This window comes from Ranitomeya imitator, chromosome 1 (assembly GCF_032444005.1).
Source record: "Ranitomeya imitator isolate aRanImi1 chromosome 1, aRanImi1.pri, whole genome shotgun sequence".
Lineage (NCBI taxonomy): Eukaryota > Metazoa > Chordata > Amphibia > Anura > Dendrobatidae > Ranitomeya > Ranitomeya imitator.
In genome coordinates this window covers 779262800-779334439 of record NC_091282.1, presented here as the reverse complement: position 1 = coordinate 779334439, position 71640 = coordinate 779262800, and the positions used below count along the sequence as shown (strand labels likewise).

The window sequence follows — 71640 nt, the reverse complement described above, 5'->3', positions numbered from 1 at the left end:
GGATTTGCTTATTGTGGGAAAGCCAAGTGGGATACTGAGCGTTTTTTGCAACCCATGTGCTTGCCACCAGTAGTCATGGAAAGCTCCTGATACAAATCTTGAACCCACATAATTTTGCTCTACAAAGGGTTAATTCATCCTGCATGTGTTCATGCTGCTGCATGTGACTTGTCGTTTGCAGGGAGGACTCCCAGGTATCAGCCTCTGGCCGCTCTATCTGGCTCGATGAAGCCCTGTCTGCTCCCAAGGAGACGTTCAGGATTGATAGGAAAGCTGATCGGGCAAACTGGGAGTACAAGTCGCTGTACCGAGAGGACATTGCACGGTGAGGATGAGTGTGGGGCACCGCTCATGAGTGACAGCAGCAGGCAATATTGTACTGCAATCTACAGCACCACAAAGTGCAAGACTTACACATCGGCGTCAGTCCAGACTATGCGCCCTGCCAAAGTGCTTTACCTCTGCAGCATAGGTCCAACGCAGGGGGAACTGCAGCCGACATCGCTGCACATTAGTCCAGTGTTCACTCAGTGAACTATCCCTTTAAGCACCATGATTGGCAGAAACACCCTGCCATGCGTCCCACTCGCCCTATGATGGGGGTAGTAGTAATGTCTGCCCTTGTTTCCCATGCTCAGATACAGGAGGAGAGGTCATTCTTGTCTGGGGCTCGATCCCAAGAAGCAACAGATCGTCTGGGAGAACACGAACCAAAAGAAGACAACTCGGAAAAGGGCGGAGCGCTACTACAGCAGGACAGCGGTGCAGACGTTGCGGGCCAAGGCGGAGGCGGTGTGCTGCGGTGCAGATGCTGCAGACTCCTCCTGTGCTTTTATTACGGTGAAGAACTGTGCACCAGACCCCACTGGTCCCGCCAGCTGGGTGAATCCGCTAGGAGTGTATGATAGCTCCACCACCATGTGGCTGCAAGGTAAAGGGGGACCGGAGAGCAGGACCCCAGCAGCGGAGCCCAGAGACACCAGCGTCCTGGAGAAGGTGGAGGACTACAACCGGAGAGTCCGAGAAGATCCTGGAGATGTCTCGGCGTGGATGGAGTTTGTGTCATTTCAGGTGTGGGAGTAATGTATGAGTAGGCGGTATTATCTGCTCGGCCAGGACAAGTGCGATGCCGTCACCCAGCTTTCCTGAGTCAGGAGAGGCGGACTGACCTCTCCTTTCCCTCTCGGTCTGCAGGATGAGCTGATCCATCACCCCAGCATGTACTCCACCAGCGAGAGCGAAGCAGACGGTCACCGCATGTCAGTAAAGATGGTGCTGGAGAAGAAGCTCTCTATCCTGGAGAGAGCCATCGAGAGCAACCCGGGCAGCACGGAGCTGAAGCTGGCGCGGCTGCGGCTCTGCGCAGAGTTCTGGGAGGCTGCCGCGCTGCTGAAGGAGTGGCAGAAACTGATCTTCCTGCACCCCAACGATCCACAGCTCTGGAGGAAATACCTGCAGTTTTCTCAGGGGCAATTCAGCAGCTTCTCGGTGTCCAAAGTGAACGCCGTCTATGGGAAGTGTCTGAGCACCCTGTCCGCAGTGCATGACGGGACCATGCGGTCTCATCCGGCCCTGCCCGGCACCGAGCACAGCTTGTATGGTGAGTGGAGACGTCACTGTAATCCCTGTGTGGTGAGTGGAGATCTTTCTGTGTAATCCCTATGTGACAGCAGCTTGTGTGGTGATTGGAGATTTCTCTATACAGTAGTCCCTTAGTGATGCAGCTTGTGTGGCGAGTGGAGACGTGTTTCTCCAGTCCCCATCTCTTTTAGTCAGGTGGAGAAATGCTGCCACCTGCAGTCAGAATGCAGTATTGCCGCCTTCTCACTTTCAGAGCTGCTTTTTCTACTGCACCAAATTTTCTTTTTTATTATTACATGACTGTAAGGGATTTTTTTTTGCTTGACGACTTGTTATTTTGAACCGTGCAGCACCCCTGTGCTACAGCTTGGAGATGGGCATCCCGGGGGTCTCGATGACCATTTGCTTCTAGATCCCAAATGGTAATATGGTTGGACAAGAACCAAAAATGTGAGATCAGAATACAATACAAAGTGCCTTCATGTTATATGTCTGCAGTCAGCAGCGGGCCTGGCCCTTTGGGTCAGCGGGCACGGACTGGTAGTATATAGTCGGGCCTATGCTACTTCTCTGCTTGCTGTCAATGAATAGATAAATTATTTTTTTCCATGCAGAAACTAGATCTAAGCTTAGTTCTGCTGAAACAGCACAGGAATTGTCATTGTTGCATTCAGTTTTCACAATCCCCCATGAGCCAGGACTCCAGACTGATACATCTTATCTGCACTGATACATTGTAACAAACTCCCAAGACCCTAGTCAGCTTTCTGCTTTAGGATTATTTCACACGGGAAAGACCAGACTGGTTGCAGCTGTAAGTAAATATGTGAAAATCAAAAGCACAGAGGTTTTCCGCTTCTAACAGCAAGCAGAGGACTTAAAAATGGTGACATATTGAAATGTGAAATCTGATTGGGTGTTATCAGTGTCCCTCTTCTTCCAGATATCTTCCTTCAGCAGTGTCACTTCCTGCGCCAGGCCGGGCACTGCGAGAAAGCCGTGTCCTTGTTCCAAGCTCTTATGGACTTTACCTTCTATAAGCCGGAGAGCGTGAAGAGTATGAGCACAAAAGAGCAGGTAAGCCCCCCCGACCGGCGCCAAGTCCTTCCACCACCACCCACGCTTCATTACACGGTGTCATAGAGAAGAGGAGACCATCAATAACGTAGCAAATCCTGACTGGCATCATACTCCAGTCACATCCAGAGCAGCATTTGCAATTCTGCTTGCTGCTCCTGGACATTTGTCACTCTGGATTGAGGAGTGGACAATAGTATAAATACACAGTGACTGCACCAGCAGAATAGTGAGTGCAGCTCTGGAGTATAATACAGGATGTATCTCAGGATCAGTACAGGATCAGTAATGTATGTATACAGTGACTGCACCAGCAGAATAGTGAGTGCAGCTCTGGAGTATAATACAGGATGTAACTCAGGATCAGTAATGTAATATACAGTGCCTACAAGTAGTATTCAACCCCCTGCAGATTTAGTAGGTTTACACATTTGGAATTAACTTGGCATTGTGACATTTGGACTGTAGATCAGCCTGGAAGTGTGAAATGCACTGCAGCAAAAAAGAATGTTATTTCTTTGTTTATTTTTTTTTTAAATTGTGAAAAGTCTTTTCAGAGGGTCATTTATTATTCAACCCCTCAACCCACCAGAATTCTGTTTGGTTCCCCTAAAGTATTAAGAAGTAGTTCAGGCACAAAGAACAATGAGCTTCACATGTTTGGATTAATTATCTCTTTTTCCAGCCTTTTCTGACTATTTAAGACCCTCCCCAAACTTGTGAACAGCACTCATACATGGTCAACATGGGAAAGGCAAAGGAGCATTCCAAGTCCATCAGAGACAAGATCGTGGAGGGTCACAAGGCTGGCAAAACCCTTTCCAAGGAGTTGGGCCTACCTATCTCCACTGTTGGGAGCATCATCCAGAAGTGGAAGGCTTATGGAACTACTGTTAGCCTTCCACGTCCTGGACAGCCTTTGAAAGTTTCCTCCCGTGCCGAGGCCAGGCTTGTCCGAAGAGTCAAGGCTAACCCAAGGACAACAAGGAAGGAGCTCCGGGAAGATCTCATGGCAGTGGGGACATTGGTTTCAGTCAATACAATAAGTAACATACTCCACCGCAATGGTCTCCGTTCCAGACGAGCCTGTAAGGTACCTTTACTTTCAAAGCGTCATGTCAAGGCTCGTCTACAGTTTGCTCATGATCACTTGGAGGACTCTGAGACTGACTGGTTCAAGGTTCTCTGGTCTGATGAGACCAAGATCGAAATCTTTGGTGCCAACCACACACGTGACGTTTGGAGACTGGATGGCACTGCATACGACCCCAAGAATACCATCCCTACAGTCAAGCATGGTGGTGGCAGCATCATGCTGTGGGGCTGTTTCTCAGCCAAAGGGCCTGGCCATCTGGTCCGCATCCATGGGAAGATGGATAGCACGGCCTACCTGGAGATTTTGGCCAAGAACCTCCGCTCCTCCATCAAGGATCTTAAGATGGGTCGTCATTTCATCTTCCAACAAGACAACGACCCAAAGCACACAGCCAAGAAAACCAATGCCTGGTTCAAGAGGCAAAAAAATCAAGGTGTTGCAGTGGCCTAGTCAGTCTCCTGACCTTAACCCAATTGCAAACTTGTGGAAGGAGCTCAAGATTAAAGTCCACATGAGACACCCAAAGAACCTAGATAACTTGGAGAAGATCTGCATGGAGGAGTGGGCCAAGATAACTCCAGAGACCTGTGCCGGCCTGATCAGGTCTTATAAAAGACGATTATTATCTGTAATTGCAAACAAAGGTTATTCCACAAAATATTAAACCTAGGGGTTGAATAATAATTGACCCACACTTTTATGTTTAAAATTTATCAAAAATTTAACTGAGCAACAAAACTTTTTGGTTTGTAAGATTTATGCATCTGTTAATAAATCCTGCTCTTGTTTGAAGTTTGAAGGCTCTAACTTATTTGCATCTTATTAAACCTGCTAAATCTGCAGGGGGTTGAATACTACTTGTAGGCACTGTATGTACACAGTGACTGCAGCAGTAGAATAGTGAGTGCAGCTCTGGAGTATAATGCTGGATGTAATTCATTATTATTGTTAATAGTAAGATAACGTTTGGATATTTTCATATTTCTAGGTGGAGTTTTTTGAGCCTTTCTGGGACAGCGGCGAACCTCGATTTGGAGAAAAAGGAGCAAAAGGCTGGAGTTCATGGATGAGGCAGCAGGAGCGGGGTGGCTGGGTCGTCATCAGTGATCTTGGTAATCCTTATATGGATCTACAAGTGCTTCTCACTAAATTAAAATATCGTTAAAAAGTTAATTTATTTCAGTTCCTCAATACAAAAAGTGAAACTCATATATTCTATTGAGTCATTACAAACAGAGTGATCTATTTCACGTGTTTATTTCTGTTAATGTTGATCATTATGGCTTACAGCCAATGAAAACCCAAAAGTCATTATCTCAGTAAATTAGAATAACTAACAAAAACCACCTGCATAGGCTTCCTAAGCGTATAAAAAGGTCCCTTATTCTGTTTCAGTAGCTCCACAATCATGGGGAAGACTGCTGACTTTACAGATGTCCAGGAGTCAGTCATTGACACACTCCACAAGGAGGGTAAGCTACAAAAGGTCATTGCTAAAGAAGCTGTCTGTTCACACAGTGCTGTATCCAAGCATATTAATGGAAAGTTGAGTGGAAGGAAAAAGTGTGGTAGAAAAAGGTGCACAAGCAACCTGGATAACCGCAGACTTGAAAGGATTGTTAAGAAAAGGGCATTCAAAAATTTGGAGGACATTCACAAGGTGTGGACTGCTGCTGGAATCATTGCTTCAAGAGCCTCCACACACAGACGTATCCAGGACATGGGCTACAAGTGTCGCATTCCTTGTGTCAAGCCACTAATGACCGATAGACAACGCCAGAAGCGTCTTACCTGGGCCAAGGAGAAAAAGAACTGGACTGTTCTCAGTGATCCAAGGTGTTGTTTTCAGATAAAAGTAAATTTTGCATTTCATTTGGAAATCAAGGTCCCAGAGTCTGGAGGAAGAGTGGAGAGGCCACAGTCCAAGCTGCTTGAGGTGTAGTGTGAAGTTTCCACAATCTGTGATGGTTTGGGAGCCATGTCATCTGCTGGTGGAGGTCCACTGTGTTTTATCAAGACCAAAGTCATTGCAGTCGTCTACCAGGAAATTTTAGAGCACTTCATGCTTCCCTCTGCTGACAAGTTTTTTGCAGATGGAAATGTCATTCTCCAGCAGGACTTGGCACCTGTCCACACTGCCAAAAGTACCAATACCTGGTTTACAAACAACAGTATCACTGTGCTTGATTGGTCAGCAAACTCGCCTGACCTTAACCCCATAGAGAATCTATAGGGTATTGTCAAGAGGAAGATGAGACTCCAGACCCAACAATGCAGACGAGCTGAAGGCTCCTATCAAAGCAACCTGGGCTTCCATAACACCTCAGCAGTGCCACAGGCTGATCGCCTCCATGCCACGCCGCATTGATGCAGTAATTGATGCAAAAAGAGCCCTGACCAAGTATTGAGTGCATTTACTGAACATACATTTCAGTAGGCCAATATTTCAGATTTTAAAATCATTTTTCAAGCTGGTGTTATAAAGTATTCTAATTTACTGAGATAACGACTTTTGGGTTTTCATTGGCTGTAAGCCATAATCATCAACACTAACAGAAATAAACACATGAAATAGATCTGTTTGTAATGACTCTATATAATGAGTTTCACTTTTTGAATTGAAGAACTGAAATAAATTTACTTTTTGTTGATATTCTAATTTAGTGAGAAGTACCTGTATGTGAGGGGAGATCAGAGTTTTTGCTCCGTCCGTGTTGTGATACTTCATGTGCAGGTTCGGTTTCATTGATCTTGCTTAGACTGGATACAATTGTAGCCAACTTATAGATGGAAAAAATAAAGCTTCCACTCAGTGAAAGAAGCAGAGATCTTGACGTAGTGCAGAAATGAAGCTCGTCCCAATTTTCATTGATTTCAAAATGTTCTCGTTTCCAGGTGAAGATGAAGATGAGGATGCAGAGGAGGATGTTGGTATTAAGGATAAAAGTCTCCCCAGGTCTGAAATCTGGCTCAGTATGGAGTGCGCTCGGGAGGCTAAACACTGGATACCATGGAGACAAGACCCAACCAAAAAACAAACTGAGGACGACTGTGAGGACCCCGAGAGACAGGTGAGAGCACCGAAACCTTCATCCAGAGCTGAGCTCATAATTCTTCTTGTTTATGTAGAAGTGGGTAAGAATAGTAGTAGCAGTATATTTGATAATTCAGCACATTTTATGTTCTGGATTAACAAAATGTTTTTCACGTCCTCTATCGCATTCATCTTTTTTCAGGTCTTCTTTGATGACATTGGACCTTCCATGATTAAGATTTCCAGTGCAGACCTGAAGTTTAGGCTCGTGTTGTCCTTCCTTCAGTTCATGGGGGTTCCCTGTGACTCCAGACCGCCCTCTGCCTCTTTGTACCTCTCCCTGGATGATGCCTCCATCTTTGACCACGCGTCTTATGAGCGGATGATGACTTCCCAAGAGCTCCCGCTGTCTGGAATTGGCGCCGTCGGCCATCTTGATACCATGAACCAAGACAGGTCGCTGATCGGTCAGTGTAAGGAAGGCGAGCGCTTCATACAAGACGTCTTTCAGTCCGCCATGTCCTGCTTTACCGTGGACGAGAAGATGAAGCTTTCCGTCTATTGGCTGCAGTATGAAATATCCAAGGTATTATCTGCCGGCTCCGCGCTTGCTGTCAGTGAAATAAAACATTTTTCCTGGTCATGTTGCTCAGATGCAGCTGCAGGAAAGAGCCCGGATACATTGTTACAAGCCCTGCAGCTGTGTAACAGGACAGGATCAGAAAGTAAACAGTAAGGGTGGGAGCGAATGGAATGGTGCAATTGTAAGACAGAACTGTGTGGCAATCGGCCGACACGGTGGGCACAGTTCTGGCCGCAGCTATCCTGATATAATCGTAGGTCTAGCGCCTTCTGTTTGTGCCATTTTTTACGCAGCGGCATCTTTGCTTTCTCGTTTTCAGGTTGTACGCTGTCTGCAAGTGAAAAATAAGAAAAAACTGAAAAACCAAGGAAAAAGGAGCAAACGTCTGGCAAAAGGACTCCTTAAGGAGACAGCGAACCGCAACAGCCTGGCACTGTGGAGGGAGTACGCTCTGCTGGAGTGGCTGCTGGGGAACACAGAAGAGGCCAGGAAGGTGTTCGATGCTGCGATCGGACTTGCAGGTAGCCGAGGGTTAAAGGACCAGGCGTTACGAAGCCTCTGCCTACTGTATGCTGAGCTGGAAGCGGAAATGGCGTCTGGTCATGAGACAGGATCCCGGGCCATCCACATCCTTACCAGCCTTGCTGACGGCTCCCCCTATGGGCCATATAAAGGGCTGGTTCCTGCCGTCAGCATATTAAAGGCAAGGAAAGCATACGAGCGAGCATTGAAAGACTCGGCTGACTTTGAGCTGGTCGCTGTCACCGGCTGCTTCGCTCTCTTTCAATATCTCACTGTAGGAATAGACTCTGCCGTCGCAGTGTTTCGTCAGGTCTCTGATTCTCTGGCCCCCCCTGCTGGAGAAAGCAATGAAGCACAAGGCTCCTGGAGCCGCCTGGAGGCGGTCACCATAATGCACACTAACTTACTGAAGTATCACATGAGGGTCTGCGTCTACCCACGGGCCCCTCTCAGGGAGGCTCTAATGGCCGCTCTGCGTTTGTACCCCCATAACGTCACCCTGTGGGAGTCCTACATCCAGGCGGAGAGCCGATCTCTGGACTGCAGCAAGTCTCGGAGGTTCATAGACGGCATCAGGAGGGCGACACACACGCTGGAGCCATATCTGTTCGCGATCCGAGCGGAAGAGAGACGGAAGAAGCTGGTGGAATCTGTGCAGAGGTACCCCCGCTACGTAGATTCATCCTGCCCCTACTGAGGGGATGAAGAAGGAAAAGACCTTCAACTTCATAATATACTTTGTGTCTCAGTTCCTCACAGTTTTCAACATCTCAGATTGCTGTCAGTGAATGGGAATATTCACTATCACGGTTTACCGATCAATTAGTTCTTACAGCGGAAGTTTTGTTACAATTGTTTCATGTGTACACAATCTTCTGTGAGCTGCGGAATCACGATGGAAGTATTTTTCCTGCACTGATACATTGTAACATACTGCCAGGACATCATATAGATCTGTACTACTGATGGTTTCATCTCCCAGTGGATCATCTGCACTGGATTTGTTTTCTCCTTAAGCTATAAAGTTTAAGGATTTCCTGCACTGAGAGCAAGCGGAGATCTGTTTAAATATGGGTTTGAAATATAACGTCTGTTCAGAAGTTTTCTGCATTTAATGATAAAACTTTATTTTCAAAAAATTAACACGATAAAAATACCGTAATATTCTCCAGTTTCCACTCGGTAATTTGTTAGCTGAAATGGAAGTCTGTTACTGATAGCTGCAACGTCATGTGTTTTACAGGGGAGAAACGGGAGACGTATTCACCGTCCTGCCAGAAACCGGCCTGTCCAATCGTATCCAAGCATTGTTTGAGCGTGGCCTGAGTACAGAGCCAGGGTCCCGATGTCTGCTGCTCTGGAGGATGTATCTGCACTTCACGGTGAGGGAGTCGTCTATGTATTCATACACTCTTCTAATAGGTGGTATACCCCAGAGCTGCACTCACTATTCTGGTGGTGCAGTCATTGTATACGTATATTTCATTACTGATCATGTGTTACATCCTGTATTCCTGTATTATACTCCAGAGCAGCACTCACTATCCTGCTGGTGCAGTCACGGTGTACATACATTACATTACTGATCCTGGATTACATCCTGTATTATACTCCAGAGCTGCACTCACTATTCTGCTGGTGCAGTCACTGTGTACATACATTACATTACTGATCCTGAGTTACATCCTGTATTATACTCCAGAGCTGCACTCACTATTCTGCTGGTGCAGTCACTGTGTACATACATTTCATTACTGATCCTGGATTACATCCTCTATTATACTGCAGAGAAGCACTCCCTATTCTGCTGGTGCAGTCACTGTGTATACACATAACATTACTGATCCTGAGTTACATCCTGTATTATACCCCAGAGCTGCATTCACTATTCTGCTGGTGTAGTCAGTGTGTACATACATTACATTACTGATCCTGTACTGATCCTGAGTTACATCCTGTATTATACTCCAGAGCTGTACTCACTGTTCTGCTGGTGGATATTACATGCTGACCTCGTGTTGTTTTGCAGGTGTCTCAGGCGCAGCGGGACAGGGGTCGGGGGCTGTTCTATAAGGGCATACAGAGCTGTCCCTGGGCGAAGGTGAGTGATTCTTGACCCCATGAGCCCCGAGTTCTGATCCCTCACAATGCCGCAGATGAGGATGGATTTTCTTGTTGATGGATGCGGTGTTATAGGGGTCCTGTATTTTCGGGGTCTCTACAGGAAGTTCACACTCTGCGGTGTTTCTCCGCTGACGCTCTCCTCTTGTGTTTGCAGGTGTTGTACTTGGACGCGGTGGAATATTTCCCAGATCGACTGCAGGAAATCATTGATCTGATGACCGAGAAAGAGCTGAGGGTCCGACTGCCCCTGGAGGAGCTGGATCTGTTACTGGAGGACTAGTCACAGCCCCCTGTACTCCCCCCAGTGTGTATAATAACCCTTGTGAGGGGCTGTAGGTCTGCATCTCTCCAGTTTGTATAAAAAGTAAATATCCATTTTGTCTTGGTTTTTCCATTTCTGCACTGGGTATTGGATAAAAACGTTCACACCGCTGAGGGTCTGTTATTGTGTATCAGCGTGAGTATCAACTGTGAGACGGTCATAGCAGAGGAAATCCGGAGTGATGTCTGGTGACAAAGCAAGGAATTGCGGGGGGCTAGTGTGTGGGGAGATGGATTAGATTACAAGTTTCATTGGACGTGAATGAATCAGACTCCATAATGTCCTGTGAACAACACCTGCATCTTACTGCTGACACCTAATTACAACAGCGTGTTCAGGTAGGGGTTGAACTGTATTAAAACACAGAGCTGCACTCTCAGTTTCTATATCACAGTATTCCATACTTGTAGTGAGTGCAGCTCTGGAGTATAACGCAGGTTGTAACTCAGGATCAGTAATATAATGTATGTACAGAGTGACTACCCCAGCTGAATAGTGAGTGCAGCTCTGGAGTATAATAGAGAATATAACTCATGATATGTAATGTATGTACACAGTGACTTCACCAGCAGAATAGTGAGTTCAGCTCTTGAGTATAAGGCCGGTTTCACACGTCAGTGGCTCCGGTATGTGTGGTGACAGTTTCCTCACTTACCGGAGACACTAACTCACGTAGACACATTAAAATAAATGTGTCTCTGCACATGTCAGCGTGTTTTCACGGACCGTGTGTCCGTTTGCAAAACACGGAGACATGTCAGTGTTCGTGGGAGCACACGGACCCAGTAAAGTCAATGGGTCCGTGTAAACACGAACCACACACGGATGCTGTCTGTGTGCGTCTTTCCTGTCATAGGGTTAAAATTGTAAAAATTGTTGCAATACACGGACCCTAAAAACGTACTCACGGACATCACACGGATCCCACATGGATGGCCTACGTGAGCACACAGATAACTCCGGTACCGTTTTCTCTGGTACCGGAATTATCTGGATATGTGAGACTGGCCTAACACAGGATGTAACTCCGGATCAGTAATGTAATATATGTACACAGTGACTGCACCAGCAGAATAGTGAGTGCAGCTCTGGAGTATAATATAGGCGGTAACTCAGGATCAGTAATGTAATGTATGTACACAGTGACTGCACCAGCAGAATAGTGAGTGCAGCTCTGGAGTATAATATAGGAGGTAACTCAGGATCAGTAATGTAATGTATGTACACAGTGACTGCACCAGCAGAATAGTGAGTGCAGCCCTGGAGTATAATACAGGATGTAACTCAGGATCAGTACAGGATCAGTAATGTATGTACACAGTGACTGCACCAGCAGAATAGTGAGTGCAGCCATGGAGTATAATACAGGATGTAACTCAGGATCAGTACAGGATCAGTAATGTATGTACACAGTGACTGCACCAGCAGAATAGTGAGTGCAGCTCTGGAGTATAATATAGGAGGTAACTCAGGATCAGTAATGTAATGTATGTACACAGTGACTGTACCAACAGAATAGTGAGTGCAGCTCTGGAGTATAATACAGGATGTAACTCAGGATCAGTAATGTAATGTATGTACACAGTGACTGCACCAACAGAATAGGGAGTGCAGCTCTGGGGTATAATGCAGGATGTAACTCCGGATCAGAAATGTAATGTACTCTGCGTGCAGAATTATTAGGCAAGTTGTATTTCTCCTTCGCCACATTGGGGGACACAGGACCATGGGCGTTATGCTGCTGTATCTAGGAGGCTGACACTAAGTTGAGACAAAAAGTTAGCTCCTCCCCTGCAGTTTACACCCTCATGCTGGCTTCCAGAGACCCAGTTCAAGCTTAGTGTCCGTGGGAGGCACACTGGATTTAACCTTTTCTTACCGAACTAAGGGGCGACGGAACCTTTCAAGGCTCCGATCTCCCCGAAGCAACAACAGGCGAGCATGGGACTTTTACCTCTCCGTATCCTCTCCTGCGACGTGGGATGCCACTGCCTGAGCTGATTTTTTTGGGGGCGATGGCCCCTTCAAGGGCACCGATCTCCCTTCCCCCCCCTCCTTACAGACAAGCACATGGAGTGTCCTCTATGTATCCTCTTCTGCAGCCAGGCCTATTGCCGACATTCTGCCCTGCCCACCAGGTTTTACCCTCGGCTGTTCAGAGGCTCTCTGCATTGTGGCGTCCATGCAGCCCCCACTGCATCACCACTGAGAAAGCGGATGATTGAAGGAGGCGGATGGTTCCTCTCTACCCCCCTGTTATGGGGATGGTGGATAGAGGCTTCCCCAACCCTGTACCGTCCTAACCACCCCGGGCACAGCTAACCTGCTGCAAGCTGCTCCGCAATTCCCCTCCATACGGGGTAAGTGCCACCTGGGGGGTTCGGTCTTTCCGGCGGTTCTGGAGGGCTCATCTGTCAGGGTCCCCGCTGGGCTGCTAGGCGCGTTTTTCCGGCAGGCTGCGCGCCGGGCCGAAGCCATAAATTTAGTCCCCGGCTTCGGCCTAGTGCGGGCCGCATCCTGATAGGCCCCGCCCACCGCTCGCATCATCTTGCGGCTCTGCCCCCGGACCTGGCACTTCTCGCTCTCAGCGAGATTACCCTCACAAGCCATCTTTTTTTTCCTCTGCATGCCGCAGCTCCATCAATTCTGCACGTGCCAGCGTTTTTTTTTCTTCTTCTGGACGCCGGTCTTCTCTTGTATCAGCGCCACTTCATCTCTTGTGGGACACAGGACCTGGGTAAGGAGACCGCATTAGGTGCTTCCCTGCAGCGTTTCCCTCGCTTCCATCTAGCAGCGTTTCCTGTTACTTATATTGGGGTACATCATGTCGCAGTCAAGGGCCAAAAAGACCACCAAGGTGCACACTACCTTTTTCACTGCGTGTACCACCTGCCAGGCTCCACTTCCTTGGCCAGAAAGTTCCCCTCTCTGCTCAGCCTGCGATGCCCAATGTACCGAGGAACCCTCCACCGCCACCGACCCCAGTGTATCTAGCCCCCCTGAGTGGGCCGTGTCACAGTCCATGGATTCTTTAGCCAAAGCGATTAAAACCCTTCATGACCCCTCTGGGGAGCGGGGTACTCTTTTTTTCGGGGTTAAGGGATCCCTCCATAACAGGGGAATCGTCGGCCAGCAGGGGCCGCACTCACCGGAAGGAGGAACGGTCATCCAAAAAATGGATCCGAACTACCTCTCCTGAGCATTCACCACGCCATTCAGCCTCTGGTAGCTCCAGTTCTCGCTCACCCTCTCCAGGGGTTTGCAGCGATCATGACTCTGAGTATGAGTCTGATGCATCCTAAGATCCGGATTCTCCGGAGTTTAGATCTACTGTTGACTCCCTCATCGAGGCAGTCAATCATGCGCTAAAAGTGGACGATGACCCTAATTCGGCTCCGGATCATTCGGTTTCCTTTACGAGAACCAAGCGTTCCAATAAGGTTTTCGCCTCTCATCCAGATTTCCTGGATATAGTCCGGCGACACAGGGAGCGACCTGTTAAGCGCTTTATGGGCAAAAAGGCCCTTGAATCGAAGTATCCCTTTTCCGCAGATCTTGTTAAAGATTGGACGGAACCTCCACTAGTGGATCCGCCGGTATCGCGCTTGGCTAACCAAAAAGCTCTTATCCGTACCTGATGGGGCTTCAATTAAAAATCCCACAGAACGCCAGTTAGATTCCCTGGCTCGCTCAGTGTATGAAGCCTCAGGTTCCTCTCTATCTCCTTCCTTCGCTGCGGCTTGGGTCGCCAAAGCAATGGTTTTCTGGGCAGATGGCCTTGCAAAATCCATTCAGGAACAGGATCTTCTGTCTGAGGCGGCAGATCTTGCCAAACAAATTGCCATGGCTGGAGATTATGTGATGTACGCGTCTTTAGACGTCGCGGACTGTGCTGCAACTGCGGCTTCAAACGCCATCACCATTAGGAGAGCTATTTTGCTTAGAGAGTGGCGCGCAGATTCCTCCTCAAAAAAGTGTCTGATTTCCCTTCCCTTTCAGAGCGGACGTCTCTTTGGAGAAAAGTTGGACCAGCTTATTTCCGATGCTACAGGTGGGAAGAGCAAGTTCCTCCCGCAACACAGGCCTAAAGCTGCCTTTCAGCGCCAACAATATTTTCGTTTTCGGCCCTTTCGCAGTAGCCCATTCTGGTCCAACTCCACAGCCTCGTCCAGATCAGATCGATCTCCACGCACAGAGACACTCGACCTTCACACAGACCGAATCAGTCCTGGCGAGGAAAGCCTAGACCAGGCATGTCAAACACGCGTCCCGCGGGCCGCATGCGGCCCTTTACAGGCATATCTGTGGCCCGCACAAAAGTCTCAAACTTTGTCTCTAAACACAAAGTTTGAGACTTTTGTGCAGGCCATAGATGCTCAAAACTTCACGATCAGCACTTCCGGCTCTTCATTCATTGGCCGATATCCCTGCATATGACCTGCTTACGTGATCAGCAGCCGACCAACTAGCTCCGTGTCAATCCATGACGTGTGTACTTTGGTCGGCTGCTGATCACGTAAGCAGGTCATATGCAGGGATATCGGCCAATGAATGACGACCCGGAAGTGCTGATCGTGAGTTTTGTACATCTGCGGCTCGCATGGCTGCTGCTCACCGTCCTAAGTCAGGAAGGCTGAGAGTGACTGTGACCGAGGAAGAAAGGACCCACTGCCGCACAGGCAAAGTCCAAGTAAGTGAGTTGGCCTCCTGTATGTAACGGTACCATTAACCCCTTCCCGACCTTTGACGCCACGTAGCTGTCATGAAAGTCGGTGCCAATCCGACCTGTGACGCCTATGTGGCGTCATGGAAAGATGGCGTCCCTGCAGATCGGGTGAAAGGCTTAACTCCAATTTCACCCGATCTGCAGGTACAGGGGGAGTGGTAGTACAGCCCCCCCCCCCCATGGCTACGATTGCTCTGATTGGCAGTTTCACTTTCAACAGCCAATCAGAGCGATTTGTAATATTTCACCTATTATACCTGGTGAAATATTACAATCCAGCCATGGCCGATGCTGCAATATCATTGGCCATGGCTGGAAACACTGATGTGGCCCCACCCCCACCCCACCGATCGCCCCCCCCAAGCCACCGATCAGTCCTGCACACTGCCCCGCTCCCCTCCGTCCTGTGCTCCGCTCCCCCCGTGCTCCGATCCAACCCCCCTGCACTCCGATCCACCCCCCTGTGCTCCGATCCACCACCCCGCGCTCCGATCCACCCCCCCATGCTCCAATCCACCCCCCGTGCTCCCCCCCCCCCCCCACCCTATCATACTTACCGATCCTCCCGGGGTCCGTCCGTCTTCTCCATGGGCGCCGCCATCTTCCAAAATGGCGGGCGCATGCGCAGTGCGCCCGCCGAATCTGCCGGCCGGCAGATTCGTTCCAAAGTGCATTTTGATCACTGAGATAGGTTATATCTCAGTGATCAAAATAAAAAAAATAGTAAATGACCCACCCCCTTTGTCACCCCCATAGGTAGGGACAATAATAAAATAAAGAATTTTTTTTTTCCACTAAGGTTGGGGTTAGAACTAGGGTTAGGGTTAGGGTTTCGATATGTGCACATGTATTCTGGTCCTCTGCGGATTTTTGCGCAGCGGATTTGATAAATCCGCAGTGCTAAACCGCTGCGGATTTATGGCGGATTTACCGCGGTTTTTCTGCGCATTTCACTGCGGTTTTACAACTGTGGTTTTCTATTGGAGCAGTTGTAAAACCGCTGCAGAATCCGCAGAAAGAAGTGACATGCTGCGGAATGTAAACCGCTGCGTTTCCGTGCAGTTTTTCTGCAAAAATGATAGCAAATAAATGTTTAGTTTTTAATTGCTGTATTTTTGTTAAATATATTAGTTGCTGTTGCGCACTGCAAATATATGTTGCTGTTACATATTACTACTTCATATCTTGTTTTCATTGACTGTTGTTAAAATACGTGTGTGACATTAGCTGCTGTGTGCGGCCCTCGCAACAACCTCTTGTTACTCATGTGGCCCTCGGGGTACCCTGAGTTTAACATGCCTGGCCTAGACAACCCAGAACCAGAGGGTCCAGGCCTGCAAGATTTCCTTCACAATGACTCGGGGAGTATTCCAGTCGATACCTCCAAAGTAGGCGGACGCCTGCTTCTTTTTCAACAAGTCTGGCTTTCCGTCGTCCACGACTAATGGGTCAGAGATCTGGTGTCTCCTGGTTACAAAATAGAATTCTCCGCCTCCCCTCCAGCATGTTTTTTTTTCCCTCTCGTCTCCCAAGTTCGGGGGCTCAATCTCGCGGACTTTACCGTGCCATCGAATCCCTCCGCCAAAACGGGGTCATTGTTCCGGTCCCAGAACACCAGAGATTCAGAGGTTTTTACTCAAACCTCTTCGTCGTTCCAAAAAAGGACTGAACGGTGTGCCTATTTTGGACCTGAATCTCCTAAACAAGTACGTAAAAGTTTGGCACTTCAGGATGGAGTCCCTCCGGTCAGTCATTTCCTCAATGGAGACAGGGGAGTTCCTAGCATCAATAGACATCAAAGATGCTTATCTTCATATACCAATCTTCCCACCACATCAAAGGTTTCTCCGTTTCGCCATCCTAGAGGACCATTTTCAATTCACGGCCTTACCCTTCGGCCTTGCCACTGCGCCCAGGGTATTCACAAAGGTCATGGTGGCTGTCATGGCCATTCTTCACTCCCGAGGAGTGGTCGTGTTGCCATACTTAGATGACCTCCTGATAAAAGGTCCATCTTATCAGGCGGGCGAGGCAAGCGTCCGCATTACCTTGGATTCTCTTTCGCACCTGGGCTGGTTAATCAACTTGGACAAGTCCTCCCCCGTTCCTGCCCGATGGAACGCTTTCCTAGGCATGATCCTGGAAACGTCAAACGGGCTGGTCTTGCTCCCTCGGTCCAAGGCCCAAGAGCTTCAGCAGGGAGCTCAGACGCTCTGTCGTCCTCGTCCGCAGTCCATTCGGTTTGCCATGAAGATCCTGGGAAAAATGGTGGCCGCAATAGAAGCGGTTCCCTTTGCTCAACTCCATCTCTGCCCCTTACAACAGGCTCTGCTGGACAATTGGGACAGGAGTCCCTTATCCCTCGATCGGCCATGTCCTCTGTCTCCACGGATCAGGCAAGCCCTCAAATGGTGGACTCTGGGATCATCTCTCTTCCAGGGGAGGTCTTTTCTCCCGATCCGCTGGCTGGTGGTAACTACCAACGCCAGTCTCCTCGGTTGGGGAGCGGTGTTTCGACACCACACTGCCCAGGGGCGTTGGACAATTCGGCAGTCGAGACTCCCTATAAACATCTTGGAGATTCGAGCGATCAGACTTGCCCTGAGACGTTTTTCACTTCCTGCTCGCGGGTCACCCGATTCGAATTCAATCGGACAACGTCACAGCGGTGGTGTACATAAACCATCAGGGGGGTACCCGCAGCAGGGCGGCGTTGCAGGAGGTCTCCCACATTCTCCGTTGGGCCGAGGCCAACCACTCCACCATTTCCGCAGTGCACATTCCAGGTGTCGAGAACTGGGCGGCGGATTTTCTCAGCCGTCAGGGTCTCGCCTCGGGGGAGTGGGAACTCCATCCAGAGGTTTTCTGGCAAATCTGCCTTCGCTGGGGAACTCCGGACGTGGATCTGATGGCGTCCAGACTGAACGCCAAAGTTACCAACTTCATAGCACGTTCTCGGGATCCCAAGGCCATCGGGGTGGATGCACTGATATCCCTGTTATGAACTGGTGATTCAGAACCACAATGGACCTAGTGGTTAAGAGCACACAAAGTGACCTGATAGTTACTAATAACATAGGACGAGCTCTGAGACGTGGGAACTCTGCTGACTGCAATCCCTAATCCTATCATACCACACTAGAGGTAGCCGTGGAGCGCTCCTGACCAGACCTAGGCGCCTCGGGCACAGCCTGAGAAACTAGCTAGCCCTGAAGATAGAAAAATAAGCCTACCTTGCCTCAGAGAAATTCCCCAAAGGAAAAGGCAGCCCCCCACATATAATGACTGTGAGTAAAGATGAAAATACAAACACAGAGATGAAATAGATTTTAGCAAAGTGAGGCCCGACTTACTGAATAGACCGAGGATAGGAAAGATAGCTTTGCGGTCAGCACAAAAACCTACAAACAACCATGCAGAGGGCGCAAAAAGACCCTCCGCACCGACTAACGGTACGGAGGTGCTCCCTCTGCGTCTCAGAGCTTCCAGCAAGCAAGAAAAACCAATATAGCAAGCTGGACAGAAAAAATAGCAAACAAAAGTAACACAAGCAAAACTTAGCTTATGCAGGGCAGACAGGCCACAAGAACAATCCAGAAGAGAGCAAGACCAATACTGGAACATTGACTGGAGGCAAGGAACAAAGAACTAGGTGGAGTTAAATAGAGCAGCACCTAACGACTTAACCTCGTCACCTGAGGAAGGAAACTCAGAAGCCGCAGCCCCACTCACATCCACCAGATGAAGCTCATAGACAGAACCAGCCGAAGTACCACTCATGACCACAGGAGGGAGCTTGACCACAGAATTCACAACAGTACCCCCCCTTGAGGAGGGGTCACCGAACCCTCACCAGAGCCCCCAGGCCGACCAGGATGAGCCAAATGAAAGGCACGAACCAGATCGGAAGCATGAACATCAGAGGCAAAGACCCAGGAATTATCTTCCTGACCATAACCCTTCCACTTAACCAGGTACTGGAGTTTCCGTCTCGAAATACGAGAATCCAAAATCTTCTCCACTATATACTCCAACTCCCCCTCAACCAAAACCGGGGCAGGAGGATCAACGGATGGAACCACAGGTGCCACGTATCTCCGCAACAATGACCTATGGAATACATTATGGATGGAAAAAGAAGCTGGAAGGGTCAAACGAAAAGACACAGGATTAAGAACCTCAGAAATCCTATACGGACCAATGAAACGAGGCTTGAACTTAGGAGAGGAAACCTTCATTGGAATATAACGAGATGACAACCAAACCAAATCCCCAACACGAACAACACGGGGACCCACACAGCGCCTGCGGTTAGCGAAACGTTTAGCCTTCTCCTGGGACAATGTCAAATTGTCCACTACATGAGTCCAAATCTGCTGCAACCTATCCACCACAGTATCCACACCAGGACAGTCTGAAGACTCAACCTGCCCTGAAGAGAAACGAGGATGGAAACCAGAATTGCAGAAAAACGGCAAAACCAAAGTAGCCGAGCTGGCCCGATTATTAAGGGCGAACTCAGCCAAAGGCAAAAAGGACACCCAATCATCCTGATCAGCAGAAACAAAACATCTCAGATATGTTTCCAAGGTCTGATTGGTTCGTTCAGTCTGGCCATTTGTCTGAGGATGGAAAGCCGAGGAAAAAGACAAATCAATGCCCATCCTAGCACAAAAGGCTCGCCAAAACCTCGAAACAAACTGGGAACCTCTGTCAGAAACGATGTTCTCCGGAATGCCATATAAACGAACCACATGCTGGAAGAACAATGGCACCAAATCCGAAAAGGAAGGCAATTTAGACAAGGGTACCAAATGGACCATCTTAGAGAAGCGATCACAGACCACCCAAATGACCGACATTTTTTGAGAGACGGGGAGATCTGAAATAAAATCCATAGAGATATGTGTCCAGGGCCTCTTCGGGACCGGCAAGGGCAAAAGCAATCCACTGGCACGAGAACAGCAGGGCTTAGCCCGAGCACAAATCCCACAGGACTGCACAAACGAACGCACATCCCGCGACAGAGACGGCCACCAAAAGGATCTAGCCACCAAATCTCTGGTACCAAAGATTCCAGGATGACCAGCCAACACCGAACAATGAACCTCAGAGATAACTCTACTCGTCCATTTATCAGGGACAAACAGTTTCTCCGCTGGGCAACGGTCAGGTCTATTAGCCTGAAATTTTTGCAGCACCCACCGCAAATCAGGGGAGATGGCAGACAAAATTACCCCCTCTTTGAGAATACCCGCCGGCTCAGGCAAACCCGGAGAGTCGGGCACAAAACTCCTAGACAGGGCATCCGCCTTCACATTTTTAGTGCCCGGAAGGTACGAAACCACAAAGTCAAAACGGGAGAAAAACAGCGACCAACGAGCCTGTCTAGGATTCAACCGTTTGGCAGACTCGAGATAAGTCAAATTCTTGTGATCAGTCAAGACCACCACGCGATGCTTAGCTCCTTCAAGCCAATGACGCCACTCCTCGAATGCCCACTTCATGGCCAGCAACTCTCGATTGCCAACATCATAATTACGCTCAGCAGGCGAAAACTTCCTGGAAAAGAAGGCGCATGGTTTCATCACCGAGCCATCAGAACTTCTTTGCGACAAAACAGCCCCTGCTCCAATCTCAGAAGCATCAACCTCGACCTGGAACGGGAGCGAAACATCTGGTTGACACAACACAGGGGCAGAAGAAAAACGACGCTTCAACTCCTGAAAAGCTTCCACAGCAGCAGAAGACCAATTGACCACATCAGCACCCTTCTTGGTTAAATCAGTCAACGGTTTAGCAATACTAGAAAAATTATTGATGAAGCGACGATAAAAATTAGCAAAGCCCAGGAACTTTTGCAGACTCTTCAGAGATGTCGGCTGAGTCCAATCATAAATGGCCTGAACTGTAACAGGGTCCATCTCGATAGTAGAAGGGGAAAAAATGAAACCCAAAAATGAAACCTTCTAAACACCAAAGAGACACTTTGACCCCTTCACAAACAAAGAATTCGCATGCAGGACCTGGAACACCATTCTAACCTGCTTCACATGAGACTCCCAATCATCCGAGAAGACCAAAATATCATCCAAGTATACAATCAGGAATATATCCAGGTACTCTCGGAAGATGTCATGCATAAAGGACTGAAATACTGATGGAGCATTAGAAAGCCCGAATGGCATAACCAGGTACTCAAAATGGCCCTCGGGTGTATTAAGTGCTGTTTTCCATTCATCGCCCTGTTTAATACGCACAAGATTATACGCACCACGAAGATCTACCTTGGTGAACCAACTAGCCCCCTTAATCCGAGCAAACAAATCAGACAGCAGCGGCAAGGGGTACTGAAATTTGACTGTGATTTTATTTGGAAGGCGGTAATCAATACAAGGTCTCAGCGAACCATCCTTCTTGGCCGCAAAAAAGAACCCTGCTCCCAATGGCGGCGACGACGGACGAATATGACCCTTCTCCAAGGATTCCTTTACGTAACTCCGCATAGCGGCGTGCTCATTCACAGACAAATTAAACAGTCGACCTTTAGGAAACTTACTACCAGGAATCAAATCGATAGCACAATCGCAATCCCTATGCGGAGGTAGGGCACTGGACTTGGGCTCATCAAATACATCCCGGTAATCCGACAAGAACTCTGGGACCTCAGAAGGGGTGGATGATGAAATAGACAGAAATGGAACATCACCATGTACCCCCTGACAACCCCAGCTGGACACAGACATTGATTTCCAATCCAATACTGGGTTATGGACTTGTAGCCATGGCAACCCCAACACGACCACATCATGCAGATTATGCAACACCAAAAAGCGAATATCCTCCTGATGCGCAGGAGCCATGCACATGGTCAGTTGGGTCCAGTACTGAGGCTTATTCTTGGCCAAAGGCATAGCATCAATTCCTCTCAATGGAATAGGATACTGCAAGGGCTCCAAGAAAAACCCACAGCGCCTAGCATACTCCAAGTCCATCAAATTCAGGGCAGCGCCTGAATCCACAAATGCCATGACAGAATAGGATGACAAAGAGCAGATCAAAGTAACGGACAAAAGAAATTTCGACTGTACCGTACCAATGGTGGCAGACCTAGCGAACCGCTTAGTGCGTTTAGGACAATCGGAGATAGCATGAGTGGAATCACCACAGTAAAAACACAGCCCATTCTGACGTCTGTGTTCTTGCCGTTCAGCTCTGGTCAAAGTCCTATCGCATTGCATAGGCTCAGGTTTATGCTCAGATAATACCGCCAAATGGTGCACAGTTTTACGCTCACGCAAGCGTCGATCGATCTGAATGGCCAAAGACATAGACTCATTCAGACCAGCAGGCATAGGAAATCCCACCATGACATCCTTAAGGGCTTCAGAGAGACCCTTTCTGAAAATTGCTGCCAGCGCACATTCATTCCATTGAGTGAGCACAGACCACTTCCTAAACTTCTGACAGTATATCTCTACCTCATCCTGACCCTGACACAGAGCCAGCAAATTTTTCTCTGCCTGATCCACTGAATTAGGTTCATCATAAAGCAATCCGAACGCCAGAAAAAACGCATCAATATTACATAATGCAGGATCTCCTGGCGCAAGGGAAAATGCCCAGTCTTGAGGGTCGCCACGTAATAAAGAAATAATGATCTTAACTTGTTGAACTGGGTCACCAGAGGAGCGGGGTTTCAAAGCCAGAAATAGTTTACAATTATTTTTAAAACTCAGAAACTTAGCTCTATCTCCAGAAAACAAATCAGGAATAGGAATTCTAGGTTCTAACATAGAATTCTGAACCACAAAGTCTTGAATATTTTGTACTCTTGCAGTGAGATTATCCACACAAGAAGACAGACCTTTAATGTCCATCACTACACCTGTGTCCTGAACCACCCAAATGTCTAGGGGAAAAGAAAGACAAAACACAGTGCAGAGAAAAAAAAATGGTCTCAGAACTTCTCTTATCCCTCTATTGAGAAGCATTAGTACTTTTGGCCTCCAGTACTGTTATGAACTGGTGATTCAGAACCACAATGGACCTAGTGGTTAAGAGCACACAAAGTGACCTGATAGTTACTAATAACATAGGACGAGCTCTGAGACGTGGGAACTCTGCTGACCGCAATCCCTAATCCTATCATACCACACTAGAGGTAGCCGTGGAGCGCTCCTGACCAGACCTAGGCGCCTCGGGCACAGCCTGAGAAACTAGCTAGCCCTGAAGATAGAAAAATAAGCCTACCTTGCCTCAGAGAAATTCCCCAAAGGAAAAGGCAGCCCCCCACATATAATGACTGTGAGTAAAGATGAAAATACAAACACAGAGATTAAATAGTTTTTAGCAAAGTGAGGCCCAACTTACTGAATAGACCGAGGATAGGAAAGATAGCTTTGCGGTCAGCACAAAAACCTACAAACAACCATGCAGAGGGCGCAAAAAGACCCTCCGCACCGACTAACGGTACGGAGGTGCTCCCTCTGCGTCTCAGAGCTTTCAGCAAGCAAGAAAAACCAATATAGCAAGCTGGACAGAAAAAATAGCAAACAAAAGTAACACAAGCAAAACTTAGCTTATGCAGGGCAGACAGGCCACAAGAACAATCCAGGAGAGAGCAAGACCAATACTGGAACATTGACTGGAGGCAAGGAACAAAGAACTAGGTGGAGTTAAATAGAGCAGCACCTAACGACTTAACCTCGTCACCTGAGGAAGGAAACTCAGAAGCCGCAGCCCCACTCACATCCACCAGAGGAAGCTCATAGACAGAACCAGCCGAAGTACCACTCATGACCACAGGAGGGAGCTTGACCACAGAATTCACAACATATCCCCATGGCATCAGTTCCAACTCCCGTACGTGTTTCCTCCGCTTCCCTTACTGCCGAAAGTGATCCGAAGACTGAGGGGGTTCCGGTGATTCTTGTCGCCCCAGATTGGCCACGTCGTGCATGGTACGCGGAGCTCGTTCAACTCGTATCCGACGTCCCCTGGCGGTTACCAGACTGCCCAGATCTGCTTCGCCAAGGGCCAATCTACCACCTGAGCTCAGGGGCCCTACGTTTAACAGCGTGGCTGTTGAAACCTGGATTCTAACTCAAGCTGGTTTCTCCCAGCAGGTCATTCCCACCATGATAAGCGCTCCCAAAGTGTCTTCCGCTTGCATTTATCACAGCACCTGGAAAACCTTCTCATGGTGCAGGCTCCGCTGTCCCCCTCTGCTTGTTTTCTCAATTCCTTCCATTTTGGATTTTCTCCAGTCCGGCTTGGATTCCGGCCTGGCGCTCAGTTCCCCCAAGGGTCAGATCTCAGCGTTATCTGTTTTGTTCCAATGTAAGATTGCTGCTAACTTACAAGTCAGGACCTTCATTCAAGGGGTCTCCCACGTGGTACCTCCCTACAGAATGCCGTTAGAGACCTGGGATCTCAATTTGGTTCTGAGTTTCTCCGTTTGAACCTCTGCAGGATATCCCGCTGACTGTCCTCTCCTGGAAGGTGGCCTTCCTTGTAGCAGTAACATCTATCAGGCGGGTATCAGAGTTGGCCGCACTATCCTGCCGTGCGCCTTTCCTTTCCTTCCACCAGGACAAAGTAGTCCTACGCCCATCTCCGGCTTTTCTCCCTAAGGTGGTTTCATCTTTCCACCTTAATGAAGATATCATTCTTCCCTCCTTCTGCCCACAGCCAAAACATAGGGTTGAAAAGGCCCTTCACACTCTGGACATGGTATGGGCACTTAGTAGGTACATTTCTAGAACTGCTCCTTTCCGCAAATCGGACTCCCTCTTTGTGCTCCCGGAGGGTCACAGAAAGGGTTTAGCCGCGTCTAAGGCCACAATAGCCAGATGGATCCGGTCACCTATTCAAGAATACTATCTAGTCAGGGGAAGTCCTATTCCGGCGAGGATTAGAGCACACTCTACTCGGTCGATGGGTGCTTCCTGGGCCATCCGGCACCAGGCAACGGCAGAGCAGGTTTGCAAGGCCGCAACATAGTCTAGCCTGCATACTTTTACAAGGCACTACAATGTCCACATTCTTCTTCTGCGGATGCGGCCCTTGGCAGACGTATTCTGCAGGCGGCCATCGCGCATTTATAGTCAGATGGTACACGGAGTTATTTGGTTGTATTGTTTCCCACCCAGGGACTGCTTTGGGACGTCCCATGGTCCTGTGTCCCCCAATGTGGCGAAGGAGAAATAGGGATTTTTGTGTTCTCACCGTAAAATCCTTTACTCCGAGCCACTCATTGGGGGACACAGCACCCACCTTGTTAGCTTTACGGCTCTTTACCTTTTTGGTTCTTGACTTTCTCTGACATATTATAATCTAATGTTATGTAATATATTGTTATTAATCTCCTACTGCTTTTGCACTGAACTGGGTCTCTGGAAGCCAGCATGAGGGTGTATACTGCAGGGGAGGAGCTAACTCTTTTTGTCTCAACTTAGTGTCAGCCTCCTAGTGACAGCAGCATAACACCCATGGTGCTGTCTCCCCCAATGAGTGGCTCTGAGAAAAGGATTTTACGATGAGTACACAAAAATCCCTATTTTGATTGCATGATACTTTTTATACATGTTGTCCTACTCCAAGCTGTTCAGGCTTGAGAACCAACTACCAATGAAGTAAATCAGGTGATGTGCATCTCTATAATGAGGAGGGGTGTTGTCTAATGACATCAAAACCCCATATAAGGTGTGCGTAATTATTAGGCAACTTTCAATTCCTTTGACAAAATGGGTCAGAAGAGAGATTTGATGGGCTCTGAAAAGTCCAAAATTGTGAGATGTCTTGCAGAGGGATGCAGCAGTCTTGAAATTGACAAACATTTGAAGCGTGATCACCGAACAATCAAGCGTTTCATGGCAAATAGCCAACAGAGTCGCAAGAAGCGTGTTGGGCAAAAAAGGCGTAAAATAACTGCCCATGAATTGAGGAAAATGAAGCGTGAAGTTGCCAAGATGCCATTTGCCACCAATTTTGCCATATTTCAGAGCTGCAACGTTACTGGAGTATCAAAAAGCACAAGGTGTGCGATACTCAGGGACATGGCCAAGGTAAGGAAGGCTGAAAAAAAGACCACCATGATTTTCATGCAGGACAATGCTCCATCACATGCCTCCAACTGCTCCACAGCGTGGCTGGCCAGCAAAGGTCTCAGTAAATTGTGTGCAATGATATTGGTTTACCTGGTGAAAATAAACAAGTGAGATGAGATTATATTTGGTTTTTATTAAGTTGCCTAATAATTCTGCAGAGTAATAGTTACCTGCACAAACAGATATCCTCCTAAAATAGCCAAATAAAAAAAAACACTCCAACTTCCAAAAATATTAAGCTTTGATATTTGAGTCTTTTGGGTTGATTGAGAATATAGTTGTTGATCAATAATAACAATAATCCTCTAAAATACAACTTGCCTAATAATTCTGCACGTAGTGTATGTACACAGCGACTGCACCAGCAGAATAGTGAGTGCAGCTCTGGAGTATAATACAGGATATAACTCAGGATCAGTAATGTAATGTATGTACACAGTGACTCAGGCTCGGACTGGCCCACCGGGAGATCGGAGAATCCTCCGGTGGGCCCGCCTCCCAGTGGGCCCTCCCCCTCACCAGCAGCAGACTCCTGCCTCATTCATTATTAGTGCCTGCACCCTGCGGTGAGTTCTTTATTCTATACCCGGTGCCAGCCGTCTGCACTGTTCAGTAACAAGTGATGTGAGAGCTTTCTCATCATTTGCTGCGGCTTCTGCTGATCTAGTGGCACTCACCGCTCTATCAGCTGTGGTGTGCTGAATGAGATCAATAGAAGCGGCAGCAGCAGGTGATGAGAAAGCGCTCACCTCACATCACTTGTTGCTGAGCAGTGCAGACGGCCGGCACCGGGTGTGGAATAACACACCATGCCCAGCACAGAGCCACAGGCTGTGAGACTGCACTGTACAGCACACAGCCTCTATAGCGGAGTTGATTTTTAGAGCCTGAGGGCAATGGCATGATGTCACTGGAAGGGGTGGGGGCTCCATCAGACCAGTGACCAGGAAGCAGCGTTGTTCTGAGGCTCAGGCTGCTGGAGAGGAATGAAATGAGAGGCTGCACATGGAGCCCCGTCAGGAGAGGACCAAGGGGCTGCGCAATGAACCCTTGAACAAATAGGAATGAAGACCCAGGATTCAGTGAGTGGTGAGAGGATGTGTTTTGGAAAGGGTTGATATAACTAGAGTGGGGCTTGTATAGGGAAGATGATGAGAGGCTGTGTGGAGAAGTGGAGATGATAATAATGGACTGCATGAAAAAAGGGTCATGATGAGGGGCTGTGTGAAAAGGGGAATGATCGGGGCTGTATGGAGAAGGAGGGATGATGAGGGTCTGTGTGGAAAAGGGGTAATGAGGGGCTGTGTGGAGAAGGGCGGATGATGAGGCCGTGTGGAGAAGGAGGGTGATGAGGAGCTGTGTGGAGAAGGAGGGATGACGAGGCTGTGTGGAGAAGGGCGCATGATGAGGCCATGTGGAGAAGGAGGGATGATGAGGCCGCGTGGAGAAGGAGGGATGATGAGGCCGCGTGGAGAAGGAGGGATGATGAGGCCGTGTGGAGAAGGAGGGATGATGAGGCCGCGTGGAGAAGGAGGGATGATGAGGCCATGTGGAGAAGGAGGGATGATGAGGCCACGTGGAGAAGGAGGGATGATGAGGCCGTGTGGAGAAGGAGGGATGATGAGGCCGCGTGGAGAAGGAGGGATGATGAGGCCATGTGGAGAAGGAGGGATGATGAGGCCATGTGGAGAAGGAGGGATGATGAGGCCGCGTGGAGAAGGAGGGATGATGAGGCCGTGTGGAGAAGGAGGGATGATGAGGCCGTGTGGAGAAGGAGGGATGATGAGGCCGCGTGGAGAAGGAGGGATGATGAGGCCATGTGGAGAAGGAGGGATGATGAGTGTTATGATAAGGTAATTCAGTACCACATTGGACATAGAGGTCAGAGCACATACAGTGACCTGACAATAACCCAAAAACATTGAACGAGCTCTGAGACGTGGGAACTCTGCTGACCGCAATCCCTAATCCTCTCCAACCACACTAGAGGCAGCCGTGGATTGCGCCTAACGCTCCCTATGCAACTCGGCACAGCCTGAGAAACTAGCTAGCCTGAAGATAGAAAATAAGCCTACCTTGCCTCAGAGAAATACCCCCAAGGAAAAGGCAGCCCCCACATATAATGACTGTGAGTTAAGATGAAAAGACAAACGTAGAGATGAAATAGATTTAGCAAAGTGAGGCCCGACTTTCTGAACAGAGCGAGGATAGGAAAGGTATCTTTGCGGTCAACACAAAACCCTACAAAAACCACGCAAAGGGGGCAAAAAGACCCTCCGTACCGAACTAACGGCACGGAGGTACACCCTCTGCGTCCCAGAGCTTCCAGCAAGCAGGAAAAAACAAATAGACAAGCTGGACAGAAAAAAACAGCAAACAAAATAGCAAAACAGAACTTAGCTATGCAGAGCAGCAGGCCACAGGAACGATCCAGGAGGAAACAGGTCCAATACTAGAACATTGACTGGAGGCCAGGATCAAAGCACTAGGTGGAGTTAAATAAAGCAGCACCTAACGACTTCACCACATCACCTGAGGAAGGAAACTCAGAAGCCGCAGTACCACTTTCCTCCACCAACGGAAGCTCACAGAGAGAATCAGCCGAAGTACCACTTGTGACCACAGGAGGGAGCTCTGCCACAGAATTCACAACAATACCCCCCCCCCCATTGAGGAGGGGTCACCGAACCCTCACCAGAGCCCCCAGGACGACCAGGATGAGCCACATGAAAGGCACGAACAAGATCGGGAGCATGGACATCAGAGGCAAAGATCCAGGAATTATCTTCCTGAGCATAACCCTTCCACTTAACCAGATACTGGAGTTTCCGTCTTGAAACACGAGAATCCAAAATCTTCTCCACAATATACTCCAACTCCCCCTCCACCAAAACCGGGGCAGGAGGATCAACAGATGGAACCATAGGTGCCACGTATCTCCGCAGCAATGACCTATGGAATACGTTATGTATGGAAAAAAAATCTGGAAGGGTCAGACGAAAAGACACAGGATTAAGAACCTCAGAAATCCTATACGGACCAATGAAACGAGGTTTAAACTTAGGAGAGGAAACCTTCATAGGAATATGACGAGAAGATAACCAAACCAAATCCCGAACACGAAGTCGGGGACCCACACAGCGTCTGCGATTAGCAAAACGTTGAGCCTTCTCTTGGGACAAGGTCAAATTGTCCACTACATGAGTCCAAATCTGCTGCAACCTGTCCACCACAGTATCCACACCAGGACAGTCCGAAGACTCAACCTGCCCTGAAGAGAAACGAGGATGGAACCCAGAGTTGCAGAAAAACGGCGAAACCAAGGTAGCCGAGCTGGCCCGATTATTAAGGGCGAACTCAGCCAAAGGCAAAAAGGACACCCAGTCATCCTGATCAGCAGAAACAAAGCATCTCAGATATGTTTCCAAGGTCTGATTGGTTCGTTCGGTCTGGCCATTAGTCTGAGGATGGAAAGCCGAGGAAAAAGACAAGTCAATGCCCATCCTACCACAAAAAGCTCGCCAAAACCTCGAAACAAACTGGGAACCTCTGTCAGAAACGATATTCTTTGGAATGCCATGTAAACGAACCACATGCTGGAAGAACAATGGCACCAAATCAGAGGAGGAAGGTAATTTAGACAAGGGTACCAAATGGACCATCTTAGAGAAGCGATCACAGACCACCCAAATGACTGACATCTTTTGAGAGACGGGAAGATCTGAAATAAAATCCATAGAGATATGTGTCCAAGGCCTCTTCGGGACCGGCAAGGGCAAAAGCAACCCACTGGCACGAGAACAGCAGGGCTTAGCCCGAGCACAAATCCCACAGGACTGCACAAAAGAACGCACATCCCGTGACAGAGATGGCCACCAAAAGGATCTAGCCACTAACTCTCTGGTACCAAAGATTCCAGGATGACCAGCCAACACCGAACAATGAACCTCAGAGATAACTTTATTCGTCCACCTATCAGGGACAAACAGTTTCTCCGCTGGGCAACGATCAGGTTTATTAGACTGAAATTTTTGCAGCACCCGCCGCAAATCAGGGGAGATGGCAGACACAATTACTCCCTCTTTAAGGATACCCGCCGGCTCAGATAAACCCGGAGAGTCGGGCACAAAACTCCTAGACAGAGCATCCGCCTTCACATTTTTAGAGCCCGGAAGGTACGAAATCACAAAGTCAAAATGGGCAAAAAACAGCGACCAACGAGCCTGTCTAGGATCCAACCGCTTGGCAGACTCGAGATAAGTCAAGTTCTTATGATCAGTCAAGACCACCACGCGATGCTTAGCTCCTTCAAGCCAATGACGCCACTCCTCGAATGCCCACTTCATGGCCAGCAACTCTCGATTGCCCACATCATAATTTCCCTCAGCAGGCGAAAACTTCCTGGAAAAGAAGGCGCATGGTTTCATCACCGAGCAATCAGAACTTCTCTGCGACAAAACAGCCCCTGCTCCAATCTCAGAAGCATCAACCTCGACCTGGAATGGAAGCGAAACATCTGGTTGACACAACACAGGGGCAGAAGAAAAACGACGCTTCAACTCTTAAAAAGCTTCCACAGCAGCAGAAGACCAATTGACCACATCAGCACCCTTCTTGGTCAAATCGGTCAATGGTTTAGCAATACTAGAAAAATTGCAGATGAAGCGACGATAAAAATTAGCAAAGCCCAGGAACTTTTGCAGACTTTTCAGAGATGTCGGCTGAGTCCAATCATGGATGGCTTGGACCTTAACAGGGTCCATCTCGATAGTAGAAGGGGAAAAGATGAACCCCAAAAATGAAACCTTCTGAACACCAAAGAGACACTTTGATCCCTTCACAAACAAAGAATTAGCACGCAGGACCTGAAACACCGTTCTGACCTGCTTCACATGAGACTCCAAATCATCCGAGAAGATCAAAATGTCATCCAAGTACACAATCAGGAATTTATCCAGGTGCTCTCGGAAGATGTCATACATAAAGGACTGAAACACTGATGGAGCATTGGCAAGTCCGAATGGCATTACTAGATACTCAAAATGGCCCTCGGGCGTATTAAATGCAGTTTTCCATTCATCGCCTCGCTTAATACGCACAAGATTATACGCACCACGAAGATCTATCTTGGTGAACCAACTAGCCCCCTTAATCCGAGCAAACAAATCAGATAACAACGGCAAAGGGTACTGAAATTTAACCGTGATCTTATTTAGAAGGCGGTAATCTATACAAGGTCTCAACGAACCATCCTTCTTGGCTACAAAAAAGAACCCTGCTCCTAATGGCGACGATGACGGGCGAATATGCCCCTTCTCCAAGGACTCCTTCACATAACTCCGCATAGCGGCGTGCTCAGGCACAGATAAATTAAACAGTCGACCTTTTGGGAATTTACTACCAGGAATCAAATCGATAGCACAATCACAATCCCTATGCGGAGGTAGGGTATCGGACTTGGGCTCATCAAATACATCCCGGTAATCAGACAAGAACTCTGGAACCTCAGAAGGGGTGGATGACGAAATAGTCAGAAATGGGACATCACCATGTACCCCCTGACAACCCCAGCTGGACACAGACATGGATTTCCAATCTAATACTGGATTATGGACTTGTAGCCATGGCAACCCCAACACGACCACATCATGCAGATTATGCAACACCAGAAAGCGAATAACCTCCTGATGTGCAGGAGCCATGCACATGGTCAGCTGGGTCCAGTACTGAGGCTTATTCTTGGCCAAAGGCGTAGCATCAATTCCTCTCAATGGAATAGGACACTGCAAGGGCTCCAAGAAAAACCCACAAAGCCTAGCATACTCCAAGTCCATCAAATTCAGGGCAGCGCCTGAATCCACAAATGGCATGACAGAATACGATGACAAAGAGCAGATCAAGGTAACGGACAGAAGAAATTTTGACTGTACCGTACCAATGGTGGCAGACCTAGCGAACCGCTTAGTGCGCTTAGGACAATCAGAGATAGCATGAGTGGAATCACCACAGTAGAAACACAGCCCATTCAGACGTCTCTGTTCTTGCCGTTCAACTCTGGTCAAAGTCCTATCGCACTGCATAGGCTCAGGTTTAAGTTCAGGTAATACCGCCAAATGGTGCACAGATTTACGCTCACGCAAGCGTCGACCGATCTGAATGGCCAAAGACATAGACTCATTCAGACCAGCAGGCATAGGAAATCCCACCATGACATCCTTAAGGGCTTCAGAGAGACCCTTTCTGAAAATAGCTGCGAGCGCACCTTCATTCCATTGAGTGAGTACGGACCACTTTCTAAATTTCTGACAATATACCTCTATCTCATCCTTACCCTGACACAGAGCCAGCAAATTTTTCTCTGCCTGATCCACTGAATTAGGTTCATCGTACAGCAATCCGAGAGCCAGGAAAAACGCATCGATATTACTTAATGCAGGATCTCCTGACGCAAGAGAAAATGCCCAGTCCTGAGGGTCGCCACGTAAAAAAGAAATAATGATCCTAACTTGTTGAACTGGGTCACCAGAGGAGCGAGGTTTCAAAGCCAGAAATAGTTTACAATTATTTTTGACACTCAGAAATTTAGTTCTATCTCCAAAAAACAAATCAGGAATAGGAATTCTCGGTTCTAACATAGAATTCTGAACCACAAAGTCTTGAATATTTTGTACTCTTGCCGTGAGCTGATCCACACATGAAGACAGACCTTTAATGTCCATCGCTACACCTGTGTCCTGAACCACCCAAATGTCTAGGGGGAAAAAAAAGGCAAAACACAGTGCAGAGAAAAAAAAAATGGTCTCAGAACTTCTTTTTTCCCTCTATTGAGAATCATTAGTACTTTGGGCCTCCAGTACTGTTATGATAAGGTAATTTAGTACCACATTGAACATAGAGGTCAGAGCACATACAGTGACCTGACAATAACCCAAAAACATTGAACGAGCTCTGAGACGTGGGAACTCTGCTGACCGCAATCCCTAATCCTTTCCAACCACACTAGAGGCAGCCGTGGATTGCGCCTAACGCTCCCTATGCAACTCGGCACAGCCTGAGAAACTAGCTAGCCTGAAGATAGAAAATAAGCCTACCTTGCCTCAGAGAAATACCCCCAAGGAAAAGGCAGCCCCCACATATAATGACTGTGAGTTAAGATGAAAAGACAAACGTAGAGATGAAATAGATTTAGCAAAGTGAGGCCCGACTTTCTGAACAGAGCGAGGATAGGAAAGGTAACGATAGGAAAGGTAACTTTGCGGTCAACACAAAACCCTACAAAAACCACGCAAAGGGGGCAAAAAGACCCTCCGTACCGAACTAACGGCACGGAGGTACACCCTCTGCGTCCCAGAGCTTCCAGCAAGCAGGAAAAACAAATAGACAAGCTGGACAGAAAAAAACAGCAAACAAAATAGCAAAGCAGAACTTAGCTATGCAGAGCAGCAGGCCACAGGAACGATCCAGGAGGAAACAGGTCCAATACTAGAACATTGACTGGAGGCCAGGATCAAAGCACTAGGTGGAGTTAAATAGAGCAGCACCTAACGACTTCACCACATCACCTGAGGAAGGAAACTCAGAAGCCGCAGTACCACTTTCCTCCACCAACGGAAGCTCACAGAGAAAATCAGCCGAAGTACCACTTGTGACCACAGGAGGGAGCTCTGCCACAGAATTCACAACAGATGAGGCCGCGTGGAGAAGGAGGGATGATGAGGCCGTGTGGAGAAGAGGCGATGATGAGGCCGTGTGGAGAAGGAGGGATGATGAGGCCGTGTGGAGAAGGAGGGATGATGAGGCCGTGTGGAGAAGGAGGGATGATGAGGCCGTGTGGAGAAGTAGGGATGATGAAGCCGTATGGAGAAGGGCGGATGATGAGGCTGTGTGGAGAAGGACGGATGATGAGGGCCACTGCAGTTCAGGGGCCCAGCTGGGAACACAGCCTCAGTGACCTGCCGTAACCTCGATGAGGTTAGCCGACGCCAGTGACCGGAGGTAAACTATACCTCCGATAACAGCTGCGGTGTTATGTAGGCAATCCAGTGACACAGTGTGCCAGCAATCAGAGCACATACAGTGATCTGACAATAACCCAAAAACAATAGAACGAGCTCTGAGATGTGGAATCTCTGTAGACCGCAATACCTGAACCTATCCTAAACACAACTAAAGGCAGCTGTGGATTGCGCCTGACACTACCTATGCAACTCGGCACAGCCTGAGGAGCTGACTAGCCTGAAGATAGAAAAACAAGCCTGACTTGCCTCAGAGAAATACCCCAAAGGAAAAGGCAGCCCCCCACATATAATGACTGTTAGCAAGATGAAAAGACAAACGTAGGGATGAAATAGATTCAGCAAAGTGAGGCCCGATATTCTAGATAGAGCGAGGATAGCAAAGAGAACTTTGCAGTCTACAAAAAACCCTAAAGCAAAAAACCACGCAAAGGGGGCAAAAAGACCCACCGTGCCGAACTAACGGCACGGCGGTACACCCTTTGCGTCTCAGAGCTTCCAGCAAAACGAATTGACAAGCTGGACAGAAAAAGTAGCAACAAAAGCAAAGAAGCACTTATCTAAGCAGAGCAGCAGGCCACAGGAAAGATCCAGAAGCTCAGATCCAACACTGGAACATTGACAAGGAGCAAGGAAGACAGAATCAGGCGGAGTTAAATAACAAAGCAGCCAACGAGCTCACCAGAACACCTGAGGGAGGAAGCTCAGAAGCTGCAGTACCACTTGTGACCACAGGAGTGAATTCAGCCACAGAATTCACAACAGTACCCCCCCCTTGAGGAGGGGTCACCGAACCCTCACCAGAGCCCCCAGGCCGACCAGGATGAGCCACATGAAAGGCATGAACAAGATCTGGAGCATGGACATCAGAGGCAAAAACCCAGGAATTATCTTCCTGAGCATAACCCTTCCATTTAACCAGATACTGGAGTTTCCGTCTAGAAACACGAGAATCCAAAATTTTCTCCACAATATACTCCAATTCCCCCTCCACCAAAACCGGGGCAGGAGGCTCAACAGATGGAACCATAGGTGCCACGTATCTCCGCAACAACGACCTATGGAATACATTATGTATGGAAAAGGAGTCTGGGAGGGTCAGACGAAAAGACACAGGATTGAGAATCTCAGAAATCCTATACGGACCAATAAAACGAGGTTTAAATTTAGGAGAGGAAACCTTCATAGGAATATGACGAGAAGATAACCAAACCAGATCCCCAACACGAAGTCGGGGACCCACACGGCGTCTGCGATTAGCGAAAAGTTGAGCCTTCTCCTGGGACAAGGTCAAATTGTCCACTACCTGAGTCCAGATCTGCTGCAACCTGTCCACCACAGAATCCACACCAGGACAGTCCGAAGACTCAACCTGTCCTGAAGAGAAACGAGGATGGAACCCAGAATTGCAGAAAAATGGAGAGACCAAGGTAGCCCAGCTGGCCCGATTATTAAGGGCGAACTCAGCCAACGGCAAAAAGGACACCCAATCATCCTGGTCTGCAGAAACAAAACATCTCAGATATGTTTCCAAGGTCTGATTGGTTCGTTCGGTCTGGCCATTAGTCTGAGGATGGAAAGCCGAGGAAAAAGATAGGTCAATGCCCATCCTACCACAAAAGGCTCGCCAAAATCTTGAAACAAACTGGGAACCTCTGTCAGAAACAATATTCTCAGGAATGCCATGCAAACGAACCACATGCTGGAAGAACAAAGGCACCAAATCAGAGGAGGAAGGCAATTTAACCAAGGGCACCAGATGGACCATTTTAGAAAAGCGATCACAGACCACCCAAATGACTGACATCTTTTGAGAAACGGGAAGGTCAGAAATGAAATCCATCGAAATATGTGTCCAAGGCCTCTTTGGGACCGGCAAGGGCAAAAGCAACCCACTGGCACGTGAACAGCAGGGCTTAGCCCTAGCACAAATCCCAAAGGACTGCACAAAAGTACGTACATCCCGTGACAGAGATGGCCACCAGAAGGATCTAGCCACTAACTCTCTGGTACCAAAGATTCCAGGATGACCAGCCAACACCGAACAATGAAGTTCAGAGATAACTTTACTAGTCCACCTATCAGGGACGAACAGTTTCTCCACCGGACAACGATCAGGTTTATTCGCCTGAAATTTTTGCAACACTCGCCGCAAATCAGGGGAGATGGCAGACACAATGACTCCTTCCTTGAGGATACTCGCCGGCTCAGATGAACCCGGAGAGTCGGGCACAAAACTCCTAGACAGAGCATCCGCCTTCACATTTTTAGAGCCCGGAAGGTACGAAATCACAAAATCGAAGCGGGCAAAAAATAACGACCAACGGGCTTGTCTAGGATTCAAGCGCTTGGCAGACTCGAGATAAGTAAGGTTCTTATGATCAGTCAATACCACCACGCGATGCTTAGCTCCTTCAAGCCAATGACGCCATTCCTCGAATGCCCACTTCATGGCCAGCAACTCTCGGTTGCCCACATCATAATTACGCTCAGCAGCCGAAAACTTCCTGGAAAAGAAAGCACATGGTTTCAACACTGAGCAACCAGAACCTCTCTGTGACAAAACCGCCCCTGCTCCAATCTCAGAAGCATCAACCTCGACCTGGAACGGAAGAGAAACATCTGGTTGACACAACACAGGGGCAGAACAAAAACGATGCTTCAACTCCAGAAAAGCTTCCACAGCAGCAGAAGACCAATTAACCAAATCAGCACCCTTCTTGGTCAAATCGGTCAATGGTTTGGCAATGCTAGAAAAATTACAGATGAAGCGACGATAAAAATTAGCAAAGCCCAGGAATTTTTGCAGACTTTTCAGAGATGTCGGCTGAGTCCAATCCTGGATGGCTTGGACCTTAACCGGATCCATCTCGATAGTAGAAGGGGAAAAGATGAACCCCAAAAATGACACTTTCTGCACACCGAAGAGACACTTTGATCCCTTCACAAACAAAGAATTAGCACGCAGGACCTGGAAAACCATTCTGACCTGCTTCACATGAGAGTCCCAATCATCTGAGAAGATCAAAATGTCATCCAAGTAAACAATCAGGAATTTATCCAGATACTCACGGAAGATGTCATGCATAAAAGACTGAAACACAGATGGAGCATTGGCAAGTCCGAACGGCATCACTAGATACTCAAAATGACCCTCGGGCGTATTAAATGCAGTTTTCCATTCATCTCCTTGCCTGATTCTCACCAGATTATACGCACCACGAAGATCTATCTTAGTGAACCAACTAGCCCCCTTAATCCGAGCAAACAAGTCAGATAACAATGGCAAGGGATACTGAAATTTAACAGTGATCTTATTAAGAAGGCGGTAATCAATACACGGTCTCAGCGAACCATCCTTCTTGGCTACAAAAAAGAACCCTGCTCCCAGTGGTGATGACGATGGGCGAATATGTCCCTTCTCCAGGGATTCCTTCACATAACTGCGCATAGCGGCGTGTTCAGGCACGGATAAATTAAATAATCGACCTTTAGGGAATTTACTACCAGGAATCAAATTGATAGCACAATCACAATCCCTATGCGGAGGTTGGGCATCGGACTTGGGCTCTTCAAATACATCCTGATAATCAGACAAGAACTCTGGGACCTCAGAAGGAGTGGATGACGAAATAGACAAAAATGGAACATCACCATGTACCCCCTGACAACCCCAGCTGGATACCGACATAGAGTTCCAATCCAATACTGGATTATGGGTTTGCAGCCATGGCAACCCCAACACGACCACATCATGCAGATTATGTAGCACCAGAAAGCGAATAACTTCCTGATGTGCAGGAGCCATGCACATGGTCAGCTGGGTCCAGTACTGAGGTTTATTCTTGGCCAAAGGTGTAGCATCAATTCCTCTCAACGGAATAGGACACCGCAAAGGCTCCAAGAAAAACCCACAACGTTTAGCATAATCCAAATCCATCAGATTCAGGGCAGCGCCTGAATCCACAAACGCCATGACAGAATACGATGACAAAGAGCATATCAAGGTAATGGACAGAAGGAATTTGGATTGTACAGTACCAATGACGGCAGACCTATCGAACCGCTTAGTGCGCTTAGGACAATCAGAAATAGCATGAGTGGAATCACCACAGTAGAAACACAGACCATTCAGACGTCTGTGTTCTTGCCGTTCAACTCTGGTCATAGTCCTATCGCACTGCATAGGCTCAGGTTTAATCTTAGACAATACCGCCAAATGGTGCACAGATTTACGCTCACGCAAGCGTCGACCGATCTGAATGGCCAAAGACATAGACTCATTCAAACCAGCAGGCATAGGAAAACCCACCATGACATCCTTAAGAGCCTCAGAGAGACCCTTTCTGAACAAAGCTGCCAGCGCAGATTCATTCCACAGAGTGAGTACTGACCACTTCCTAAATTTCTGACAATATACTTCTATATCATCCTGACCCTGGCACAAAGCCAGCAAATTTTTCTCAGCCTGATCCACTGAATTAGGCTCATCGTAAAGTAATCCGAGCGCCAGGAAAAACGCATTGACATTACTCAATGCAGGGTCTCCTGGCGCAAGAGAAAATGCCCAGTCCTGAGAGTCGCCACGCAAAAAAGAAATAATAATCAAAACCTGTTGAATAGGATTACCAGAAGAATGAGGTTTCAAGGCCAGAAATAGCTTACAATTATTTTTGAAATTAAGAAACTTAGTTCTATCACCAAAAAACAAATCAGGAATAGGAATTCTTGGTTCTAACATAGATTTCTGATCAATAGTATCTTGAATCCTTTGTACATTTGTAACGAGATTATCCATTGAAGAGCACAGACCCTGAATATCCATGTCCACACCTGTGTCCTGAAACACCCAAATGTCTAGGGGAAAAAAAAAGACTGAACACAGAGCTGAGAAAAAAAAATGATGTCAGAACTTCTTTTTTCCCTCTATTGAGAATCATTAGGTTGGCTCCTTGTAATGTTATGTAGGCAATCCAGTGACACAGTGTGCCAGCAATCAGAGCACATACAGTGATCTGACAATAACCCAAAAACAATAGAACGAGCTCTGAGACGTGGAATCTCTGTAGACCGCAATACCTGAACCTATCCTAAACACAACTAAAGGCAGCTGTGGATTGCGCCTGACACTACCTATGCAACTCGGCACAGCCTGAGGAGCTGACTAGCCTGAAGATAGAAAAACAAGCCTGACTTGCCTCAGAGAAATACCCCAAAGGAAAAGGCAGCCCCCCACATATAATGACTGTTAGCAAGATGAAAAGACAAACGTAGGGATGAAATAGATTCAGCAAAGTGAGGCCCGATATTCTAGATAGAGCGAGGATAGCAAAGAGAACTTTGCAGTCTACAAAAAACCCTAAAGCAAAAAACCACGCAAAGGGGGCAAAAAGACCCGCCGTGCCGTTAGTTAGACCCTTTGCGTCTCAGAGCTTCCAGCAAAACGAATTGACAAGCTGGACAGAAAAAGTAGCAACAAAAGCAAAGAAGCACTTATCTAAGCAGAGCAGCAGGCCACAGGAAAGATCCAGAAGCTCAGATCCAACACTGGAACATTGACAAGGAGCAAGGAAGACAGAATCAGGCGGAGTTAAATAACAAAGCAGCCAACGAGCTCACCAGAACACCTGAGGGAGGAAGCTCAGAAGCTGCAGTACCACTTGTGACCACAGGAGTGAATTCAGCCACAGAATTCACAACACTGCGGGTTCAGATCATTTGACAGCGTGTGGACCTCAGCTGTCTGACTGGCGGGGATGATTTTACCGCCGATCAGAAGCAGTGTTTGCCACTCTGTCTTGCAACTCACAGAGTGGTAAACACTGGAAGTTCGGGCCCCCCATTTAACTGTTCGGCTGGACCTGAACATCCAAGGGTCTGCTCATCTCTAATCCTGTGTCTAGTGTGTGACTGGTGTTTGTATGCTTTGTAAGTGTGTCATGTGTCTAGCATGTGACTGGTGTGTGTCACGTGTTAGTATCCTGTTTCTAGTGTGTGACTGGTGTGTATCACGTGTATGTATCCTGTGTCTAGTGTGTGACTGGTGTGTCATGTGTATGTATCCTGTGTTTAGTGTGTGACTGGTGTATGTCACGTGTATGTATCCTGTGTCTAGTGTGTGACTGGTGTGTGTCACGTGTATGTATCCTGTGTCTAGTGTGTGACTGGTGTGTGTCACGTGTATGTATCCTGTGTTTAGTGTGTGACTGGTGTGTGTCACGTGTATGTATCCTGTGTTTAGTGTGTGACTGGTGTGTATCACGTGTATGTATCCTGTGTTTAGTGTGTGACTGGTGTGTATCACGTGTATGTATCCTGTGTCTAGTGTGTGACTGGTGTGTGTCACGTGTATGTATCCTGTGTCTAGTGTGTGACTGGTGTGTGTCACGTGTATGTATCCTGTGTCTAGTGTGTGACTGGTGTGTGTCACGTGTATGTATCCTGTGTTTAGTGTGTGACTGGTGTGTATCACGTGTATGTATCCTGTGTCTAGTGTGTGACTGGTGTGTATCACGTGTATGTATCCTGTGTCTAGTGTGTGACTGGTGTGTGTCACGTGTATGTATCCTGTGTCTAGTGTGTGACTGGTGTGTGTCACGTGTATGTATCCTGTGTTTAGTGTGTGACTGGTGTGTGTCACGTGTATGTATCCTGTGTTTAGTGTGTGACTGGTGTGTATCACGTGTATGTATCCTGTGTCTAGTGTGTGACTGGTGTGTGTCACGTGTATGTATCCTGTGTCTAGTGTGTGACTGGTGTGTGTCACGTGTATGTATCCTGTGTCTAGTGTGTGACTGGTGTGTGTCACGTGTATGTATCCTGTGTCTAGTGTGTGACTGGTGTGTGTCACGTGTATGTATCCTGTGTCTAGTGTGTGACTGGTGTGTGTCACGTGTATGTATCCTGTGTCTAGCGTGTGACTCGTGTGTATATGTCATGTCTAGTGTGTGTATGTGGCACATGTCTAAATAATAAAATCTTTGTTCTTATAGAATATCATTGTGTTCGGCAGCACTTGTCTTGTGTACCCATAATTATCTGCTGCAGATAAGGGTGCTTGACTAGATGGAAGCTAAGGGAAGACTCTGCAGCTAGTACCCCTTAAGCATGGTGGGCCCTTAGAATGATGTTCTCTGGTGGGCCCAAGCTACTCCAGTCCGACGCTGGTGACTGCACCAGAAGAATAGTGAGTACAGCTCTGTAGTATAATACAGGAGGTAACTTATGTTATGTGTGTGTTGATTGGATAGTTCTTGTTTTGATTGTTGTCGTTCCTGTGTTCTCAATGTCATGGATTGCCATTATTTCCACAGTTTAATATATGTGTCCTCACATGCTTTCCTGGGGGGAGGGGGTAAAGCTAAAACCCGTCTTCAGCCAAGTGGAACTCTCTGTAGGTGAGGCGCTAGTGGCAGAGGTGGACGGGATCGGTGCTACTCATGATTTTACATGGACTCAGGAAGGTCCTGCCGCTTTGGGCTTTGTCTTCTGCTACTGGGATCTCTGTCCGGCATCTCCCCAGTACCAGGTATGTGGATTTCTACACTGGTTCCAGTTTCTATTATTAGCTGCCCCTGACACTGGGTAACCCCCCCTGATTCCTCCTTGATTTCTAATCAATTAATATCTGTTCTATAATGCGCTGTCATTTCATATTGTATTACTACTGATACTGACGTCTGATGTTATTACATTGTGGCATCAATAAAAGACTACGAGTATTCACTCCCGATATTATACATCCGACTAATACTCCCCCTGTGTTCTCGCTCACAGATGATGAGTGTCCGGATGCTCTTCCTGCCCATGAGAACTGCGACTATGACGAGGTCTGCGAGGATTCTTCATGTCAGTACAATGAATACGTCACCTGTCACCTAAACCGATGCGGAACGTGCGAGGCCGTATTCAGCGGATACGACAACCTGACCGTCAACTGCAACCAGCGTGAGTCCTGAGTGATGGATAGGCGTCATTCTCAGTGATGTCACCGCTGATCTCTAGTGATGGATAGGCGTCATTCTCAGTGATGCCACCGCTGATCTCTAGTGATGGATAGGAGGCATTCTCAGTGATGTCACCGCTGATCTCTAGTGATGGATAGGAGGCATTCTCAGTGATGTCACCTCTGGTCTCTAGTGATGGATAGGAGGCATTCTCAGTGATGTCACCTCTGATCTCTAGAGATGGATAGGAGGCATTCTCAGTGATGTCACCTCTGATCTCTAGTGATGGATAGGAGGCATTCTCAGTGATGTCACCTCTGATCTCTAGTGATGGATAGGAGGTATTCTCAGTGATGTCACCGCTGATCGCTAGTGGTGGATAGGAGGCATTCTCAGTGATGTCTCCGCTGATCTCTAGTGATGGATAGGCGGCATTCTCAGTGATGTCACCACTGATCTCTAGTGATGGATAGGAGGCATTCTCAGTGATGTCACCTCTGATCTCTAGTGATGGATAGGAGGCATTCTCAGTGATGTCACCTCTGATCTCTAGTGATGGATAGACTGCATTCTCAGTAATTCCCAGTTACTCCTGACCCTTGGTTTTTCTGCATGATAATTTCTATATCTTCCTTTTTTCAGTGACTCCGAAGTGTCGTTTGATGCATCTTGAGATGCTGCACAAGAACCGTAGTTGGCGGAGTCGCCCCGGTCGCAATAAGGTGGAGATTGATAATTTGTATGACCCGGAGTGCGAGGAGAGCGGAGCCTTCAAAGCGAAACAATGTGATGAAGATTCCAACTTGTGCTGGTGCGTGGACAGCGCGGGGGTCCGTGTTACGGACAAGACTGACGATGACCCCAAGTGTGATAAGCTCGTGAGCGTGCAGTACGTAGACGACTTTTATACATTGCATGATTGGTGATATTGCAGATTTTGGGGTCTTTGCCAGGAAACGCTACAAAGTGCATATATCTACCAGGGGATGGGGGGCACCACATGTTCCTCCTGGGTATTACACAGTCAAGAATATCCTGTGTTCCCCCACTGTGATGAATGTGAGGCTTAAAAGAAATACTGCCACATGGATCGCCACCTTTGACCACAGGTTGTGCCTGGTATTACAATACTACTGTATTGAATTGTCCTGAAGACCGGGGTGGCGTTATTTGGGGGAAAGGGTCCCCATGTTTTTCTAAGCCAGGACAATCCCGCAAACCGGTAAGGTTTGCGTTGCCCAGCCTGATCTGCACAGCTGCTGACATTAATAAATTTCCTTTGCACTTTTTTTTGCAACAACTTTGCATATAGTCTTTTCTCACATCAAGGTTTCTTTTTTTTTAATGTACATGCAATGAAATGATGTAAACTTTTGCAACTTTTCAAACTTTTTTTTTTGTCTCTGGCACGGCAGCATGTGATATGTCCTTCTGAGCGCAGCTTTTTTGTTTTTCAGCCTCATCCAGATTCATTTCACCTTCAAAGCGGATTTGGCACTGCTGAAAGGGAAAGAGGAGGAACTCCGCAGGTCAGTGCCGCATGCTCGCCCGTGGTTGCCGCGTCCTCGCGCTTCAGTGCCATATGCACACAGCAGGGTACATGGGCTGACTCTGGGAGACCCTCAGCCAAAAGGCACCATAACTACACTATAAGTTACTATAACTACCAGGGTGGATCCTCCATTCTTTACACTTCAGGCTGCATCCGTCACCATGAGCCCCATCCTCTTTGGTATGAGAGGGCTGAGAGTGACTATTATTACAAGCGTAGACGTGATATTTCATTTTTTCCCCCCTTTTCATTGTAGCTCTTTGGGACAGATGCGTCGTGTGCCTCGCGGCTCCATCGTTGATTTACCTCCTGCCGTGTCTGTGTCATTTCAGCAGTGAATATTTCAGCCAGACATTGTCGGATTCCTTATTCCATCATCTGAGGCCATTTCTCCGTCGTTCTTGTATCTACAGGAAGCTGATCGCCAAAGTGTCGCGGTTCCTGCTGAAGGCGCCGCAGATCTTGCAGGTCACGGTGAGGACAGAAAGTCGGATCTTTATTTTCTCACAGTTTAGTACCAATATTTAGTGCCCGATCTCCTGTAGTTCTGATCCATGAGCTGCCCACACTGGCGATCACAAGTCCTACAGGGGATGTCACGCACTTCTTGAGTTTCTATCCATCTTCTTACGTTTTCCCATTTCTATTGGCTAAATCCAAGTGCAATAAAAATGCCATTGTAAATTCAGTTTATTAGCAATGTACAACATTCAGGATGTTTTTTTTCATTAAATCATTGCAATAATAAAAGCTGAACACAATGTAACATCTCCTCCACCATCGCCGATAATTATGGACCATGCAAGGAAGAAGCAGAGGGTCTGCCATGTAAATATGGAGAAGGCTCATTGGGAGGACTGTTCCGGTCAGTGTGCAGTGCGGGAGCTGCCTGAGAGGTGGGGTCCATGGAGGATGCACAGTTTAACCCTCCACTGTCTGTGTACCCGCTCGGTGTGCTGGTGTAACCCTAACCACAGGCAGGCGTCTCGCTGGCCTAACCAAACCGCGAGTGCCGATACCAAGAAGTGTTGTGTAGATGTGGGAACGACTGCAGGGTGTTATGTCATTATTGGTTGAATGAGTGTGAGAAGCGGACCCCCATCACATTCACATTCGCGTCATGTGTAAGTAGTACATAAAGAGTTCCTGAAAGAACTTGCTGCAGGTATGAAAAAATGTCTGGAAGGTTCAAAGCTGCAAGTAAAAAGTAGAACTGCAGTGTGTAAACAAACCATTACAAGCATTCATATGTTTTTACACTTTTATTAACAAATCCATGAAGTTTATGTGAAGCCTAAATATTCACATTTCTGCCCCTTATCCTCCATACTACTGCCCCCTTATCCTCCACACTCCTGCCGCTTATCCTCCACACTCCTGCCCCCTTATCCTCCATACTACTGCCCCCTTATCCTCCACACTCCTGCCCCTTATTCCCCACACTCCTGCCCCCTTGTTCCCCACACTCCTGCCCCCTTATCCTCCACACTCCTGCCGCTTATCCTCCACACTCCTGCCCCCTTATTCCCCACACTCCTGCCCCCTTGTTCCCCACACTCCTGCCCCCTTATCCTCCACACTCTTGCCCCCTTATCCTCCACACTCTTGCCCCCTTATCCTCCATACTACTGCCCCCTTATCCTCCACACTCCTGCCCCTTATTCCCCACACTCCTGCCCCCTTGTTCCCCACACTCCTGCCCCCTTATCCTCCACACTCCTGCCCGCTTATCCTCCACACTCCTGCCCCCTTGTTCCCCACACTCCTGCCCCCTATCCTCCACACTCCTGCCCCCTATCCTCCACACTCCTGCCGCTTATCCTCCACACTCTTGCCCCCTTGTTCCCCACACTCCTGTCCCTTATCCTCCACACTCTTGCCCCCTTATCCTCCACACTCTTGCCCCCTTATCCTCCACACTCTTGCCCCCTTATCCTCCACACTCCTGCCCCCTTATCCTCCACGCTCCTGCCTCTTATCCTCCACACTCCTGCCACTTATTCTTCAGACTTCTGCTCCTTATTCTCCAGACTTCTGTCCTTCGCCCGGCAGCTGGATATTGGCTTCTGGGCAGATCCTACCTGATGACCACACAATCTTGTCCAATCCATTCTTAAGCTCATCACAATGTGTGTGTTTTTGTTTGTCCACCTGCTTTTTGAGAATTGACCTCCATCCTGTACATTATCTCTACGTGCCTCGATACATGGCCCCATTTTGCAGTACATCACTCCTTTCACCATCTCTATCCACATCCCCACTGCAGTACATTGCTTCTCTCTCCCTCTCCATGCACAGCCCTATCCTGCAGTACATCGCTCCTCTCTCTATATACACAGCCCCATCCTGCAGTACATCGCTCCTCTCACCCATTCTCTACGCAGCCCCATCCTGCAGTACATCGCTCCTCACCATCTCTATCCGCATCCCCATCCTGCAGTACATTGCTTCTCTCTCCCTCTCCATACACAGCCCTATCCTGCAGTACATCGCTCCTCTCTCTCCATACACAGCCCCATCCTGCAGTACATCGCTCCTGCCACCCTGTCTATACACAGCCCCATCCTGCAGTACATCGCTCCTCTCACCCTCTCCATACACAGCCCTATCCTGCAGTACATCGCTTTTCTCACCCTCTCTATGCAGCCCCATCCTGCAGTACATCGCTCCTCTCACCCTCTCCATACACAGCCCCATCCTGCAGTACATCGCTCCTCTCACCCTCTCCATACACAGCCCCATCCTGCAGTACATTGCTCCTCTCACCCCCTCTACACAGTCTCAGCCTGCAGTACATCATTCAGCTTAGCTACCAACGCATCTGCACCCTGCTTTATGAGCTCTGCGTTTTAATGAAGAAGGGTACAAAACTTGCAATGACATCATCAGTTGTAGCTCATTTTGCCCACATCCCAGAGCAGAGCTATGCTGGCTGGAAGCTGAGCCAGTCGGCACTGTGCATGATCACCCACGAGCATTGGGACGGTGACAATTCCAATTGGGTGAATGGAGCCTGGAGGGGCATCCTGTGGGGGTGAGAGCTGCTAAACAGGGAAGGTATTGAGTTAAATTGATACAAATGAATTTATGTAATTGTAAATTATTATAAAACCATATTGTGTTTTTGTTAGTAACCCTTTAATGACATTTTTTCTGCTGTGGCAACCCACTTCCCGTTTTATAAAGCAATTTTCACACATCCAGTGAACGAAAGACCCTATTATCAATGGTATTACTGTAGGTGTGGTGCAGGATCAGTGGATGTCGGTTTTAGCTGTAGTCAGTAACCAGAGCTGTTATTATTGCAGCATGGTGGCTCAGTGGTTAGTGCTGTGGCTTTACAGTCCTGAGGTTCTGGGATCAAATCTGAGACCTGTGATGTTTTTGGGATATGTGAAGAGCCTGTGATTATCCATACTTCCATAGCACAGGTCAACTTGTGAGCTGCAACCGTTCTGCCCAGGACATTTATGTAACAGATTTCTATGAATCTAGCATAGATATATACCGTATTTGTGATAAATGTGCTGCAGTATGTTGGTGGCTCAGTGGTTAGCACTATTGTGTTGCAGCATTGGTATCCAGGGTTCAAATCCTTGCAGGTACTTTATATGTTCTTTTTTGGGTGTCTTTCTTGTTTTGCAAACATGCTGATTGAAAATTTATACTGTGAGCCCCACAATATGTTATGTTGTACAAGAATAATATATTCTGGTGGCTCAGTAGTTAGCAATCATGGGCTGTAGCATTGAGGTCCTGGCATTATCTCCTACCACAGACAACATCGAAAAGGAAGTTAATTTATTTGACAAAAGAAGGTCAATTAAACCTATCTATTTATGGTACCAAAAAATTACTTTTGAACCTGCGATGGGTTCGATTAGTTGTTCTTTACATGGAAGAAGTGACATTGTTTATGTAAGGTGGCACGATGGCTCTGAGGTTAGAGCTGATGATTTACAGAATTGAGGTCCCAGGTTCAACTCTCTCACCAGAAGAAGTGATGCCTACATCTGGAGCAGTGGTGGCTCAGCGTCACAGCCCTGCAGCACTGGGAACCTGGGTTCAATCCCCATTGTCTGAATGTTCCCTGCTTTGACCTCACAAGATCTTGGACTGTATAAGATGGTGGGGATCTAATAGTTTGGACGAAGGAGAGGAGAAAAGTCGTTCTGTAGGAAGACAGTAATTTTATAATAAGTCCAAGCTGGACTCATTATAACATTATTTTTATTATACAAAATTATTATTATACAGGACAATATAGTATCAGGGGTCACAGTATAAATGGCTATCAGTGTGTCTCTGGAGTGACAGGGGAAGGAAGCCACAGGGAACATACAAGTTACAGCCTCCTTACAGAAGGTATCCATGGTGGGGTGGAACCCAGGTCTGCAGCACTGCAGGGCTGTGACACTGACCACTGAGCCACCACTGCTCCAGATGCAAGTATCATTTCTTCTGTATCTGCAAAACATCAGTGCTAACCACTGAGCCATCATAACCACCTCAGATGAAGGATAGTCATTCCTTCTACATAATGCACCATGTATAGAACAACTGATCACAACCATCGCAGGTTCAAAAGTAAACGTTTTTTTTTTGTTGCCAAGAATAGATGGAAATTACCTCCTTTTGTAAACAAAATGATCCTTTTGGACGTGGTGGGAGTTGAACCCAGGACCTCAGCGCTGCAGACCATCTGTGCTAACCACTGAGCCACCAGGCTACGGTTACTAAAGAGTGACATTTTTTGTAGAACAATAAAGAAAACCATCACAGGATGAAGTCCTCCCTCAGAGGAACTAAAAATAAAGAAAATTTAATTTTTGGTTTTTTTTTTAGTATCATTTAATTGACCTTCTTTTTGACAAAGAAATAAAAACATAGGTTCATGGTTGAAAGAAGAGGCAAATCCATACAGTAACCCTTCAGACCTTGGTGGGATTTGTACTTAGGACCCCAGTTTTAGGAAGCACTAGTGCTAACCACTGAGCCACCGTGTAGCCGTTTGATACTATGGTATCACAGTATTCAGAGTTATTACTCAAAGGATCGAAGGTTCAAAAATCTCAACACGGACTAAACATTCAAGTAAAAAAATTAACTGTAATCAGCTCACATTTCCCCATTAAAAAAAAATTAAAAAAAACTCAAAACATTTGTTTTCACATCCATAAAAGTCTGACCTATCAAAATATAAAAATAATGAACCTGTATGGTAAATGCCAAGATTGTCAGAAGCTGGTGCCTTGCTATGTCACGTATGTGGCAGGTCACAACAGCCAGAGGGGCATTACTTAATGCTAATGATACTGGTCATAAAAGGGGACTAATCCGGAGACTTCAGGAGTCAGTGAAGGGAATATTTTGTGGTGAATTTGCAGAACCTACTTTCTATATTAATTATTCAGATATTTACCTTCTTATTTCATTGGTTTATTGCAAACGGCAGAACGTTTGTAAATTGTACTAAAGTTTTTAGTGGGGGATATAGTAGTGATTACTTCTGTACAAACTGTAGCATGGAGGGGTAGACTTGCTATTCAGGACACAAGAAAAGTTGGGTGACACACCATGTAAGGCCACGTTCACGCGTTCAGCATTTATAGGCCAAAACCAGGAGTGGGTGATAATACAGAAGTGGTGCATGTTTCTATTATACTTTTCCTCTGATTTTCCCACTCCTGGTTTTGGCTTCCAAATACTGATGTAAAATACTGACCGTGTGAACAAAGCCTAACAGTGACCATATATTATTCTTGGTGGTTGCAGGTCCATGAGCTCAGCCACGAAGTCACCATGAAATTGTTTTCTACCAATGGGACAAAGGATCCTGTGGACACCGCGACGGTGGCGTATTACATCGAGCGGGAGGTAAGATAAGACATCCCTGGTGGACCTGGTTGTTTAGATCATAGCTGTGTCCCCTCCAGGCTGCTGAGTGGGAGTCGGACCCCACCAGTCAGATATTGAGGACCTATGTTATAAACAGGGGGAACCCTTTAATTGTATTATCTCTGGGGGTCTAGCGCAATAAAAAGGTAATGATAATATCAAGGGGGTCTCACTGCAGCGAGTTGCGCAATCAATGACTCGGGCCACGTTACTTCTTGCAAAGACCACCATGTAGCACAACCAAGGAATTGGCTTACATTGGGTGCCTTCCTCCATGCGGTGAAAGCTAATTTTGTGTATGAGCTAATCTGGAGGAGCATCCTGTGTCAATAAAAAAAATACCGGAAAGCCTGACAGACTCCATGAACAGTAATGTGAACAGTCCCTGCACAACCTCCATGTTCATCAGTTTTCAGGGTGTGTTTCTTTGGTTTTCTACACTAAATGCGCCACCTGAAGGACAACACTAGGTACTGCACTAAACAGCTATGATGGCACTGGAATAAAACAAGCCGCATTGATTATTGTTTTTAACTGGATGATATTTTGTCCCTCAGCTAAAACTGAGCAAATTCAGCGTTTCCCTGGACGGATGGATCCTGGAGATAGACGTAGAATCAATCCGGGTTTTGTTTTTTGACAATGAACCTCCTCGAATCAACATGAAAAGCATCTCTCCTGGGTTTGCCGCCATCATTATCATCATCGCTCTGGCTATTCTAACTGGGATCGCGGTGTTTGTAAGTACATTGTGTGTGTAATATGTAGGTCATATCATATATGAACATAAAACGCCCCCACGATGCAAATGAAGCAGTAAAGCGATAGCCCCCCTCTCGTGCCATCACCCCTTTAATGGCAGTAAAGGTTGGGTCCAGTGCATCACTCCTGCCACCACGTGATAGATTTATTAGTTGGGGAAAGAACATTTCTAAAACTCAACTTTTGCAAGAAAAAAAGAAAAGAATTCCCCATGATTCCTGCATGTGTTTCAGGTGGTGCTGCAGCGGAGAGCGGAGCAGGAGCGCGTTCAGTTTGAAGTCATTGAGGTAAGAGGCGGCCGACAGCACCGCATTCACACATTCGTGATTCACGGACCAGCCGCAGGTCTCCAGACCAGAAATGTGACAACCCCATAGGCGTATACGAGACCCATGGCCAGTCTAGGAATCCAGGTCCATATTTGCATCGTGACCCAGATCTGTGAAGAGAGCAGATTGCCCAGGGCAGGAGACACTGGATGGGCTCGGAGTTATGATCATGGGAATGGCGAGACCGACCTTTTATGAAATCTCGGTACATTACTCATCAGACGCCTGTGTGCTGTCAGATTTACCAGTAATTGGCGCTGTGTCTCCTGAGGTTCTACTAAACCCGGCTAAGCCCTTTTATTCCAGTAACATCTGCACCTACCAGCGATCCAGCAGATCTGTGCATGCACACACGAACGAATACACACACAGAGCAGATCCGCGCCCGATTGCAGAACTATGCATATGACAGCTAAACAAATCTCATCCACGTAACCCAGAACCGGAAAAGGTCTGACATTGGCCTGCGGCGCAGTTTCTGTAATCCTCAGCATGTCACTTTCTGTTTACTATGATGAGGAGTCAAATCCGCTCTATATCCGGAGGTCACACTTGCAGGTTTTGCAATGAATTTCAGCACTGAACATTTTTTTTACATCCTTATTATCAGAATCTGAAATGCTAATTAATGGGATCTGATGATTTTTGTATTTATTCTACAGGGTCACGGGCTGGAAGATTATCAGATGGCGCAGAGGGATGGGCTGAGATATTATTACTCCTGAATAAAGAGGAAGGTTTTTAGTAAATTCTGCAGTTCTGTAAAGAGACATTTTGTTAAAGTTTCACTTTAAACCTTTTCCCCCCAAATACCCTGCTGATCGATGGGGGTCTATGGCCGGAGATCCCTCCGATTGCACAAAAGCGCTGAAGCACAGAGCGCTGTATACGCGCTCTGTGCACACACTCAGGCAGCATTAGGTGCGTCAGAGCAATTGCAGGACATTTAAGTTGGGAAAAAGTTATATTTTCACCTAAGAAAGCTGGAAACTGCTAACATGAACACGTAGCCAGAAGAGGACGACACTGCCCCCTGCGACTTAGAAATCCCTGACTTCTTATGTACAGAGCACATTACAACAGTTTCAGGGTTTTTTCTTTATATTTCACACATCCCGCAGCAGCGGCTCTGGCCCCCGTGTCTGTATATAGGGGGAGCAGACGCTGCGTACAGTGTACGGTAACAGAATGCAGGTCTATAACAACAATACCCACCGTATTCCAACGCGGTTCTGATGGGAGTAATAGTCCAAGTTTGCAGCAGACGTCCGTACACTTACAGTGATACTTCTGCCACTCTGAGTGATGAGGGAAGAAATAAAAAATCTGCAGTGTATAACGTTACAGGTACAGCCCCTCCGGTGTGCCTTCCTGCTTCTTGTACAGGACGTTCTCTTTTGATTTCTTAAAATCTTCATTGGTGACTTTCATCCTCCTCTCCCGAAGCGCCATCAGCCCGGCCTCCGTACATATAGCCTGCGGGGGGAGACGGGCACATGAGTTCTGCTGCTGAGGCCACATGCAATAGTAATATTCTCCTAATCTGTCACATCCAGAGCTGAAATCGTGCAGACTGACACTCCAGTAATAACCCAATACCCTGCATCTCCGACAATACAGAGTACAGGAGCGCACCCTGGTGATCAACAGGTTATAGGTGACCGGACAACCCCTTTAACTTGTTCTGCAGCCAAAAAAAAAACAGAACAATACTGAGGCTATAAGAGGGAAAACAGGATTTTTGGTTGCTTACCGTAAAATCTGTTTCTCGGAGCCTTCATTGGGGGACACAGGAACCATGGGTGTATGCTGCTGCCACTAGGAGGCTGACACTATGCAAATAAAAAGTTAGCTCCTCCTCTGCAGTGTACACCCCACCGACAGGAAGTAGGATCTTCAGTTAGTGAGAAAGCAGTAGGAGAAGCAACGTGTAAAAGAGAAGGATAATATAATAATAATAAACTTTATATAGCGCCAACAAAATCCATGGCGCTTCACAGATTAACAGCTTCAAACACTCAGAGTGTTCAAAGAACTCAAACGTAGACAGTAAACAGAGCTGTTCAACTTGGGAGGGTGCTGTATCCCCCAATGAAGGCTCCGAGAAACAGATTTTACGGTAAGCAACCAAAAATCCTGTTTTCTCTATCGCCTTTCATTGGGGGACACAGGAACCATGGGACGTCCCAAAGCAGTCCCTGGGGTGGGAAAAAACAGACTTCCATCAGGCCAGAGGACTCACCACTGCCGCCTGCAGGATCCTTCTGCCCAGGCTGGAGTCCGCCGTAGTTCGGCGAAACGTGTGGATGGAAGACCAGGTTGCCGCTTTGCAAAGCTGTCGGCGAAAGACCTGTGACGTACCGCACTGGAAGCGCCGACTGCCCGGGTAGAGTGAGCCTTCATCTCAGGAGGGGGCCCCCTGTGCTTGACCCGGTAAGCTTCCAAAATTGCCATTCTGATCGAGCGAGCAATCGTCGCCTTGGAAGCCGGCAGGCCTCTACGCACGCCATCAGGGATGGCGAAAAGAGAATCCATCTTTCGGAAAGCGGCCGTGCTAGCCAGGGAGATCCTCACTGCCCTGACGAGGTCCAGCCTGTTCAACGATCGCTCCAGAGGATGAGTCGGAGCTGGACAAAAGGAAGGTAGAACGAAGTCCTCGTTGAGGTGGAAAGATGAAAACCACCTCGAGAAAGGAAGGAAGGCGGAGGCCTGGGACCACCTTATCCTGGTGGAAAAATCAAGAAAGGAGGACGGCAGGAAATGGCCGTCAACTCAAAAACGCGGCGGATCGAAGAGATGGACCTGAGAAAAACCACCTTCCGAGATAGAACTGACAGGGAAAACTCCCTGAGAGGCTCAAAGGGGAGAACCCCTAAGAACAACCAACACAACCTTTAAATCCCATGAATCCACAGAGGCCCTGAACGGAGGGACAGCGTGGACTACTCCTTGAAGGAAAGTCTTAACCTGTGGCTGAGGAGATAAGTCTTCTTAAAGGGAAGAAGAGCGCAGGAACCTGGCCCTTTTGAGAACTGAGAGCGAAGCCCGAATCCAGTCCTGCCTGAAGGAAAACCAAATGGAAGGCAGGGAAAAGGGACATAGGTGAAAAGCGGTTGGACTCGCATCAGCAAAGTAAGCCTTCCAGGTACAATAGTAGATCCTGGAAGAAGACGAAGGCTTCCTAGCCTGGATTATAGTGTGACTCATCCGGGCCGAAAGGCCGTACACTCTTAAAAACAGTGGAGTCCACATCCACGCCGTTAAACTGAGCGACCGATAATTCGGGTGGCAGATCGGACCCTGAGACAGCAGATCGGGGTCCGTTTGGAAGGCACCAGGGGTGTCCGCGAGAAGATAGACGATGTCTGCAAACCAAGACCTCCAGGGTCAATCCGGGACGATCAGAATGACCGGCACCCATCCCGCCTTGATCTTTTTCGACAGTTTGGAAAGCAAGGGAAGGGGTGGGAACCGATAGGGGAGCAGGAACTGCGACCAAGGAATGGCCAAAATGTCAACACCACTGTGAGAGGATCACGGGACCCTGGGCCGACCCGAGGGACCTCCTGTTCAATCGGGACGCCATGAGGTCCACCTCTGGAGTCCCCCATCGAAGAGCAATCCGACGGGAAACCTCCTGAAGTACCATTCCCCTGCCGCGAGGCCCTCGAAGCCGAGGAAGTCGGCGGCCTAAATGTCCACGCCGGGGACATGCACTGCGGAGCTCACCAGGACCGTTGCCTCTGTCCAAAGGAGGATCCTGGAATCTCGGCCGAGGCCAGAGAACGCCGAGTACACCCCTGGTGGTAGACGTATGCCACTGCTGTGTCATTGTCTGTCTGGGTTCGAATTGGCAGGCTGCTGAGAATCCTTACCCAGTGAAGGCAAGACGGAAAGATGATCCGGAACTCGAGAACATTGATCGGCAAAGAGGACTCCTGCGCCGACCAACAACCCTGAAAGAACAGGAGACAAAGCCCCGCGCCTCCGCCGAGCGGGCTGGCGCCCGTCGTCACCACCTGCCAGGGAACTGGAAGGAAGGATATGCTGAGAAGGATCTACTCTGGGATAAGAGAAGTGACCTCGGCCACCAGTCGAGGAACCATTTGACCCGGGAGAAAACCGGATCGGACGATGCAGGGAGAAGACAGACCTGTCCCCTGTGATAGAATAGCCTGCTGAAGAAGTCTTGAATGAAACGGGCGAAGGGAAAATTGCTTCCGATGTTGCAACCAACCTCCTTAGGGCCTTTAAGGCCCATCGGAAAGGAGGGGAGCCGAGAACCCTGGAGCAAGTGAACTTCCTGACAAAGGAGGGATATCTTGTCTTCGGGAAGGAAGACTCTGGTCCGACAAGTGTCGAAGAACATGCCCGGAGATACGAGGCGCTGAACAAGACGGAACTTCTTCCTGTTGACAAGCCACCCGCAACAGTTAGAATGTCGGGAAAGATGGATAGACTTTCGGGTGCCTGAAACCGAAATTCCTGAGCCTCCATGGAAGCGATTACTGAACGAGGGGATATCGTCCTGAAGTGTCTCCGACGAAACTTCTTGTTCAGCAAATTGAGATCCGGACTGGGACGACCCTTGTCGTTCTCTGTAAGTACAAAAGGATTCGAAGAGAAGCCTGTGAACCGTTCCTGTTCTGGGACGGGAACGATTACTCCGGATTTAAGGAGGGAAACAATGGCAGTAAAGAAAACCCGGGACTAGAGCGGGGTCTCTCGTAGGTTGGGATTTGAAGAAAACGATCCCAGGACCGTGAAAAGAAGATTTGGTGTCTAGAGGGAACAGGTGCCCTGGCCCATGCGACCTCTGCTGAGGAGACCCAGACGTCCCTGAGGAACAGGAGACGGTTGCCCAGTCTGAGAAACGGGCTGGGGTCTAGTCGTGGGTCATGCCTAGGTGGAACTTCCAGTCCTGGACCTGGAGAATCCACCTTAGGAGTAGCCGGCACGCCAAAAATTAACTTTCATTGCTGGGGTTCGAACTCACAGCTCTCTGTTTGCAAGCCTGCACACCTTACCACTGTACTATCTCACTCTCTTGTTCCGGAGGAGGGGACTCGTGGTTCAGGAGTCCCAAGATGGCGCCGGTGGGAGGAGAAAAGGCGGTTCTCAGTGAAATTGTCGGGCGGGAGAAAAGCCCGCCCGACGAACAAGGAAGGGGGGCGGAGTCCGGCACCGGAAGTAGGCCCAGGCAGAAGCCGGGGCCTAAATTAGCGATCGGTGACCGGCATGGAAGGGCCGCAGCGGAGAACCGTGCGCCGCAGAAGGCGATGGTGAGCGGCCGCCTACAGCGGCGGGAGCAGCGCAGCCGCAGGTCCCAAGCGGTGTGGCGGTCTGGCAAGCCGCCGCGCTGAGGGAGGATGAGCGGCACTGTAAGCGGCCAGAGGGACGCAGCTGCAGGGGGCCCGAAGCGATGCGGCGGCCGGCAAAGCCGCCGCGCTGAATAGAAATGAACGGCCGCATACAGCGGCCGGAGCAGGGAAGCCAGAGAGGGCCGAAGCGATGTGGCGGCTGGGAAGCCGCCGCACTGAAAAGAACGGCCGCATACAGCGGCCAGAGCGATGCGACGGCTGGCAAAGCCACCACCCAGAAAAGAAATGAACGGCCGCAAACAGCGGCCGGAGCAGGGGAGCCACTGAGGGCCGAAGCCACCGCGCTGAAGCTGGGGCTGGGAAGCCTGAAGGACCCGAGGTGGAAATGTCCCCCCCCTGAGCAAGGCCACGCAGATAGCGTGCCTGGACAAGAAGCGGCGCGGTGGTCCGTAAAGGCAGCCGCGCCGGAACAGGGAGGCCGCATCCACGGAAGTGGCGCGGCTGAAAAGAGATGCGATTCGCATCAGAAAACCCCCCTAAATAGGATTTTTTTTTTTTCTCTGGGATCCAGGGAAGCCACAGGGTGGGGCGGGAAAATACTCACCTAAAGATCCCCCGCCGGTACTAACCTGGAAGGAATGAGACGTCCACGGAGCTGATGGACGTCCTCGTCTCCTCCGACCGACAGGCTCTGGTGGGCGAGTGGGTGGGGGACGGAGCCAGGACCGGACTTCTGAGCACGCTTGTGTGCTAGGATCTTGGTCCTGGAGAGGAATCTATGAGGATACGGGGTGGCAGTACACGCCGTACTCATAGTCCGCATAGTGGGACTACAGGTGTGACTGTTCACCCTGTATCCCTCCGGAAAAACCTGAAGGGAAACGACGCACATTGAGGTAGATAAGGGTCTAATGAAAGACCCGTATCCACCTCCTACTGACACTAAGCTAAACTGAAGATCCTACTTCCTGTCGGTGGGGTGTACACTGCAGAGGAGGAGCTAACTTTTTATTTGCATAGTGTCAGCCTCCTAGTGGCAGCAGCATACACCCATGGTTCCAGTGTCCCCATGGTTCCTGTGTCCCCCAATGAAAGGCGATAGAGAAAAGGTGCAAAATCCTGAGGGGGGGTGATGATCCAGCTCCACCGAGCTACCCATGAGGGAGGCGACGGGCGCTCACCGATGATGGCGGCAACAGACAGTCACCGGATACTGATGGGATTTCACAATTCTCTTTTTTTCATTCACTTTGCATTTTGTTAATTGCTAAAAAAAATCAATTATTAACCCTTCGGAAGCTTCTTACTCTACGTTTTTTTTCCATTCCTGCTTAAAACACTTGCATAATTCCATCCATGTAATCAGCCCCCAATAGTCACAAAGTTCCCCGAAGAAGTGTCGCACCTTTATATCTGCTCCGGACAGGTCGTCTTTGGCCATGATGAGATCGTCCAGCGTGACGTCGTCCGACAGCGTCATGCGACTGGTGTGGATCTGGAAGATTCTCTTCTTGGTCTTTTCATCAGGTAGAGGGAATTCAATCTTTCTGTCGATACGACCTTAGAAAGTAAAAAGAAAGTTACATGTACTGGATGCAGACAAGACTGTTTTGCAATAAAATATCTTAACCCCTTCGAGTATATTTATGTCTTCAGTCGTGTCCCTGGCTGTTATGTGGGCACCAGTGCTGAGCCACATCGCTCCCCGCACTTGATGAGCGATGTAATCAGCCATCAAGTTCCTATAACAATCGCGGGTGGATCTCGGATGCTAACCAGTTAAAGGCCACTATCAATGATACCACTGATAGCGGCATTTAATACGTGCAGACAGGAAGTGCGTCAATGATCCCGCCCACATGATCTCGGGGCACCCATGGGTAGTCATGACAGATGGAGGTCTGCTGAAAGAAGCCCGTGCCTGTCATCATGATTTCTGCTATGTATAGCACAGACGATTGCAGCTTCAAATCTACTAAGAGGACTATTGAAGTCAGTAAAAAGTAAGAAAAAGTTTAAAAAAAAAAAAAAAGTTCAAATCACCCCCCTTTTGCACTGTTAAAATTACAAAGGAAAAAAAAAGAAACGCATGTTTGGTATCACAGAAATGTCCAATCTGTTAAAATATAAAATAATCTGATCGGTAAATAGAGTAATAAGAAAAAAAGAGCCAGAATCGCAGTTTTATGGTCACTGAAACATTGCAATAAAACGCTGCAATAAGCTCCAATGTTTTGATTTTATCTACCCCAAAACGGTATCAGTAAAAACATCAGCTCAGGGCCCACAAAAATAAGCCCTCACTCAGCCCCAGATCTTAAGAGAAGTTAAAGGCCCCAGAAAACAGCGTCAAAAGCAAAAAAAAAAAACACAGATTTATGAATTTTTTTTTCAGTACTTAAAAAGAAAACAAAAAAAAACAAAAGCAAAACAGTATACATGTTTGGTATCTGCGTACCTGTACTGACCTGGAGAATCATATTGCCAGGTGAGTTTATATAATATATAAAATGAACATGGTTACTACATTAATTAAAAAAAACCTGCAACTGCACTTTTTTTTTGCAATTTCATCGCACTTGGAATTTTTTCCCCATTTTCCAGTACACTGTGTGGCTGAATGAATGATATCAATCTGAAGTACAACTTGTCCTGCAAAAAACAAGCCGTCCTACGGCTATATGGCTGGAAAAGTTTAAAAAAAAGTTGTTGCTCTTGGTAGGAGGGGAGGAAAAAACAGAAAATCAACCAGGAGTGAGGGTGATGAAAGGCAAGTGGCAGAGCCAAAAATTAATGACCTCCCCTCAGCAGCTCTGCAGTGTCCTGTGGGCCCTATCGATCCTGCCGTGTGTCCAGGAGTTGTGGTGGCAGTCAATGACAGCGGTGTTTTGCCCCAGTACCCATCACTGGTGTGCAGTGGGCTTCTGGGCACCATCAGGATTATACTCCCATATATCACTATATACCTGGTCTAATTAAGGCCGGATCCAGCGTTTCTATCCTGTTGGTGGCCATAATGACTTTCACGTCACCCCGGGAATCAAATCCGTCCAGCTGATTGAGCAGCTCCAACATGGTTCTCTGAATTTCTCGCTCGCCCCCGGAGTTGGAGTCATACCTGTAAGATCAGACATTAGACAGTGGCTCGTGTTGTACTAGGGGTTCTCCGGCGACTTTCACTTCCGTAGCGATGGCAGCAGATGACGTACTGACAGGTCTCATGTGCATCCGGCCCATGCATCAGAATAGGACACACATGATATTGCCGGCTGCGCCAAGTCCTGGCGCCATCATCAGTGGGGTGAAGTGACGGAGAAACCCTTTAACTTCATCTGGTGTCAAACCCAAATTTATTGGAAAACGAACACCCTTTTTCCCCTCCTTCCATGTTAAACACCTGCACAACTACAACAGCCAGCATGTCTGGAAATATTAGAATTCCCCATTCTTACCTCTTTGTGCCGATGGCATCTATCTCATCGATAAACACTATGGATGGCGCGTGCTCTTCGGCCACCCTGAACAATTCACGAACCAGCTTGGGCCCATCGCCCAGGTATTTCTGGATGAGCTCAGATCCCACCACCCTCAAGAAGGTGGCCGACGTCTGGTTGGCTACAGCTTTGGCCAGAAGAGTTTTACCTGTGGAGATCGGTCGTATCAGATGTTACCAGATATAAGATACAACATAACATGAGGATGTGTGGGTGCTGTACCTGTGCCGGGCGGGCCATAGAGAATGACGCCTTTGGGGGGTTTGATGCCCATCTCTTCATAGTACTCGGGATGGGTGAGGGGCAGCTCCACAGATTCCTACAGGGCAGAAATCACACAGACTGAGCGTACGCTGGATAAACCTGCAGAGCACGGCAGCAGCGCCAAACAAATGGCACATGTACAGCATTTCTGCGGCTTTGGAGGTCTAGCAACCTGGTGACATGAAAAAGCCAAATGCAACCAATAGATATAAATGAACATGTTTTATTCCCTTCTCGACATGGGTCAGAATAGGGTATATGCATCTTTTTATGCCCAGATAGCGTCATGGGAGATTGTGATTTTTTTTTACTGCAGGATTGCAGTGTGTAGAATAGATCCCCAAGCATGACGATGGAAAAGAGAAGTTACAAATATAAAGAAAAACCTGAAATCGGCCCACATTTCACCCAAACAAAAATAAAGGAAAAAAAAACATGAATACAAACTTGTTATCGCCATAATTGTAGTGACTGAGAGAATCAGGTTTCCAAGTTAATTTACCAGCACAGTAAATGCCATAAAAAAAAATAGAATTGTAGTTTGTGTTTTTTTTCACGGATTCCTCCCGTTTCTCACTACATTATATAGTAAAGTGAATGCTGTCATTGAAACTTACAAACTAAACAGCAAAAAAAAAAAAACTACCAGCCCTCAAACAGAAATGTTGACCGAAAGCTAAAGCGACGGCTCGTGCAAGAAGGGGAGGAAAGACGGGAAGACAAAAGTGCAAAGGGGCTAAGGCACGGGAATACGTTTACATGTAGCTGACGAGATTTATGGCGCACCTTGATTTCCTGGATCTGGTTATCCAGTCCTCCGATGTCAGCGTATGTCTCCTGTGGAGCTTTCTCCACTTTCATCACGGTCACCAGGGGGTCTGTGTCATCCATGAGGACCCCAATCACAGCGTGGACCTAGGAACAAGCCAAGACAACAAGTGATGGAGCACGAGCAGCAAAGTGATCATAAAACACCACCCTGGGTACAAGGGAGATTATAAAGCTCTTGTTTATTTTAAAGACCAAAACCCACCTCTACGTTAAAGGATTATTGTCAATTTACTAAGCTATCCCCCAACCATAGGCAATAACTTAGTGATCACTCGGCGTCCGCCTTCTGCCCAGAAACTGGAGCTATGGACTTTGGGAATCTTAGCGGAAAATGGAGCAGAGGAGCACATACTCAACTTCTGCTCCATTCATTGTCTAAGGGGCTGCCAGAAGCAGCGATGTGCTGTCCCCAAATATATCCGGCAGTCCTAAACAGAATGAACAGAGCTGAGGTCGATCATCGATCCACTCCACTCAGGACGGGCTCTGCAAAGTCCCACTCTCTGGATTGCTGGGGGTCCCAGTAAGTTATGCCATATCCTGCGGACAAGGTATTCAGACAAGCGCTGAACTTTGTGAACCGTCATGTGTGCAGCTCTGGGCGCTTTTCTGTCATGTTTTGCCTGTTCTGTATACGCACTAGTCCGATCCAGAAATCAAACCAACTAGCGCCTGTCACAAGTGCAGATTTGAAGTCCATGTGGAAAACAGCCCATGTGCACTGGCCCGCGGGAGACAAGCGGCCCGCGGGAGACAAGCGGCCCGCGGGAGACAAGCGGCCCGCGGGAGACAAGCGGCCCGCGGGAGACAAGCGGCCCGCGGGAGACAAGCGGCCCGCGGGAGACAAGCGGCCCGCGGGAGACAAGCGGCCCGCGGGAGACAAGCGGCCCGCGGGAGACAAGCGGCCCGCGGGAGACAAGCGGCCCGCGGGAGACAAGCGGCCCGCGGGAGACAAGCGGCCCGCGGGAGACAAGCGGCCCGCGGGAGACAAGCGGCCCGCGGGAGACAAGCGGCCCGCGGGAGACAAGCGGCCCGCGGGAGACAAGCGGCCCGCGGGAGACAAGCGGCCCGCGGGAGACAAGCGGCCCGCAAACTCCAGTGTACTCAGCCTTAAAAGGTGTTTCCTCTTTCAGCAATCTTCTGCCTGACAGTACAGTTATGTGTAACAAAATAAAATAAATGCACTTTGCTTACCTCCCTGGGTCCAGCGCTCAGTCTCCTCTCCTGCCCTGATCTGTTGTAAGGCTGTAGTGGTGACATCACATTGACAGTGCTGAAGCCAATCACTGATCTCAGGTGATGTATGCTTTATGAGCTGCTAAGTTTAGTGATTGGCTGCAGTGCTGTCACATGACATCATTGCTGCAGACAAACAACAAAAACCAGGGCGATGGCAGAGTAAGATCTGAACATGGGAAGGGCGAGAGATTGCGGAAAGAAAAAATCCCCTTTAACAGCCAGTCTGGATTAATGTGAGCTAATGAGACTGACTGTCTGCGGCAGAGACGTTTGCGCTCGCTGACCCTGCGGCACAGACGTTTGCGCTCACTAATTCGTTTCAATCTAAGGATTTCACTCGTGCGCTGTAGTGAACACGAATATGACCGGTTCAGGACAATGGTACAAATCAGTTTCTCTTCACTGACAGCAAGCACAGATGTTAAATAAAGGAGTTGAAATAAAACACCAGTGTCATGAACGCAACACTGGGAGCCCTTGTACATGTCACATATTGCTCCGCTCCCCCTTGTACTCACTTTGTGGTTCAGGAGGACGGAGCACCCCGGCTCCAGCAGATCTTTGTCCACAAAGGACAGGATGCTGACATAATGCTCCGATCCCACCGATGTGGAGACGATGGCGTGGTTATCATCAATGATTTCCTCCAGGGTTCCAACCGACATGGGCGTTCCTCGCAGGTCGTCCACCTTGGATCTCTCTTCCTGCCAGCAGAAAATCACACACAATAGAGTCACATCGGAATCGCCACGTCACCTGCCCCGTAAATCTATCCCACCACGTGGTCCCAGCTACCTCCTGCTTCTCCTCCAGAGGCTTCATCTGCTCCTGGTTCCTGATGAACTCTTCCTCCATCAGGAGATAGTCCTTGATCCTCTCCAGCTTCAGTAACTTCAGACGGCACTGAGTATGGGGGGTGACTGAAAGAGACATTACAGAGAAAGGTCAGTAGTGACAGGAGCCCCGTTACCTTTCCTAGAAAATGGTCATCCAGCTTTCCCACAGTAAGGGTACGTCTCCACGGGCCATATTGTCGGCGCTATGGACCAAGCGGATACCCCACTCCGCCAAAAGCACCGTCCCCTTCTGTACACGCACCCTATACATAGGACTGTGTTATTTACCTTGCGGAGACGGAGCGTCGCCGCAAGGTAAACAGACATGCTGCGGTCTAAAAAGACGCGCGGCATGTCCGGAAACGCAGGGCCGCCGGGTGCGTGTTCGCACACATAGTGGAGACGGGATTTCATAAAATCCCCTCCACTATGCTATAACATCTGGATGCTGCGGGTTGAACGCTGCAGGCTGTACGCAGCGTTCAATCCACAGCTAATCAGGATGTAATCAGGCCCATGGAAACATACCCTAAAAGAGGGGGAAGATCAGCCACAGAGCCAGCCATGTTTACCAATCATGACACTGAGAAAACTACTATAACAAAACATGCCCTCTAGAACATGGGCTTCCCACCGCTCACTTCTGCATTAGGAGGTGCAGACACAAAGCCGCTCACCTCCTGATGTAAAAGCAAACAGTGCTGGACAACCCCTTTAAGGCTTTATTAAATAAATGAGAACAGATGTTAAAGGAGTTGTACATGGCTGCTGTACATGGGTTCTGTGTTGAAGTGACTGGCCCTTTGCTGCAATACCAAACACAACCTGTCAATAGGTGAGGCGCCGTTTTTCTAATCCTGGACAAACATTTAAATTTGCTGCATTATGGCATTGATGACTACAAGCGTTAAAGGGATTTTTCACCAATAACATCTTACTAAATTAGGACTACTGATATTGATCCTGAGGAGGGGGTACCGGCTCCTTCCTTCAAAGCTGAGACTTAAAATCTATAGAAATAGCAAGTTGGGTGTGCACGATGGGGAGTGAGGGTGCCCGTGGCACTGATGGGCACCACTGTTTTTAGAATTGTAGAGTCTCATTAGTTGAACCAGTCATTGAAGGAATAAAAAAAAAAGGAATGTCATTAAAGGGAGTATCTGTCTCTCACTTCTGTATTGGACAGCGGGGGTTGCTGTAGGCAGTGTTGATGACCATTTGTCAGATTTCGTGCATGTGCTCTATTATAATTGATAGGACTGCTGCAGGATCCCTGCCGGGCCGATAACTGCATGTGCCCTGTTAGCAGCATCTTTCAACCCCTAATGTGCTGGAGGATCCCTTTAAGGTAGCCTGCTATTTGGAGTTTTCCTCTGGACAGGAAGCTGCAGTGATAAAAGTTCAGATCTCACCTAATGGGAGTTTACTGGCGGCATCCGGACCCTTTGTCTTCTTTTTCTTCTTGCCGACTCTGGTGGGGACGGGCGGCTCGTACTTCTTCTTTTTGTCCTTCCATGTTAAAAAAAGAAAAAGGAAATAAAACAGTCAACACTTAGTAAGAGGCGGCACATGTGGGGTCTATATCAATCCGGAGAGATTTCAGTAATCTGGCATTGTGCCGGATCATCAGACGTCTGTACAGCCACCTACGTACTTTCCTACTCCTGGAAACAATGGCTATACGACTATAAAACTACTATAGATGATGATGGTGAATGTGTCTAATCCTCGATCGCTTGTACGTTCTGCACCAGGTTCAAGATCTCTGCATGCCGTCAGTTATTGTGCCTGAAATCCCGTAACAATGAATCCAGTGGAGACAATGATCTGTGACTAATCGCCACCAAAAATGTATCATGGCCTAAATAAAATGGAACAGCAGCAAACCCTCTGAAGAGTGTCACTCACTGACAGCAAGCAGGGATCCGACAAACTGTGAGGAACTGAAAGAGACTGGTTATTGAAGTTTTCCAGAACTTTTGTAAATCAGTCTTTATTGTTTTATAAAGAGACTGGACAGGCCCTTTAAGATCTATAGGAAAAGGCAGTCTAATGTTCTATTCACTGACACATAGCAGAGTTGGTCCTTTCTCCGTGATCCCTGGGATCAGCCATGTAGCCGAGATCACAGGATAGGATGAAGGTTACAGCAGAGTGACAGGAGTTATACCCAGCAGCAGCGGATGCGGGGGGCGAGGGTCTGCGGCTCACCTTGTCATCCTTCTTCCCTCCTCCGGGGCCGTGTCCTCCGCTCTGACTTTGACCCTGAAAATCATAGAAGGGAACAGTTTGGCTCAATGACATCATTAGGGTGCATGTCCGGGTAACAGACAGAGCTCGGCAGAGTTTAGAGGTCGAGTCTTGTATAACCTCCAATATGTCCGATGAGCCGCCGTCACCAAGATGAGAAATACTCCGAGGTCCAGAAGAACGAGCGATGCCCAGGGCGATGGGTGGTGTAATAGGCCGAGGCTGTTATAGGCACAATGGCTGACACTGTTAGGGGGGACGGCACCGGGATTGGCGCTATATGTGATGGAAGTGGCGACGATGGGGGGAATCACTAGGGGGAGCGACAATTAGCGCACAGGGATGGAGAGAAATGGTCACTGATACGGGGGCCAGATCAGAGGCATGGGGATGAGTTTGGGGGGCAATATGACAGGTCTTTACAGTACTCCCATTTAAAAAAATGTGAAAAGTTTTATTTATTCCAAACCCGAGAACACAATGCTGTGGCTCCGGCAATAAGCCCTTTTCTATTGCAAAAATATCCTTCCAGAGAAAAACGCTGCATACAAGGGCTTGTATACGGGGGCTGCGCACACAGTCAGCGTACACGGGGGCTGCGCACACGACGTCAGCGTATACAGGGGATAATATAACATCAGTGTATACGGGGGGGTTATATACCATCAGTGTATACGAGGGGTTATACACCATCAGTGTATACAGGGGGTTATACACCATCAGTGTATACGAGGGGTTATATACCATCAGTGTATACAGGGGGGTTATACACCATCAGTGTATACGAGGGGTTATATACCATCAGTGTATACAGGGGGGTTATACACCATCAGTGTATACGAGGGGTTATATACCATCAGTGTATACAGGGGGGTTATACACCATCAGTGTATACGAGGGGTTATATACCATCAGTGTATACAGGGGGGTTATACACCATCAGTGTATACGAGGGGTTATATACCATCGGTGTATACAGGGGGGTTATACACCATCAGTGTATACGAGGGGTTATATACCATCAGTGTATACAGGGGGGTTATACACCATCAGTGTATACGAGGGGTTATATACCATCAGTGTATACAGGGGGGTTATACACCATCAGTGTATACGAGGGGTTATATACCATCAGTGTATATGGGGGGGTAGGGGGGTTATATACCATCAGTGTATATGGGGGGGGTTATATACCATCAGTGTATACGAGGTGTTATATACCATCAGTGTATACGGGGGGGGGGGGGTAGGGGGGTTATATACCATCAGTGTATATGGGGGGGTTATATACCATCGGTGTATACGGGGGGTAGGGGGGTTATATACCATCAGTGTATACGAGGTGTTATATACCATCAGTGTATACGAGGTGTTATATACCATCAGTGTATACGGGGGGGGGGGTAGGGGGGTTATATACCATCAGTGTATATGGGGGGGTTATATACCATCGGTGTATACGGGGGGTAGGGGGGTTATATACCATCAGTGTATATGGGGGGGTTATATACCATCGGTGTATACGGGGGGTAGGGGGGTTATATACCATCAGTGTATACGGGGGGTTATATAGCATCAGTGTATACGGGGGGGGGGATATAACAACAGTGTATACGGGGGGGTTATATACCATCAGTGTATACGGGGGGGGTTATATACCATCAGTCTATACGGGAGGTAAATATACCATCAGCGTACACGGAGGAGGGAGGTATATACCATCAGTGTATACGGGAGGTAAATATACCATCAGCGTACACGGAGGAGGGAGGTATATACCATCAGTGTATACGGGAGTTATATACCATCAGCGTACACGGAGGGGGGAGGTATATGTAATCATAAATCATTGCCGGTTAATCTCCCGTTTCCCGGAGTAAAACCTGCTCACTCACCATGTCTGCCGCTGCTCTATCACCGGATATACGTCATCGGACAGCGCCCGCGAAGGATCATAAGGGCACAAAGAAAAGAAGGCGAAGCGATAAATGGCAGCCGTCACCATAACAACGGTGGAGGAGTGTTTACAGTGACAGCACTGACTCCCGGCTCAGAGATAAGAGAAGGACTAATAAAGTGATGGGAAACTAATGAAATCACGCAGAGGTGTCCAATACCGAGAGAGTCAGACATCTCAGTTCAGATTTTTGTGGAAATAATTTCATTCTCCAGTCACACACAGACTGCTGAGCTGTGTATCTAATCCTAACCTTGTGTGACGCTATCTGCTGAGCTGTGTATCTAATCCTATCCTGTGTGATATTGTCTGCTGAGCCGTGTATCTAATCCTATCCTGTGTGATACTGTCTGCTGAGCTGTGTTTCTAATTCTATCATGTGTGATACTGTGTGCCGAGGCGTGTATCTAATCCTATCCTGTGTGATACAGTCTGCTGAGCTGTGTATCTAATCCTATTCTGTGTGATACTGTCTGCTGAGCCGTGTATCTAATCCTATCCTGTGTGATACTGTCTGCTGAGCCGTGTATCTAATCCTATCCTGTGTGATACTGTCTGCTGAGCCGTGTATCTAATCCTATCCTGTGTGATACTGTCTGCTGAGCTGTGTATCTAATCCTATCCTGTGTGATACTGTCTGCTGAGCTGTGTATCTAATCCTATCCTGTGTGATACTGTCTGCTGAGCTGTGTTTCTAATTCTATCATGTGTGATACTGTGTGCCGAGCCGTGTATCTAATCCTATCCTGTGTGATACAGTCTGCTGAGCTGTGTATCTAATCCTATCCTGTGTGATACTGTCTGCTGAGCTGTGTATCTAATCCTATTCTGTGTGATACTGTCTGCTGAGCCGTGTATCTAATCCTATCCTGTGTGATACTGTCTGCTGAGCCGTGTATCTAATCCTATCCTGTATGATACTGTCTGCTGAGCTGTGTATCTAATCCTATCCTGTGTGATACTGTCTGCTGAGCTGTGTATCTAATCCTATCCTGTGTGATACTGTCTGCTGAGCTGTGTATCTAATCCTATCCTGTGTGATACTGTCTGCTGAGCTGTGTTTCTAATTCTATCATGTGTGATACTGTGTGCCGAGGCGTGTATCTAATCCTATCCTGTGTGATACAGTCTGCTGAGCTGTGTATCTAATCCTATTCTGTGTGATACTGTCTGCTGAGCCGTGTATCTAATCCTATCCTGTGTGATACTGTCTGCTGAGCCGTGTATCTAATCCTATCCTGTGTGATACTGTCTGCTGAGCCGTGTATCTAATCCTATCCTGTGTGATACTGTCTGCTGAGCTGTGTATCTAATCCTATCCTGTGTGATACTGTCTGCTGAGCTGTGTATCTAATCCTATCCTGTGTGATACTGTCTGCTGAGCTGTGTATCTAATCCTATTCTGTGTGATACTGTCTGCTGAGCCGTGTATCTAATCCTATCCTGTGTGATACTGTCTGCTGAGCCGTGTATCTAATCCTATCCTGTATGATACTGTCTGCTGAGCTGTGTATCTAATCCTATCCTGTGTGATACTGTCTGCTGAGCTGTGTATCTAATCCTATCCTGTGTGATACTGTCTGCTGAGCTGTGTATCTAATCCTATCCTGTGTGATACTGTCTGCTGAGCTGTGTTTCTAATTCTATCATGTGTGATACTGTGTGCCGAGGCGTGTATCTAATCCTATCCTGTGTGATACAGTCTGCTGAGCTGTGTATCTAATCCTATTCTGTGTGATACTGTCTGCTGAGCCGTGTATCTAATCCTATCCTGTGTGATACTGTCTGCTGAGCCGTGTATCTAATCCTATCCTGTGTGATACTGTCTGCTGAGCCGTGTATCTAATCCTATCCTGTGTGATACTGTCTGCTGAGCTGTGTATCTAATCCTATCCTGTGTGATACTGTCTGCTGAGCTGTGTATCTAATCCTATCCTGTGTGATACTGTCTGCTGAGCTGTGTTTCTAATTCTATCATGTGTGATACTGTGTGCCGAGGCGTGTATCTAATCCTATCCTGTGTGATACAGTCTGCTGAGCTGTGTATCTAATCCTATCCTGTGTGATACTGTCTGCTGAGCTGTGTATCTAATCCTATTCTGTGTGATACTGTCTGCTGAGCCGTGTATCTAATCCTATCCTGTGTGATACTGTCTGCTGAGCCGTGTATCTAATCCTATCCTGTATGATACTGTCTGCTGAGCTGTGTATCTAATCCTATCCTGTGTGATACTGTCTGCTGAGCTGTGTATCTAATCCTATCCTGTGTGATACTGTCTGCTGAGCTGTGTATCTAATCCTATCCTGTGTGATACTGTCTGCTGAGCTGTGTTTCTAATTCTATCATGTGTGATACTGTGTGCCGAGGCGTGTATCTAATCCTATCCTGTGTGATACAGTCTGCTGAGCTGTGTATCTAATCCTATCCTGTGTGATACTGTCTGCTGAGCTGTGTATCTAATCCTATTCTGTGTGATACTGTCTGCTGAGCCGTGTATCTAATCCTATCCTGTGTGATACTGTCTGCTGAGCCGTGTATCTAATCCTATCCTGTGTGATACTGTCTGCTGAGCTGTGTATCTAATCCTATCCTGTGTGATACTGTCTGCTGAGCCGTGTATCTAATCCTATCCTGTGTGATACTGTCTGCTGAGCCGTGTATCTAATCCTATCCTGTGTGATACTGTCTGCTGAGCCGTGTATCTAATCCTATCCTGTGTGATACTGTCTGCTGAGCCGTGTATCTAATCCTATCCTGTGTGATACTGTCTGCTGAGCCGTGTATCTAATCCTATCCTGTGTGATACTGTCTGCTGAGCCGTGTATCTAATCCTATCCTGTGTGATACTGTCTGCTGAGCTGTGTATCTAATCCTATCCTGTGTGATACTGTGTGCTGAGCCGTGTATCTAATCCTATCCTGTGTGATACTGTCTGCTGAGCTGTGTATCTAATCCTATACTGAGTGATAATGTCTGCTGAGCTGTGTATCTAATCCTATCCTGTATGATACTGTCTACTGAGCTGTGTATCTAATCCTATCCTGTATGATACTGTCTGCTGAGCCGTGTATCTAATCCTATCCTGTGTGATACTGTCTGCTGAGCAGTGTATCTAATCCTATCATGTGTGATACTGTCTGCTGAGCCGTGTATCTAATCCTATCCTGTGTGATACTGTCTGCTGAGCTGTGTATCTAATCCTATCCTGTGTGATACTGTCTGGTGAGCTGTGTGTCTAATCCTCTCCTGTGTGATACTTTCTGCTGAGCCGTGTATCTATCCTGTGTGATACTGTCTGCTGAGCCATGTATCTAATCCTATCCTATGTGATACTGTCTGCTGAGCTGTGTATCTAATCCTATCCTGTATGATACTGTCTGCTGAGCCGTGTATCTAATCCTATCCTGTGTGATACTGTCTGCTGAGCCGTGTATCTAATCCTATCCTGTGTGATACTGTCTGCTGAGGCATGTATCTAATCCTATCCTGTGTGATACTGTCTGCTGAGCTGTGTATCTAATCCTATACTGAGTGATAATGTCTGCTGAGCTGTGTATCTAATCCTATCCTGTGTGATACTGTCTGCTGAGCTGTGTATCTAATCCTATCCTGTATGATACTGTCTGCTGAGCCGTGTATCTAATCCTATCCTGTGTGATACTGTCTGCTGAGCTGTGTATCTAATCCTATCCTGTGTGATACTGTCTGCTGAGCTGTGTATCTAATCCTATCCTGTGTGATGCTGTCTGCTGAAATGTGTATCTAATCCTATCATGTGTGATACTGTCTGTTGAGCCGTGTATCTAATCCTATCCTGTGTGATACTGTCTGCTGAGCTGTGTATCTAATCCTATCCTGTGATACTGTCTGGTGAGCTGTGTGTCTAATCCTCTCCTGTGTGATACTTTCTGCTGAGCCGTGTATCTATCTTGTGTGATACTGTCTGCTGAGCTGTGTATCTAATCCTATCCTGTGTGATACTGTCTGCTGAGCTGTGTGTCTAATCCTCTCCTGTGTGATACTTTCTGCTGAGCCGTGTATCTATCCTGTGTGATACTGTCTGCTGAGCTGTGTATCTAATCCTATCCTATGTGATACTGTCTGCTGAGCTGTGTATCTAATCCTATCCTGTATGATACTGTCTGCTGAGCCGTGTATCTAATCCTATCCTGTGTGATACAGTCTGCTGAGCTGTGTATCTAATCCTATCCTGTGTGATACTGTCTGCTGAGCTGTGTATCTAATCCTATCCTGTGTGATACTGTCTGCTGAGCTGTGTATCTAATCCTATCCTATGTGACACTGTCTGCTGAGCTGTGTATCTAATCCTATCCTGTGTGATACTGTCTGCTGAGCCGTGTATCTAATCCTATCCTGTGTGATTCTGTCTGCTGAGCCATGTATCTAATCCTGTCCTGTGTGATTCTGTCTGCTGAGCCGTGTATCTAATCCTATCCTGTGTGATACTGTCTGCTGAGCTGTGTATCTAATCCTATCCTGTGTGATTCTGTCTGCTGAGCCATGTCTCTAATCCTATCCTGTGTGATTCTGTCTGCTGAGCCATGTATCTAATCCTGTCCTGTGTGATTCTGTCTGCTGAGCCGTGTATCTAATCCTATCCTGTGTGATACTGTCTGCTGAGCCGTGTATCTAATCCTATCCTGTGTGATTCTGTCTGCTGAGCCATGTATCTAATCCTGTCCTGTGTGATTCTGTCTGCTGAGCCGTGTATCTAATCCTATCCTGTGTGATACTGTCTACTGAGCCGT

At 47.9% G+C, this 71640-nt stretch overlaps 3 protein-coding genes across 4 annotated transcripts in view; 2 read left to right on the top strand and 1 right to left on the bottom strand.

Moving 5' to 3' along the window:
• NRDE2 (NRDE-2, necessary for RNA interference, domain containing) overlaps positions 1-10392 on the top strand; it is a 15524-nt gene extending 5132 nt beyond the window's left edge. Inside the window, exons 4-14 of the mRNA XM_069736690.1 lie at positions 182-325; positions 639-1071; positions 1195-1600; positions 2525-2658; positions 4743-4866; positions 6650-6825; positions 6991-7374; positions 7691-8553; positions 9137-9275; positions 9923-9994; positions 10172-10392. Of these exons, the coding sequence (XP_069592791.1) occupies positions 182-325; positions 639-1071; positions 1195-1600; positions 2525-2658; positions 4743-4866; positions 6650-6825; positions 6991-7374; positions 7691-8553; positions 9137-9275; positions 9923-9994; positions 10172-10297 (3001 nt within the window). The 3' untranslated portion in view covers positions 10298-10392. The remainder of the gene's footprint in view (positions 1-181; positions 326-638; positions 1072-1194; positions 1601-2524; positions 2659-4742; positions 4867-6649; positions 6826-6990; positions 7375-7690; positions 8554-9136; positions 9276-9922; positions 9995-10171) is intronic.
• A 31162-nt stretch (positions 10393-41554) lies between these two features.
• LOC138647578 (epithelial cell adhesion molecule-like) lies at positions 41555-51434 on the top strand. Of its 2 annotated transcripts, none has more exons than XM_069736679.1 (9): positions 41555-41719; positions 41968-42138; positions 42780-43026; positions 43595-43666; positions 44103-44163; positions 49465-49566; positions 50145-50327; positions 50583-50636; positions 51341-51434. In XM_069736679.1, exons 1-9 carry the CDS (start codon positions 41641-41643, stop codon positions 51401-51403), a joined length of 1032 nt encoding a protein of 343 aa, XP_069592780.1. In that variant the 5' UTR covers positions 41555-41640; the 3' UTR covers positions 51404-51434. The 2 variants fall into 2 exon arrangements, with proteins under 2 accessions (XP_069592780.1, XP_069592773.1); XM_069736672.1 differs by having other exon boundaries at positions 44022-44163.
• A 327-nt stretch (positions 51435-51761) lies between these two features.
• On the bottom strand, positions 51762-66858 carry PSMC1 (proteasome 26S subunit, ATPase 1). Its single transcript, XM_069736657.1, has 11 exons — positions 66809-66858; positions 64875-64928; positions 64076-64172; positions 62623-62747; positions 62346-62531; positions 60544-60672; positions 59716-59812; positions 59452-59641; positions 58966-59117; positions 57405-57559; positions 51762-52154 (listed from the first exon to the last, which is right to left on the bottom strand). Exons 1-11 carry the CDS (start codon positions 66809-66811, stop codon positions 52020-52022), a joined length of 1323 nt encoding a protein of 440 aa, XP_069592758.1. The 5' UTR covers positions 66812-66858; the 3' UTR covers positions 51762-52019.
• Between the last annotated feature and the right edge of the window lie 4782 nt (positions 66859-71640).

What these genes read in the sequence shown, in the direction of transcription:
- PSMC1 (XM_069736657.1), bottom strand. An exon ending in CCGTCCTCCTGAACCACAAA is followed by an intron (nt 60,673 to 62,345) that starts GTGAGTACAAGG and finishes GCTTGTTCCTAG; the next exon opens with GTCCACGCTGTGATTGGGGT. An exon ending in CTATGGCCCGCCCGGCACAG is followed by an intron (nt 59,642 to 59,715) that starts GTACAGCACCCA and finishes CGATCTCCACAG; the next exon opens with GTAAAACTCTTCTGGCCAAA.
- LOC138647578 (XM_069736672.1), top strand. Translation starts at nt 41,641, where the DNA reads ATGGACTCAGGAAGGTCCTGCCGCTTTGGGCTTTGTCTTCTGCTACTG. An exon ending in GACCGTCAACTGCAACCAGC is followed by an intron (nt 42,139 to 42,779) that starts GTGAGTCCTGAG and finishes TCCTTTTTTCAG; the next exon opens with TGACTCCGAAGTGTCGTTTG. An exon ending in AAAGAGGAGGAACTCCGCAG is followed by an intron (nt 43,667 to 44,021) that starts GTCAGTGCCGCA and finishes GTGTCATTTCAG; the next exon opens with CAGTGAATATTTCAGCCAGA.